The sequence below is a fragment of the Mytilus galloprovincialis genome, chromosome 10, assembly GCF_965363235.1.
Source record: "Mytilus galloprovincialis chromosome 10, xbMytGall1.hap1.1, whole genome shotgun sequence".
NCBI classification, from domain to species: Eukaryota; Metazoa; Mollusca; class Bivalvia; order Mytilida; family Mytilidae; genus Mytilus; species Mytilus galloprovincialis.
The window spans coordinates 40,323,309-40,384,256 of record NC_134847.1 but is presented as its reverse complement, the minus strand read 5'-3'; the positions used below and the strand labels follow the sequence as shown (position 1 = coordinate 40,384,256).

General features: G+C 33.2%; 1 protein-coding gene across 1 annotated transcript; it reads left to right on the top strand.

The window, feature by feature from the left end:
- The first annotated feature begins 23,293 nt into the window (after positions 1-23,293).
- LOC143049150 (perlucin-like) lies at positions 23,294-41,313 on the top strand. The gene is made up of 5 exons (XM_076222897.1): positions 23,294-23,387; positions 24,656-24,756; positions 38,953-39,076; positions 39,722-39,941; positions 41,202-41,313. Exons 1-5 carry the CDS (start codon positions 23,342-23,344, stop codon positions 41,236-41,238), a joined length of 528 nt encoding a protein of 175 aa, XP_076079012.1. The 5' UTR covers positions 23,294-23,341; the 3' UTR covers positions 41,239-41,313.
- Positions 41,314-60,948: the final 19,635 nt, after the last annotated feature.

Here is a 60,948-nt window from a genome sequence, read left to right as displayed (position 1 = left end):
TCAAAAGTCTGTCAAAAATTCCCTACAGCAAAACTTGTTTACCAAATAGGTGCAAATGATAGTTAATGGTCTACGGTCCAATAGGTCAAAAGGCTTAGGTGGGACAACTCATGGTTTGTCCTCACCATGGGTCCAAAGTTAGATTAAAAAAGAATACCTTACCCATATTTTTAAAAGAGTGTTAAAAATTCCCTACAGCAATACTTTTTTACCCACTAGGTGCAAATGATAGGTAATGGTCTAAGGTCCAATGGACCAAAAGGAATAGGTGGGACAACTCATGGTTTGTCCTCACCATGGGTCCAAAGTTAGATTTATAAAAAATGCCTTTCCCCATTTTTTGAAAGAGTGTAAAAAAACTTCCTACGGCAATACTTTTTTAGCCACTACATGGAAATGGTAGGTAATGGGCTAGGGTCCAATAGGCTAAAAGGTCCAGGTGGGACAACTCATAGTTTGTCTTCATCATAGGTCCGAACTTAGATCTATAGGGTCTAACATAGCTACCCAAAAATCAAAAGTCTGTCAAAAATTCCCTACGGCAATACTTTTTTACCCACTAGGTGCAAATTATAGGTAATGGTCTTAGGTCCAATGGGCCAAAAGGCTTAGGTGGGACAACTCATGGTTTGTCCTCACCATGGGTCCAAAGTTAGATTTAAAAAAATGCCTTTCCCCAATTTTTAAGAGTGTAATAAATTCCCTACGGCAACACTTTTTTAGCCACTAGGTGGAAATGGTAGGTAACGGTCTAGGGTCCAATGGGCCAAAAGATCCAGTTGGGACAACCCATAGTTTGTCTTCACCATAGGTCCGAACTTAGATCAAAAGAGTTAAACATGCCTACCCCAAGTTTTCAAAAGTCTGTCAAAAATTCCCTACGGTAATACTTTTTTACGAACTAGGTACAAATGATAGTTAATGGTCTAAGGTCCTATAAACCAAAAGGCTTAGGTGAGACAACTCATGGTTTGTCCTCACCATGGGTCCAAAGTTAGATTTTAAAAAAATACCTTACCCCAATTTTTAAAAGAGTGTTAAAAATTCCCTACGGCAATACTTTTTTAGCCACTAGGTGGAAATGGTAGGTAATGGGCTAGAGTTCAATGGGCCAAAGGTCCAGGTTGGACAACTCATAGTTTGTCTTCACCATAGGTCCGAACTTAGATCTAAAGGGTCTAACATGCCTACCCCAAATTTTCAAAAGTCTGTCAAAAATTCCCTACGGCAATACTTTTTTACCCACTAGGTGCAAATGATAGGTAATGGTCTAAGGTCCAATGGGCAAAAGGCTTAGGTGGGACAACTCATGGTTTGTCTTCACCATGGGTTTAAAGTTAGATTTTAAAAAAATGCCTTACCCCAATTTTTAAAAGAGTGTAAAAAATTCCCTACGGCAAGACTCTTTTAGCCACTAGGTGGAAATGGTAGGTAATGGGCTAGGGTCCAATGGGCCAAAAGGTCCAGGTGGGACAACTCATAGTTTGTCTTCACCATAGGTCCGAACTTAGGTCTAAAGGGTCTAACATGCCTACCCCAAATTTTCAAAAGTCTGTCAAAAATTCCCTACAGCAAAACTTTTTACCAAAAAGGTGCAAATGATAGGTAATGGTCTAAGGTCCAATGGGTCAAAAGGCTTAGGTGGGACAACTCATGGTTTGTCCTCACCATGGGTCCAAAGTTAGATTTAAAAAAATACCTTACCCCAATTTTTAAAAGAGTGTTAAAAATTCCCTACGGCAATACTTTTTTAGCTACTACATGGAAATGGTAGGTAATGGGCTAGGGTTCAATGGGCCAAAAGGTCCAGGTGGGACAACTCATAGTTTGTCTTCACCATAGGTCCGAACTTAGGTCTAAAGGGTCTAACATGCCTACCCCAAATTTTGAAAAGTCTGTCAAAAATTCCCTACAGCAAAACTTTTTTACCAAATAGGTGCAAATGATAGTTAATGGTCTAAGGTCCTATGGGTCAAAAGGCTTAGGTGGGACAACTCATGGTTTGTCCTTACCATGGGTCCAAAGTTAGATTTTAAAAAATACCTTACCCCAATTTTTAAAAGAGTGTTAAAAATTCCCTACGGCAATACCTTTTTAGCCACTAGATGGAAATGGTAGGTAACGAGCTAGGGTCCAATGGGCCAAAAGGTCCAGGTGGGACAACTTATAGTTTGTCTTCACCATAGGTCCGAACTTATGTCAAAAGGGTCTAACATGCCTACCCAAATTTTCAAAAGTCTGTCAAAAATTCACTACTGCAATACTTTTTTACCCACTAGGTGCAAATGATAGGTAATGGTCTAAGGTCCAATGGGCCAAATGGCTAAGGTGGGACAACTTCACCATAGGTTCAAAGGTAGATTTCTTTTATAAATTGCTAATTTATATTTTCCGTGCACAGCATACATTAAGTACAACAAATAACCCTTTCGTATAATCAAATGTGAGCGAATTCCGCTTGTTCAGAAGTAGAATCTTTTGTCAAAACAAATTTGTCTATTTCTTACAATATCACAAAATTAATTTCTAATGGAAAAGTCGATACCATGAAACAACAATTTTGCCAGCATTTAAATGATTGCATAGCTATTTACTATTCTTCATACACTATTAAAAATTGCGCGCAGCAGGCTGTTTGGTATTTGGAAAGCGAATACTATTGTCTTTAAATTAATGAACAGGAAATTACATGTAAATTTTAAAAAAAACCAACAACATTAAATAGTGTCTTCGGCTGCTCAATCATATATAAAAACAGATTATTTTGTGATTATATGATTGATAAAAACATTTAAAGTACGTTTGAATCTTATGCAACTTTTGGGTTTATAGACATATCTGAAAACTGGCTGCTAGCGAAGTGGCTGATAGCGAGTGGCTGCTAGCTTGAGCTTGGTCCAAATTTATCAATGACATTTCAAGAATATCAAAAGCTATAAGCAATTTTTAACAACATTTCAAACAATCAAACAATTTAAAGATAATATGTATCTAACATGCATACAGCAACTAAATTGAACAAAATGCCATGTATTTTCATTGAGTATCAACATGAATTATGTTTATGGTAAATATCATTTCGTCGTCAAAATCTGGATATTTAATCATGTTTACTTAATGTTTAATTTTATAAGACCTCAATCTCCTGTTTATTCTTTTTCTTATAACTTCAATTGCATGGACATCATTTTAGTAACACCATGAACGCCGGGGAAGAATGATTGACCTTAAAAATGAGCATTTTGTGAGCAAAAGTGCTGTTGTAAATTTAATGTGGTAAAGGAGAGAGCACCATATGGCATATATCCGATATCATTTCAAGCACAATGTTATATTTACGCTATTGGAATTTTGCTGCACAAATTGATTAAGCTGTAAACGGTACCAAAAACAACATTCCATTTCATACCAGATTTAAATTGAGAATAAAAATTAAGAAAAGACTCAACAACCCGACCATAGAGCAGACAACAGCGAAGGCCACCAATGGATCTTCAACGCAGAGAGAAAATCCTGCACCTGGAGGTGGTCCTCAGCTGGCCCCTAAATAATATTGTGTACTATTTCAGTAAAAATGGACGTCACACTAAACTCCAAAACATATAAATGAACTAAAATTTAAAAACATACACGGCTAACAAAGCCCAGAGGCTCCTGACTAAAGCCGGCGGGGTTTAACATGATTTTGTGAGATCTCAACCTCACCCTTATACCTCTAGCCAATGTAAAATAAAGAAAAACTCCGATGCCGATGTCAGAATAGGTAACAAAAAAAAATGACAATGATACATTAATTAAAAAAGGACTACTAGCAGTTACTGACATGCCAGCTCCAGAGCTCAATTAAACTAAACGAACGATTATGTCTTCTTCATATAAAACTCAAGTACAATCCCTCCCGTTAGGGGTTTAGTAACATACCATCATAAAATATATGAAAGGAACATAACCCGTACCATGCCAACAACTGGTTTCATGACCTGACAACATTATCATAACCATATCATTTCCGAATAAGTATGTTTAAAGGTTTGGTTAGCTTTTGATGTGAATGCCGACATTTTTGTGCTTTGAAAAGAATATTACCATACAATATTGGATGTGAAATACCTAAACGTTTAAGATAGCTGCATGTTGATTTATTTTTACGAATGATGTCCTTGTACCGATGATGAAAGGAGTAGGGGCAATAAGGGCAAAAATCGGCCCCAGCCTAGAAAAAAATCATTTTTCTGAAAATCATGCCTAACCTATCCACTTCATAGAACAGAAAAGATTTTGTTCATATCTCAAGCCGTTTTTGCTTAAGAAACTTTTAAAACTAATGACAAATAAATTAAATAAAAAAACCGTCTATTTTCATGGAATATTTTTATTTGTAGCCGTTTTGAAATTTCAAAGTAGCATATACTGTTTTAACATTCAGTTTATTAGGGAATTGTATTTTTCAACTCATACAGTTTACAAATGCTATTTCATATAATTTGTTTACAACTCATTATACTTACAATAACAAAGTTGCCGTTGCTATGGCAACAGAAACATACTTAAAAATAATCAAATCATAGATAAGCGCTTTCAGATAGCTTGGATGTTCAAATATGGACGATGTATTTTTCTTTAACTTCTTTAAAGACCTCTTGGTCGATATATTTTCGATTTTCAATATAAACATGATAAATCCTTCAGGTCATAGACCTTAGTTTTTTTCTCGAAAAAATTGTAATTAACAAAACCACAGTTATTTAATTTCATACGGTCAAATAGAAAAAAACTAATTTTTCCTTATAGAATTGTTTAAAATTAAAGGAGAAAATTGTTTTTCATGAAAATTTCAGAAACATCAAATCAAAATGTCAGTAATAGACCTTATTTCCATGAAGAAATAAAAACACAAATTGTCCTATAAAATTCTGTACATTCATTTTAAAATGATTATTCTCTCTAAATATTTTAGATACACTTGGATTAATTTTTGGAAAGGAGAATTTTTATAAATTTCAAGTCTTAGATATTGCCGTTGTTTTTTTAATTATACTTTCTAAAATATGTTTAAACCAAGATTATTTTTCTAAGATGCCCAGATAAAAAAAATATCTGTTTTTTTATCAATTGATTTATTATTGTGTCGTTGTCTATCTGAATATTCACTTAGAACTTTCATAGGATCCCGTTTAATGTGGACATCTACACTAGAATTAACGATATGTATACAGTATTTTTATCAAAGAATCTTGTAAAATATTATTAATTCTGCATTATGTGACAAATTATTCTTTATTTTCTGCAGTCCGCAGTTTTCCGTTAGCAAGGAATGGATATATCTAAATACTCAAGTCACAAGCTATAAAGAACATACACTGTCATTATGCTTTATCACGAACATAAGTATTAATGAGTTATGTACCTATTTGTTAAATCTTACAATTAATTACAAATAGTCATATGAAAAACATGTATATGAAGAAATATGTTGAACTAGTAATTCAACAAATTAGAAAACATCAAGTTATTGTCTGAGAGATTCGAAAAAAACGCAAAAACTGCAACTTGATACGGTTGGCCGCTGACAAAATATGAAGTCATTCTGACATGTATACTAGTTTTTGAGAAAAAAAATGTTAAGAAAATATTTTTTGACAAACGGACGGTCATACATTGTACGAACGGATTAGGTGATTAGAAAATAACCCGCACTAATAGATTGGGAAAATGTGATGTATTATTATCATACATAAAATACACATTGGGTCACACATCTAATAACCCATATTGAAAAATTAGCTGCTTTTTACAGCGACTTCTTTTTATGATTTCTTACGGTTTAAAGTATATAAGAAGAGGATTCAGTCATTTTAACCCGTGCACTGAACTACCTTTCTTTAAGTTTTAAAGAACATGGATTCTTTTTTTCTTTTTTTCGTATGACCAGAAAAAAATTATGATTTTATTAGATATTGTTAATTTTATGAAAATAAATAACTTACTACTGATTGTTCATCATTGTACATGTAGTAGAAACAGTTTTCAAATATATCTCCACGATTTTCTCTTTTGCATGTACTAAATTATTTTTGATTTTTGTCTGTTTTTGCATTGATATTCATTCCATTACAGTCAAATGTCACAATAGAGAATATGATGAAACAACTGGTAAATGCATACAACTGAAAACGCTTTCGGTATATTTTACAAAACGATCTAAGACAGCATAAAACCTACCTTTTGTGAGTTGAAACGCAGAAACAGCGTAGTTAATAGCAATTCTTGATGTTTGTTATAACATTGTGAAGTGGTTTTTGTAGACGTTCTTTCCGCAGCAATTTCCGCGTCAGGAGCACAGCCATGTTAAGTAATTAGTATAATGTTAACAAAAACTCGCATAAAGTATGAATTGAGACGTGTAATCACCATAACATTGGACATATTATATATTTGTGCTTAAACGTTAGAAATTACCAATGTTAACGATTAACTCGTCAGGTTTGAAACATATTCTATTTTCAGTTGTCTATCTATGTCAATATAAAGAAAAACATTTAAATAGGGTTCACTGTTACATAAAACATGCAAGCACTGATTGAAATGCTGGTTATTTAGTAGTAATACACAATCAATATGTATATAAAGTAAAATTGAAGAATTTGAAAGGTCATGTGTGCTTTTTTTCAAGAATGGTTTATTGATTTCTGCTACGGAAAAAAAGAAGAATCCACATCTGATTGACACCAATGGTTTAGTATACTTCATCCAATTACGGTTTTTTTTTCTGGAGATTGAATTGCATTAAGAATTTTCGAAAGATCTTGCTGCACTGGATGCACCAGACGGTTTCCCTATGGCAACACAAGTTCGGGACTGAGTCACATCCGGTGATGTCATAATGTAAATAAATAGGATGGGATTATGATTTTGACAATTTGAACATGTCTGTGCTCAATTGTCAACTTACCATTTTTCTGCAGTAACATACCGTCTGCCCAATCATATGCGTATACATATCCCAATTTATACAATACGCGCGAGAATGTTCTCACAATACGGACTTCATTGACAGAGGTGCAGCTCCTGACACAAAAACTGCCACAACATAGTTATAACAAAAACAACTAATAAGTAAAACAACAAAAATACCGAACTTCTATGAAAATTCAAAACGGAAAATCCATTATCAAATTGCAAAATAAAAAGCTAAACGCGTTTATCGGCCATCTGTCACAGTCTTTGACCCCCTATTTTCTCATTTTTCAAATTCTGTTTTGGAAAGCTACTTATTATGTTAAAACATTCTCTGATGTTTGAAGTTTGTTTGGATGATCTTCAAAATCACTAAGTTTCGCAACTGGGTGTGGTGAGGTGGGTTAACTTTCAAATATTGTAATTATTATTCATTTTGCAGGTGATTTTACAAGAAATTGTTATTTTTTTAGTGCCTGCGCCAACGTGACCCAGGTTTTTTTTTTATTCCATTGTCATAAGGACTGTTTTTGCTGTCTAAATCGCCATAATTTTTCAAAATCACGTAGGCGCAAGCTAGTAAATTTTAAGAAACAATGGCCAAAATCGATATTTGTCCTTCTTTTTGGCGTTTTTATGCCCTTTCGCCCCCCTAACCTCACCCATTTTCTGAAATAAATGGTTTTGAAGTTCATCCAAACAAACATCAAACCTAAAGGAATATTTTAACGTGATAAGTAGCTTTCCAAAGCAAAATTTAGAAAATGAGAAAACCTTGTCCTTTATAATTCGTTGAACATTTAAATTCGCGATTCCCCTGTTACCAGGAAATCCACGAAAATTAGTATCAAACGAATATATTTTACATTGGTAAGCGATTGGGTCAAATTTATCACTCAAGACTTCGTATGCAATGCAGTTCTCTAAATCATCATCTGTTTGTTAAAAATATAGTGGATTCGCCACTTTGTTTATGTGGTGCTATAGAAACGACAGCGCACTACTTGTTGCACTGCCCCCGTTTTCACATTATGCGTGAACAGCATCTTTATAACATCAATATAATACATATTTTGTCGGAAGAAATCTTGCTACACGGTTCAACGGACTTCAGCTACGAACAAAACATTGAAATATTCTTGGCAGTTCAAACATTTATACTCAGTAGTAAAAGATTTGTCATATGATAGCACACATCTTGTTCAACAAGTAATACTTATATCTTAAATAATTGTGTCCGTTCAGAAACATACACTTTATTATTGAATTTCCGATGTATATTTTTTTCTTCATTCTTGTGTGTCACAACCTTATTATATGTTTTTTTTCTTTCCATCTAGTGTAACATTGTTATTTTTTATAACATTTTACTCCTTGAGTATTACAATATGAAATGTTCTTATTAGGAAACGGATTAATATAAGCTAAGAGCTTGTTTCTGGATCCTATTAATTATTTCACATGTATTATTATGTAAATGCCTATGTATGTACCTGAATATAATTAATAAAATATGTTTACACTAAACGAATATTAAGGAATCCACGATTATAAAATTTACGGTCAAGGCTTCGCTGTTAGAATAGTTCATTATTTATATGTATTATACTGTCTGCTAGGAACTCATTTTCTGCACGAGCCTCTACTGATAGGAGTTTCAAGTAGTATGCTCTATAGAAACTCTAACAATATAATGAGTAAAATCACAAAAATAGCAGGTACGTGTTGAATATCTTATTGTGATAGTAGGAACTTGTTGAATCTCATATAGTTATAACAGGTACCTGATCAATGTCCTTAATTAAAAGCAAGTAATTGTTGAATGTCCTTTAGTCAAATATAGTACTCAATGAATGTCCTTTAGTCATAGCAGGTCCTTGAATAATATCCTTAAGTTCTAGCAGGTACTTGTTGAATGTTCTATAGTCATAGATGGTACTCGGTGAATTCCCTGTAGTCAATACTGATGTTTTTAAAGACAATATATATCGTCTAAATGTTTTTCTCTGTAGTAATTGTGTTATTCGGTTGTTAGTTCATTGACGCATCAAATCTAGCTTCTATCTGAGATCTTCGGATAATAAAAAAAATCCGTAGGGAGTTCAAAAGAAAAGTCCGTAATCCGATGTCCAAATCGAAAGCTCAAACACATCAAACGAATGTCATATTTCTTCTTTTGTGCAGGCATTTTCTTATGTAGATTTTCTGAATTTGCAGCACTGTAGCTATTAGGACGTCGATTTTTTTTTCTTTTTGGCACAATGCAGTTTACTTAATTTTGTACACATCTAACTAAAAGATGTTCAATGTTTGTTTTTTTTTTTTTTTTTTTTTGCTTACTGTAAACCATTGCCGGTTTTGCAGTAAAAGTGCTGTAGAATTTGCAGGCATTTTGGAATTCTTGTTCAGAAAACGAAATGAAAAATTCGCGAGTTACACAAAAGTTATTCATTGTGGTTCATTGTGATAGTTGGTACAACTTATATTGTCATTGGAACCAATAGTATTTGGAAAAATTATTCCAAATAATGATTCAAGTCTATTTTCATACCGCAACCTGCTATTTGGGAAGTCAAAACGTATTGAACATTTAAACATGTTTGATATACATTCACTGGTCATATATAGATGATAAAGTGTTTTATAGAGTTATACAAGATACCTATATTCAGGTGCACATTTTGTGCCATATCTAATCCAGAGGGGGGGTTCCGGGGGTTGGAACCCCCCCTTTTTTTGGACGATCAATGCATTTGAATGGGGACATATAAATTGGAACCCCCCCTTTGTCCTGGGTTAGGAACCCCCCCCCCCCCCTTTTTTAAAATGGCGGGATCCGCCCTTGCTTATGAAGTTATGTAGACTTACCTTCTAATTTAAAAAAAAAAAACACAATACTCAGAACTATGTCTAATTCACTTTGACTACTGATATGCAAACCTAAAAACAGAAAAATATATCATAAAATAGTGATTGAAGTATTCATAACAGTTTGAAAGGATAATTCAGACACGTGTTACACGGGGAGCATGTTTGTTTACAAATAATAATGTCACGTGATCGCGCAGACCTCACATGTTGCATCGCCCTTACAATCCACTAATACATAACCTATTATCATGCAAACATGCAACGTGAATTTGATTGGTTATCAAATAATACAGAAATAATGCATGTACAGTTTATGAAGAAATTAGTTCATCAAATAGATCGATTTTCACTTTTGACACGAATAGGTCGGGTTGACATTTTTGTCATCGGGGATAATATTGAGATAAATGGGATAACACTGACCGTCAAAAAGGTCTAGAGAAGCACATCAGTAGAACCTTAACATTAATAAGTAATACTTACCAAAATTTCTCTAATTAATAAACTATATAACTGAAATTTCACAAAGATAACGGCAAATAATTTTGATGGTGGTGGTGATGCTGGTTAAATTGGCGGGAAATAATATTCTTACTCCTATTGCTTTACGTAAAAAAAAATGTATAGAATTGAAGTTGACTAAAGTTGAGCATAAAAAAAACGTGAATATGCAAAAGCCTGGTAATATATTAATGATAAAGTGTGTATAGATTTCCGTAAACGAATTTACCCGTATACTTCACTAAGAATTACATTTGAGCGCAATGAGATCTATTTGAGAATCGGTTTATATAACCCCGGTTGAACTCAGGGTCGTATTAACGGATTTTTTTGCGTTGCTTTTAAATCATTGAGGCCATCTATTTTTATTACGGGTTTCTACATCTTTAAATCGGAATCATAGAAAAAATGGAATGTTGTTAGCAGAATCAAAACAGAAATGATGAACAATGCAACATTTTCAGCAAAACATAAATAGGATGGAGGATCTGTGTATTCACATTATTTGTAAAACTCTCCTTATTCCTGTGAAGCGTGTGCTTTACATCGAGGCTTTCTATGCTTATCATCGACGCCACAGTACTGCAACCAATCAGACAACGTTTATTTGGGGCATTCGACCTATTTTAACTCAGATTTTGGAATTTTTTAATCGAAATTATAGAAAAATGGAATGTTGTTTGTACATATAAAATAGAAAAAGATGAATACTATTAGCTAAAGCAAGTTTGGATGGGGTTCTGTGTATTTACATTGTTTGTACAACTCTCCTTACTGATGCCATATTTTGGAATTTCCGTGACCTAAATGGTTCGCGAAAATTAATATTTTTATATATAGTATAGTAATTAGGGTCTATTTGGGGTCTACAGAATTGCAAATAACGGTAAAAAAAAGAAGAGAGAAAAATTAGCAAAACAAAAACATAAACAAAACAAAAAAGAATGAAGAATAATGTGGTGCATTAGTATAAAGAAATAAAAAGAAAAAGAAAGAAAGAAAGAAATTCGGTAAATATATATAAATGAGGGTTTGGATGGGGTTAAATGATTAAAGAATAATGCCATTAAAAAATGAAGATTAGATAATAACGGGGTTAATTTTTTGAAAATTAGAGAAAAAGGGGTTATTTTTTTAAAGATTAGAGAAAAAAGGGGTGAAAATAAAATGTTTACAGAATAACAGAGCGCCCCCCCCCACCCCCCCCCCCCCCCCCCCCCCCCCCGCCATTCAGACCCTCATAAATAGAAAACTAAATTCAGAAATTGTTGATGTACAGAATAAACATAATCACTACACCCATATCGGTTAAGCAAAAACAAAAAAATAGAACACAGTATAAAAATACAAATCAAGAACTACAAGTATAAACATAAAAAAGAAACATAGTTAAGATTAAAAACCAATTGTTCAGAGAACAATTGAAGGAAAGTCTTTCCATCCGTAAATATCTATTTTGATATGACAAATATAAAAATTCAATTTAAAATGTCGTTTCCACCGTCAAATGATAGCTAATTGTACGCTGATTCCAAATATATATGGTTTCTATACATTATTTTTAAATGAACGACATAATGTGTTACTTCCGTAAAGTTCTGTTTGAAGAATATTACTTCCGGTATTGACTGAATGTTTACTTGACACCGATATCAAAAATATATGGTTTTATATGCATTAATATCAAATAAGTACAAGAAATAGCTACTTTTGGTTAAGACAAGGTTTTTTCCGGTTGGCTTTCAAAGGGTTGCAACTTAATACACAAAGTCTCATGGCTTGATCATGTAAACATATGAGGTAAAAGCAAAGGTCTGACCTTGAGCTTAATTGCAAGGTCATCAACCAAGAATCTCAAATCAAAAGACCCTAGGTCCTAATAATTTATGACTAATGAGTTATAGCACCATACGCATATTTTTTTAATACAAGAGGGAAGAAATCTTTAATCTAATGTTAACGTAGCCTTTAAGGAAAATGTATGTGTTACGACATGTCATAACTAACAATTTAATAAAAATATGTTGTCGATATCTTATACGGTTTTTCAAAAGAGGTGAAAATAAGCCAAAATCAAAACTTAGAATGTGAACTTGACCTTTGACCATTATCTTTCTTTTTTGGGTTTGGACCAAAGACCTCAAATCAACAGACCCTATCACTTATGGTTAACTGGGAAAATTACAATTTTCAGATTTAAATACAAAAAAGGAAATAGTTCTCATATGGAGTCTGCAGACCGTTTCGGTAAAAAAATTTCTTTAGAGACAAGAGGATATAACGAGCAAATTGATGAAGTAAACAGGGTCATTTTCAAAGTATTGAAAAGGGGGACTTTTACATGGTTGTACTTGAGTTCTGGCTGATGTTTTGCATTTTCTTTGTTTTCATTCTATTAAAAACAAGCACTTTAAAACAATGTCTTTTTAGTATTTCTAAAAAAGATCAAATTCATTCTTCGGGGGAGACTGGAGCATTAATGGCCAATCGGTCTAAGTAATTCATCCATAATATCAATAGCCTGTAAACAGAAGTCAAAGAAAAACTAACAACGTCATGGCAAAATAAAACCACAACAATTTGACGAACAAGACGACAAAACATTACATAGTATACTAAAGACGATTCAAGTTTAATGGAATTAAGGTCTGTCATTTTATAAAATTTGTCGATTAACGTATACATATCACGAGCAGTCAAATTCTATCCATTATTTGTGTGATTTACAAGAAGTCATGATGGGCAGCATATTAGTAGCAATGTTCTTCCGTAAGTTACATACATTGTCTATTATATTAATTAATCTGTTTCTTGTTCGGAATTTTTGCTAAAATTTGATTCATATGTTGCTTTTTTTTTTAAAGTTCATCGGAAGGTACCAAAACATTTATGTTAAAAACATTCCCGTGGCTTGAATCTGACGTTTTGTTATTATCTAAATAACGTCTTATCGTATCCTTCTATTTGTCTTTAAGACTATTACTTTTTACTGTTTAGTCTGTTTTTGGTGATATCCATATGATGTGGCTTTGTACTTATAAATTCTGTCTTTGTGTGATTGTGTTATGGTAAACTTTTGAAATCTTGTCTTTTACTTTTGCTAATTTGATTCGTCTATGCCTTTTTGTGTTACTTTGTTACATATTTCTTTGTTTTAATAGTGATTAAAATTATAAAACAATGTGGACTGTTGTGTCCCTATTTTGGACATTTTTACTGATTATGTTTTTTTTTTTTTTTTTTTTGGGGGGGGGGGTTGTTCACACATCGTTTTCAATATTAAAGAATTGTATGCGACTGTCATACAAGTGAGAGGTTAAGCTAGCTATTTAACCAGGTGTAATTCACCATTTTCAACATAAGAAAATCCCATAACCAAGTCAGGAATATGACAGTTATTAGTCATTCGTTTGATGTGTTTGCGATTTTGATTTTACTATTTCATTACAGATATTCAGTTTTGAATTTTACTCAGAGTTCGGTAATTTTATATATTTATTTATTACTAAATTTCTTTATATTGTTGTGATCCGAGCATATCATTAATAATATAAGAACAATATATATGAAACTCAACAGGGTTTATTTAGGTGATACACAGAAATAATACATAAAATACAAAAGTAATAGAAATAATTAATGCAATCAAGAATGTCAATACATGTGGTTAAAGGTGAAGAGTTCGGAATCATGTGTTATACATGTATGTACTACGTCACGGATTAATGTTATGGTACATATAAAACATGGACTGGTTCAGTACTATATATTGGTGTTCAGCACCACAATCGCCCCATTACAGTAGAACCAGACCAGGGGTAAATAAAACGACTAGAAATAACGCACGGTCTGTGAAAAGTAGTCCATATACATGTAGTAATGTCGGAATAAATGAGGTTTCATATTACACCACATTTTCATGCATAAATCCACACTTAAAAGTTCTATATTCCTTCTAAATACAATTTAAGTAACTGAGTTCATGAAATACGCAAACTTAACAGCCTCATTCATAATCCAATACGATAGGATATATACAGTGAAAATACGCAAAATAAATGGTCATAAAAATAAAACATGTCTCTTCCTCTTAGGAAACATAATAAAATTCGAAATAATAGATAGTTTCTGTTCGACACTATTCTCTTTGATTAGGCGATTGGAAGAATTTCAAAGCATTGTCATTAACGGTCCACATAGAATACAGTTCACGGTATAATCTTAAAACTCACACTTCAAACCACGGATAGTTTACTGGACAGCATTCGAACGGAAGTTTTTGATGCTACAATTGGTTTTAAACGAAAGTGTAGAGTTTTTCCTAAAAAATGTACATTGTAATCCATTGTAATTTCCATTGTATGTCGGTGCGCCAAAGAACCTAGCAAAGCGTCTTCTTGAACTTTACAGCTCCCGCAGGTCGTTTCCCAATACGTTTGCAAATGCTTCTTTAAGTCATGGCGCTTCATCTTGACCTGTGTTACTAATCAACACACAAAACACTAATGTGGTCGACTTCTATATCAAGTGATGATTTTAAGGTCAATTGCTGCTGAAATAGATGCAGTAACCGAGGATTCTGTGGGACCTGGGCCCCTGAAGATCTCTGTTGGAAAACTTCCTTTCCATGTATTTTACGGTTATCAGATGTGCGCACCAAGTCCAATACTGCAGTGCACGCTTTCAAAATATCAAGTCTAGTTTCGGTCATATATATCATACACACATCTAAATGCGTGGTGATATGTCCTATTGAAATGGTAGTGTTTGTGACAAAGTTGCAACAAACTGGTTAAGGTCTAATTCTCTTAATAATTACATGTTCACGGTTTACAGGAGTGTTTAAAATGCATGATCTGCTTTGTAAAGATATAGCAGCAGTGTCAATTATATTCTGGACTGATATATAATTTACTGCAAATATCAGACAACGTATACTTACAGTCTTAACAACGAGCTCTTGTAGGCTCTCTTTCTCGAGGGTCAGAAGTGACCCTTATGACCTGACCCTGTCTTGTTTAAATATTGACCTTCTGGTGTATGCGAGGACGAGGTCCTCTGGAAAGATGGTGATAGTTTGTGCTGTTCTTCATAAGGTTTTGGTTCTCTTTGTGGTGACGGAAAACGTGAATTCTGAGGACTCCGAATTTTGATTGTGACATTGGTTGGGTTGTAGATATGTTACTCCTTCTATCTTTTAATAACTGACCAACTATAGACACTAAGTTTTCAATATCAAATTTTAAAGATCTATCTTCTTTATCAAACCTCTGATTGTATTGCAAGGCCGAGGGCCTCTGCGGAGAATGATCAGAATTACCAACATCAGAAAAAGTAACTTGTCGTTGGGTATGTAACTGAGAATAAGACTTCCGGGCTCCATAAATTGCTTTTTGATTAGCTAATGAAGACTTGATCCATTTCAGTGATTCATTTATAGTCCTTGGATTTTTCTCTATAACGATCCGGACTGTCTCCTTCTCCTGACATCCACGCAGAAACGCCTCATTACCTATTTGATCAATGATGTCATTGTTGCTTCTATAAAACCCATCCTTTGCCAAGAAATAAACTCGCTCTGCGTATTCATCTATGGTTTCTCCGTCCAACTACCTGATGAACTGTAACTATCTTCTTGCTGCAAAGGCTTCCTCCTTCTTACTAAATCGCCTTTATATATATTTCCGCAAATCGTCATATCTTGATATATGCGATCGTCGGGCATATTAAAGTGCAACTTAAGACAAACAATATAGAAAACGGCACGTTTTCTTTGCGTCATCCAAGTTACGACGATTTGCAGTTCTTTCAAACTGGTAGACGAAAGCTTCCTAAGATAGATTCTCAGAACCAGTAAAGACTGGCATCTTCGGCAGTTGTGGACTTTTGCTTCGTTCTCTAGCATGGAACTCCTTCCAACGGGATGATTCCCTGTCTATCGAATCATCACTTGATGAAGAGGAGTCCCTCTGGCAGCGCTTTCTGTCCCTGCCTCTGTGACTTTCGTGTGTAGCTTCATTTTTGGTCTGAACAGAAGTGTTGTTCACAGACTGTACATGGGAAGGCATAACTGCTGGAGTATTCCAATGTACTGGAATTGAAGGAATGTTTGGAGTGTCTTTATTTGATCCTGGATGGAAAACTGCATTAGACGGTACAGTCGATCCATTATTTTGTTGTATACCCTCAACTGATTGAAGTTGATCCAAGGTTGCATCCATAAGTATAATAGGTTTTGACATTCTAAAAATTTGGTAAAACTGTATGGTTTTAAATAGTTATTATTTCAAAATGCTAGTTTCTGTTTCATGAGTATGTTGTCTAAGACATTACTTTACCATGCCACAAAGATCGGTGTTCGTGATCAACCACGATGCCAGTACTGTATTTGTGCAGGAAACGGTGCTTGTCATCAAACACGATTCCTGTACTGTATTTGTGCACGAGACGGTGTTTCTCATCAGCCACGATGCATGTACTGTAGTTGTGCACGAAACAGTGTTTGTAGTAAACCACGATGCCTGTATTGTAGTTTTGTCAAAGCATGCGCAGAAGTCCAACTTCCGTCCTGCTCACTTTGGACAAGATTGTGAATCTAATGTGCAGTATTGCCTAAAAAGGTACTAAAACTTTCCAAAAATGATAGAGGTTTTAATTTAAAATATAGCCTTTGCTATCAATTGCAGTAATTTAGAGCAAATGGTGTGAAACGTACCGTGTAGAAGCGGTAGTTTTAGAATCAACAGATTCGAGCTGTCGACGACGTCAATGTTGTGATCCGAGCATATAATTAATGATATAAGAACAATATATGTGAAACTCACCAGGGTTTATTCAGGTGATACACAGCAATTATACATAAAAATACAGTAATAATAGAAATAATCAATGCAATCAGAAAGTCAAAACATGTGTTTAAAGGTGAAGAGTTCGGAATCATGTGTTCTGTGTACTACGTCACGGATTAATGTTCTGGTACATATAAAACATGGACTAGTTCAGTACTATATATTGGTGTTCAGCACCACAACATTCGTTCTATTTTCAAAAGTAAAAAAGTTTACATGTGCAATGTGTCGTCTTTCTGCAATAGCTGTCTTCTTCCAGAACACGGAAATTAAATTTAGTTTTTAAACTTACTTTACGGTTATATGAAATTATTCGTAGACAGTTTTAGATTTTTCTCTTTGAATTGCTTTAATGACTGCGGTAATAGTATCCTGCAAAAGTTTAATTTTATTCTTGTATTCTTTTTCTTGTTTATCGTGTTTCACTTATCTTTTTAATTTTTTCCATTATTCTCTTCTTTTTAATTAAGCTCGCCATTATACTCTTTTCTTATTTTTATGATAATTTCTTTATTCCCCACCCCCGAAAAAAATAACAGATCCAGACATTCCCCTTTAATTTCATATTTTTCACTTCCATTTTTTTTTTTGTATCATCTCTACCTGATGACGGTTTTTTTTTATGTTTGAAATTCATTATAAACATTGTACTTTTATGAGACATTTTGGTAACTTTCAATCTCATTATTTTCAATAGATATAATCTTTGTACAGTCTTTATGTCAGAGAGGATATCTACATTTTAGAAACTCATGTTATTTTATAAGGGATACTCACAAAAACTGGGCTGATGCTGCTATAAGTATGTCGTCATCTTCGTAGTCACGTGATTTGTTAGAAGGCAAACAAAGACGTTCGGTTTTATTAGCAGTTATGCAATGATTTACAGAAAAGACAACTCTCCATCCAAGTCACAATTTATAAAAGTAATCATCGTAGGTCAAAGTACGTCCTTCAATACGGAGCCTTGGATAATATACATTAGGAAGTAATCGTTTAGCATTACAGTGTACCGTACTAAATACAACCTAACCATCATTTTCCACGGTTAAACTTTTGATGGTATGTAGTGTTAATCGGGTGTAAGGGGGAATGGGGTACTGTCTATATAGGGGATAGGACGTGCCACTTGATTAGGTCAACTTGTCCTTGTGTATAGGTTACGAAAATTATCAGAAGTGTATAAAAAGATTAATAAAATTCTAATTACTTGTGAGATGATCAAACCTGTGATGCTTCCACGGCCGAAAGTCTCGACGCAAGTTAACAATCCATAACAAGTATCTGCGCTGAGTTTCGTTTCCAGCAAACCACTCTAAACCCAACCATTATGATTAAAGGTTTCATTTTTACCTATGAATCATTTAGAAACGTATATATTCTTTTAATCTAAATTATATGAAAAGGGGAACACACAGAACCACAGGTGCATCCTTATCAATTAAGTATTGAAGTGGTCAGCCGAATGACGTCAACTATATTCTTCTGTTATGACGTTCAAAACATCGAAACACATATACAGTGATTTATAATAGGCATTCGTCCCCAACATCTCCTGTATATATAGTTATACATATTAACTACATTTGTTCGATACTTTCCTGGGTTTTTTTTAATCTGGTACACTTGAAAACAAAAATGCAACAGATTTATTCATTATTTCTTTATTACTGGTTTAAAAAAAATGAAGCGTTCTCTTTCTATGTGATATGAACACATGTATTAAGTTTTGATCTAAAAACTTTATGTTGTAACCTCATAAAATTGCTGATACATATGTAACTATAATATATACATGATATATGTTTACATCACGAGAAAAACCAAATCTGCTGAGGCAAAACTACAAAACTTCAGACAATTCTGTGTCTTTCGATGCATTGTATATTAAAATCAAACCATAAATGCCTTCAAACATTTTCATTAAAAGACGTGTTATTGTATGAAATATCTAGGTAAAAATACGTAATGCATACAGTGTACAAATCGGATTCATTTAAAGTATAACAACAAGTTAAAAGAATGCATCAGTAGTATACCGCTGTTCAATAGTCATAAATCCAATAATCCTGGTCATGAACCGAAACTGAGAGAAACTATTAACTATAAGGTGAAAACAACAAAAACACTGAACAGCAACCAAAAAAAAATGAACATACAGAATAATGCCAATTTAAGAAAAAAATTAAACCTAGTTTTGTGGCTAGCAAGACCTCTAGATCTCGTATATGACAATATTAACGATACCGCTTAAATGACGACATTATGTCATAGGAATACAGAACAAATACAACACACGATCACTCAGGACAGTGAATTACATAAATGAATAATTTAAAAGTACACTACAGCATATAAACCACAGAATGCCAACTTTCACCTCTTGTGAATTTCGACAGTGCATATTATGATTAAACATGGAAAATAGATCAGACATGACTTCCCTTTCCTTGTCTACTTATCTTTAATATCTAATTCTGTTCTAGTGTCCAGGTCAATTCGGGTCGTTTCAGTTCCAAGGATAAAACATTTTGACAATAGTAATCTATCTACATTTCAGACATGTTTTGGTATTGTATTAAGCGATACTACGTCATAGACATTAAAGAAATATAAAAAAAATTAGTCACAAATATTTTTACCTGTCCTTTTGTAAGTCCATCAGTCTTTTGTCATCGCACACCTCTGAAACCAAACGACAGAATTTCATGAAACTTTCAAGGTGAAACGAATATACCATGTAGATGTAATTTAAAGCTTTTTGATCCTTTGAACTTTAGCCATAGTATACTACAGTAAAAGTTTGTCATTAAAATTTATTTGAAACCACACTCCGGGTGAATTGAATCAAATGAAATATATACTTAAGTGTTAAAAAGTTTTCGAAATCTTATGTAAGATGAACCTGAAATTTGAGGCCAAAATCGGCCCCTACCGGACCTACTACTTTTATGGACGTCAACTCGAGTTGGTTTACCGTTATTGAATATCCCTTTCACAAATGATAGTTGATATGTTGTAACTACAATCCCGTCCATAATTCACGAATGTCAACTACCGAAGAAGACTTGTAAAGGAGTTTGTACTAGCTTTAGCAACACGATGCGTTCAATGGGTTAAGCAGGATCTGCTTACCTTTCCGGATCCGATCCCTGAGACCATCTCCAGTGTTTGGTGGGGTTCATGTTGCTCAGTCTTTTATTTTCTATGTTGTGTTCCGAGTACTATTGTTTGTCTATCGTTCGTTCAACTTATGAGTTGAATTTCCCTCTGATATCTTTCGCCTCACTTTTATAACTGTTAAATACGATGCTTCATGACGGCATCTTCGCTAGCCAAGGGTTACGATCCACTCCCGCTCTCTTCACCCTTGGCTGATTGAGATAAAATTTCGGAGACACAAGGTAAGGTTTTTTTTTGGTTGCAGTAGAAACTCGCTGCATCCAATCAAAAAGCGCCTATACCATGATCACGTGTAGATGAAGAAAGTGTTTGTAAACAATTTCCACGTGTCTTTACATCACTGAACATACGACTATATTTAGTGATAACTTGAATGTTTTTAATCAACCAATAGAAGTCCCTGTGTATGTTACATGCACAAATGCATGAATGTTGACGCATATTTTCGTTTCCGGCTTTACCAAGTGTTTAGAATCTAGACGCTACCGTGTTTTTACCTCCAAATCAAAGTGCTACCATTGGTCAAGAATAATATATTCGGAATTGGCGTGACTTTTTTTTTCCGATATATGGCGCATCATTGATATCACAAATGTTAGCTCAATCTGTCAAGGGTGAAGAATGCGGGAGTGGATCGTGACATTTGGCTAGCGAAGATGCATGACGGGAACTATTGATCTGGCAACTTGGCTACCATGAAATAAATAGTGTGTCAAATAAAGTCAACAGTAGTATACCGCTGTTAGTAAGTAATAAATCGATTGAAAGAAAACAAATCCGGGTTGCAAACTAAAACTGAGGGAAACACATCAATTATAAGAGGAAAACAACGAAACGACAGAAACAATGAGATGCAACACAAAATCAAACGACAATACAACACGCAGTGAAACGAACTATAAGATGAGAACTGCCATTTTCCTGACTTGGAATAGACACGTTACTTTTGTATATATATGATTGTTTAGCAAAGCTTGTTTTTATTGGGTTTTTTATCCATTCAGATACCCAGCTGTAGGTCCTGGTGGAGTATTTGGATAAATTGAATAACGTGTAGCTATTACTGTATTAAAGAAACATATCGTATTTATGAATAAAAATGGTGTCATTTTTTCCCAAGTTATTGTTTACTCATTATGTTAGGTAAAGCTGCATGTAGATTATTCGAGAAAGATATTTTTGCGATTCCTACATATTACAACTATATTAATTATATGGTAGCAATAACATTACATTATACTGTAATTCGATTTAAAAGTTTGATAGAAGTCAACTGTCAGTATTTAATTTTTAATATTCTTGTGTTAAAATCCTGTGACGATGGTATGTGAACGCGATATATCTAGCGGGGAAAAAACTTTTTTAATAATATAGAGAATTGAAACGTTAATTTAAAGAGATAACAATCCGACCACGGCAAAGAGCAGATAATAAGCAAGAGAACTTTGCACCCCGGAGGTGCGTTTTAGCTGGTCTCTAAGTAATAAAGTATACGAGCTCAATGAAAGAAACAAAACATGTTTACTTCGAAACATCGAAATGAACTAACGTGAAGGAAAAAACACACAATTGTTATCAATCACAAAATCCGACTATTTTTGTTTCATCACCCTTTTAAAGTAGTGTTCGTTAATTTTGGTGAAGTTTTTTGAGGACTGATGCTTTTTTCTGCTCTAATTGGATCGCTTTGTTCATGGTGTAGTATATGTGTTTCTCTGCAGTTAGAGACATCAAAGTTTTGAAATGCAAATATTGAGGTTGTAAATAAAGGAATTGTATGCATTAAAACATATTCAAGTAGATTTAAATAACAAGCAATTCAAATTCATCTTTACAGTCCTACTTTAAGTTATCTCACTTGAAACATTTATTTTCAAACATTGAAACATACAAGTTTATATGAGTTGTTCATGTCATATCAGACACGTATTGCAGTTATGAGATCTTAGCACCATTAGAAAACAAATGACCAGAACGATTTTTATATGGAAAGCATTTGAATGTAAATTTTTTACAATTTTACTTGCTCATGTTATTGTTTGGATAAAGCTATAAGGCTTTTCTTTATTATTTAGTTTTGGAATAGACAATATTTTAAACCAACTAATGTTGTCAACAATGTATTAACGCGACTTTTTTTGTTAACCTCGTTCATCTTAAGTAAGAAAAAAGTTGAATGAAAAACGAGGGGGAAGGGCAATTTTTAATGCAGATTTAGGAGGGGGATTTTGAAGAGGCATTTTTCTAGAAGAGAATGTTTTCTGTTTAGGGACTTTGGTATTAATATCCTCCAACAAAATCTAGATGGGGCCATTGGAATCATGTATTATATGCCATTTTTGGTATCTTTATTTTTTTCTGGTACATCATTGTCTAATCTTTATCTTGTAGCACCCTATTATTCCCTTTTCTTATTTTTGACTTCCCAATCTTTTGGTGTCATCCCTACCTGTTTGTTTTCAAAAACGAGTTTCATGCATTGTACTTTTGAGAAACATTTTATTAACTCTTTTTTTCTTATTTTATTCACTAGGTTCCTCTTACCTGACGAGGCCCATCATTAGTCAGTACAAATACATGGGTGTACTTGAGTTCTGCTGAAGTTTTGCAAATAATGTTCAACAAGCTTTTGATTAAGTACAAACAGTTTACAGCAATGTCTTCGTGGTATTTATTCAAACACATATTTCACGGGCGTTTAGGGCATCGGTGACCGATTGGTCAATTTAATTCATTCATAATTACACTACCTTGTAAACAAAAGTTAAAGAAAAAACTTTCCACTTCGTGGCAAAAACTTTTAAAAACACCAACGATATGACGATATGACGAACAAGACCTCAAAACACTATAAAGTATACTAAAGACTGTTTAAGTTTAATGGAATCAAGTCGATTCATTGATAAGATTTGTAATGTGTATCTTATTGATTAGAGTATACATATCTGGAGCAGTAAAATCCTGTTCATTATTTGTGTGTTATGCAAGAAGTCATGAAGGGAAGCATATTATTAGCGATTTCATTACGTAAGTTACATACGTTGTCTGTTCCTGGTTTGGCATTTTTGCCTTCAGAATTTGACTCGCATGTTGCTTATTTACTAAATCATGTAAATCTCTTCATATTTGTTTTATTTTCAAATGTATAAATGTTAAATTTTTGGTCCTTTTATTTTTATTTGATAGTTGTTTCAATAGTTATCTGTTTTGAATGTCCATTTTGGGCTTGCAGTTCTTCACAGTTTCTGTTATTAGGGAAAACGCATGTCGAACGCATCGATTGCTGTCCATCTGTCCTGTTTCAGGTTAAAGTTTTGGGTCAGGGTTTGGTCGAGGTAGTTTTTGTTAAGAAGTTGAAGTCCGATCAACTTGATACTTAGTACACATGTTCCGGATGATATGATCTTTTAAATTTTAATGCTAAATTAGAGTTTTTACCTGTTCACTGAACATAGAAAATGATAGTAAGGATGGGGCATCCGTGTACTTTGGACACATTCTAGTTTTTCTATGTTTCCATGTTGACTGTGTCCTGAATTGACCTTCTGCAATAGTTGACAAGAACACTTTTCAAAAATTGAAGTATGTAATTGAACTAAGATTACGGATGCTATTCCTTCGTGAAAACTTATCGGGTGACATCTATAATTTGTTCTGTAGGATATTCTGTCAGGACCTATGGTTATACTATCCTGCAAAAGAACATGGTTGGGGAAAGTTCATTCCTGTATTCTATTTCTTCTTGACCTTGTTTCACTAATTCCTATTTGTTTGCCCGTTTTTTCTACTCTTTATAATTAAGCACCACATTATACTCTCTCATTTTTTCTATTTTTATGAGAATATTTCTCTTTGAACCCCTCCCCCTACCAAAAAAAAAACAAAAGACGTAACCAGATTGTTTCATAATTTTCACTTCCAAATGTTCTGGAATCAGCTCTACCCAACTTATGGGCATTTATGGGCATTATGTTTTCTTGTCTTTACGTCCGTTCGTCCGTCCTTTCGTTCGTCCGTCTGTCCTGCTTCAGGTTAAAGTTTTTGGTCGAGGTAGTTTTTGATGAAGTTGGGAGTCCAATCAACTTGAAAATTACTACACATGTTCCCGATGATATGATCTTTATTAGAGTTTTACCTCCATTTACATGGTCTACTGAACATAGAAAATGATAGTGTGAATGGGGAGTCCGTGTACAAAAGACACATTCTTGATTTTTTTCTTTTTTGAAATCGATTATATACATTGTATTTTTATGAGACATTTTGGTAACTATAAATATAATTAATTTAAACAGATATAACCTTCGTACAGTCTGAATGTCAGAGAGGATGGCTGCATTTTGGAAACTCGTGTTACTTTATAAGTGATACTCACAAAAACTGGGCCAATTCTGCAGTAAGTACGACATTATCTTCGTAGTCACGTGATTTTATTGAAGGAAAACAAAGACATAATGTTTTCTTAACACAGTCATACAATGATCATAAACATTATAACGTGATCTTTTGGCATTACAGTGTACCGTACTAAATACAACCTAATCATCATTTCGCACTGGTTAAACTATTGATGGTATGTAGTGTAAACTCGTGTTTTGGGGATGGGGTACTTCGTATATAAAATGGGATATGACGGGACCGGTGGTATAGGTATCATTTTCCAGGTGTTTAGGATCTGTTTTCCCTTCTAGGGCACCTGCGATCAACCCTCAGTTTTTGATGGGATTCGTGTTGCTTAGTCTTTAGTTTTTTATGTGTAGTCTTGTGTTCTATTATTTGTATGTTTGTCTTTTTCTATGAGTTTTACTGTCCCTGAAGTAAAAAAAACCATCAGAAATATATGATAAGGTCAATAAAATTCCAATCACTTGTTATATGATCAGACATGTTAGGCTGCCACAGTCGAAAGTCTCGACGCAAGTCAACATTCCATAAGAAATATCTTAGCTGAGTTCCGTTTCCAGAACACCACACTAAACCCAACCATTATGAGTAAAGGTTACATCTTCACCAACGCAACATTTTGAAACGAAAACATTCTTTAAATCAAAATTATATGAAAAGTAGTTGATGACAGACCCACAGACAGGTACATCCCTATCGATTAAGTTTTGAAGAAATCACCCGGATGACATCAAAAATTAAAATCACAAAAATACCAAACTCCGAGAAAAACTCTAAAAGGAAAGGCCATAATCAAATGGCGAAATCAAAAGCTCAAACACCTCAAACAAATGGATAACAAATGTCATATTCCTGACTTAATATCAGCATTTATTCTTCTGTTATGATGCTAAAAACATTGAAACATATATACAGTGTACTATTCGTCACAAACCTTATTGTCTAAATAGTTAAACATATATACTACATTGATTTAATAATTTTCTGGTTCGATTTTGATTAATCTGGTACACTGTAAACAATATTGCCACAGGTTTATTCATTATTCATTTGTTACTGTTTTAATTGTTTTGAAGCGTTATCTTTCTTTGAAGATATAAAGACATGCAATAAATTTTGTCCGAAAAGCTATACATTGGAACCAAATACAATTGTTGATAACCATATTATATTCATGATATAGGTTTTAATACATCATGAGAAAACAAAATCTAAAAACCAAAAGTACAAACTATGACCTATTGCGAAAATAAACCTCAGACAATTCGTTAATTGTTTGTTAAACCAAACCATAAATGTCTTCAAACAGTTTCTTTAATAGACGAGTTATTGAATGCAATATTTAGGAAACAATTTACGTATGCATACAATAAATCATATATAGAAATTATGTAACTGCCTAATCTTGCAGCTGTTATTTGGAAATTGTTTGAGAAACACTCTGCGCTAACCGGCCATTTGTCGTTACTTGTCTCTCTCCGTCTTATTTAAGTGTGTGTTAATAATGTTAATAATCACCAACTCTGTGAGTAAATTAATTTTACTGCCAATTATACGTCGCTTTGAATGATATTATGTTTATCAGTACAAATAGCTTGTCTGCGAACAGACAATTTGATTAATTTTGATTTTCAATAATTGTCAGTTAAATTTTTTTTTAACAAAGTTGATTAAAATATAGAGCTTACCTGTAAGCTTTGTCATTGATAATGAATGCGTTTAACAAAAAGCATAATGCAACAGTATTATACCGGTGTTCAATAGTCATAAATCAAATAATCCGGGTCACTAACCGAACCGGGGGAAACACATCAGCTATAAGAGGTAAGCAACAGAAACACTGAACAGACCAAATTGAATATTTACAGAAGCGGACTATTTGTAATCAAATGTCGCATTCCTGATTTGATAGAGGACATTTTAATAAAAAAAAAATGGTGTGTTGAACCTGGTTTTGTGGTTAGCCAAATCTCCCGCTTATAGGACAATGCTAAAAATGTCGCTTTAATGACAATATTATATAATAGGATTACAGAACAAAAAAACAGAAGAATACTCAGGACAGAGAACTACATACATGATAATAGTACACTACAACATGTAAACCACTGATTACCAACGTACACCTTCTGTGAATTTCGACAGCATATACTATTATCAAACATGGAAAATAGGTCAGACATGACTTCCTTTTCCCTGTCTACTTATCTTAAATGTCTAATTCTGTTCTAGTGTCAATTCAGGTCAATTTAGGTAGTTTCAGGTCCAAAAATAAAACATTTTGACAATAGTAATCGATCTACATTTCAGACATGTATTGATATGGTAAAATATAAACATACTGCCCTTTGGTGAAGGTGTTAGGATAGATTAGCACACGAGGGAAGTCATAAGGCAGTATGTTTTTATCACACTGAATGCCTTATGTGTCCTGATGTTCCTTTGGTACCATCTTACAGTACTTTGGACTTTTATTAAGTTCTTAAAAACAACTGATTTTAAACGGAATAGCATATCCTAAACAGAGGCGGATTTAGGGGGGCCAGGGGGCCCGGGACCCCTTTTTTGGGAAAAAATTTGGTTGCTTATATAGAGAATCACTGAGGCGTCACTGGAGCGGGTCCCCCTTAGGCAGTCAGTGGGCCCCACTTATGAACATTTCTAGATTCGCCAGTGCTGAATATTACGACAATGTGGTAAACCGAGCCCGAAAATTAAGATTCGATCCGGGTTAACTTATCAACCATTACAACAAACTTATCCTACCGATTCGACTCTTAGTTTTATTGATATAAATGTCGAGTAAATTAAAACTATATTAAATATCAAACAAGACAACTCTTAGTCAAAGTTACAGTTTGTTAAAAGAAACCATTATAGGTCAAAGTACGGCCTTCAACACGATGCATTGGCTTGCTCCGAACAGCAATCGTTAAAGCGCCCCAACAATGACTAGTGTAAAATCATTCAAACAGGATGAACCAACGGTCTAATCAATACCAAAAATATCCGACAACCACTGAACATCAGGTTCCTGACTTCGGACAGATGCAAGCATATGCATCGGTTATAAACGTGCAAAGGGTATCTACACGTCTCAATCTTCAAAATCTATAAATACTACCATCGCTAACATTTTTAACAATAAAAATCGTGGTTACCCTTCTATCGATAAGTGTCATGCAAAAACATGTCCCCGTCTTTACACCAACAATACGGTAAGGTCCACATTTAATGGTCGCACATTTTTTTTAAATTTTGAAACTGATATTTCTTGAAAAACAAACTGTATTATTTATTTACTTACATGAAACAAACCGGGATGTGGTATTCAGTACGTATGTGAAACTGGACAATATTTATCTAAACGCACGCAAGAACACCTGTATCATTTTAAAAGATCGAATAAATTCAAAAGTATTATTTATCAACATCTTAAGAAGCACAATCATCCTATTAAATATTTAACAGTTTATCCTTTAGAAGTAGTAAATAAGCAGCCTGATGAATCTCATTCAAAGTTGGATACGATCACGGAAAATAATTGAATTGAATTGGATTAAAAAAATACAGACAGTCTACCCTCTCGGTCTTGATGATAATATCATGGGAATTGATAATATATCAAGAACCGATTCTGTTAACATTTTGGATATAGGTTTTACAACTGTTTGTAAAAATCGTTCACATGGACGTAGAAAAAATCTCAATCAAAGAAAATTTCGGACCAACCATACAAATATTTCGGACCTAATTTCTATTTCAAAAAACAACGGCAGACATTATCTGTTAACCAAGCTCTGTTCTTTACCTATAAATAAATAAAATAAAATTTAGAGGATTGCAACACAATTTCGTATTACAGTCCTAGGTATGAAATCGTTCAAATTATAATGGCATATTGTTATTCTAAACTGTTTCCCAAATTTATCGCCCTAAAGATCATAAAAAAACATTTTGTTAAAATAAAGTATGTCAATTAATGTTTTGATTTTGTAAATATTGCCGGTATTTTTAACGATCAATCTGTTAAAGACCAAATTCCTGGATATATTTTGACTAATACTAAACTCCCTCTTATTTGTTATATTTACAAGAAATCTACCCGGAAATATGTGTTTAATTATAACCAATTGTGTAAAGATCTAAATATCATTGAAAATGCACCTATATCATGTAATTGCAGTAATTCCGATTACACTTATGGCCAAATTTCCCATGTAATAACAGGAGACCTTAACATTGTTCGCGACCGAGAGTTAAAATCATTCCTCAGTAAAGGACCTAAATATCGTCCCCCGTCAATTATTAATTGGACTGAGTGTCGTAATATCGTCCACGACTCACTCTGTCCCTACTGTTTGAAATGGGTAAAACGGGAAAAAGCTGACAAAAAATCGAAAAAAAAATGAAAGTCCCAACTATGTACCGGCTTCAAAAGCTACACAAAAAAAACTTACAAGTATAGATTACTTTCATCTTCAAGCCATTGTTCCACTACTAAATTGTCTATTCTACTTACTAGTACACTTGGTACAATCAAAAACCTGATAATAAATTGTTCAAATAAGGCCTTCGAAAATAGTGGAATTAATTACTTTTGGAGTGTCAAAAGCTCGTTGGAAGTACTTGATAAATGGCATGCATATATTGGTGATTTTATCTACCTTATATACCACTTTGCCTCATATTCTTATTAAGAAAAAAATCACATCCCTAATTAACTGGGCATTTAAAAAGTTAGAATGCGAGTACATGTGTTCAAACTCGTTCAGGTCATTTTTTGGTAGCAATAAACAAAAGAACTATGTCAATTGGACATGCTTTGATACTATATATGCGCTTGAATTTTTACTTGATAACATTTGTGTTCGCTTTGGAGATTCCGTATATCGTCAAATTATTGAAATTCCAATGGGAACTAACTGTGCACCACTTATTGCGGACATGTTTTTGTATTGCTATGAATTGCAATTATGACTAAACTTGTTTTTTTGTCCTTCTGATGAGTTAAGCCTTTTTCAACTGATTTTTATAGTTCGTTCTTATGTTGTACTGGTATACCACTGTTCCAGGTATGGGGGAGATCCCGCTAACATGTTTAACCCCGCCACATTATTTATTTATGTGCCTGTCCCATGTCAGGAGCCTGTAATTCAGTGGTTGTCGTTTGTTTATGTGTTACATATTTGTTTTTCGTTCATTTTTTTACATAAATAAGGCCATTAGTTTTCTCGTTTGAATTGTTTTACATTGTCTTATCGGGGCCTTTTATAGCTCACTATGCGGTATGGGCTTTGCTCATTGTTGAAGGCCGTACGGTGACCTATAATTGTTAATGTCTGTTTCATTTTTGTCTTTTGTGGATAGTTGTCTCATTGGCAATCATACCACATCTTCTTTTTTATTTTAGCAAGGACCCATCGAAACAACCTTTGATACAAAAATTGAACACTACTTTTAGATATTTGGATGACATATTGGTTCTCAATACTGACGACTTCAGTATGTTTATTAAAGAAATGTATCCTGTTTAACTTACTTTAAATAAAGCTAATCCTAACAATAACCACTATTATCCATTTTTAGATGGTGATGTTCCCTTGTCATCATCTTATGGTGTTTATATATCTCAACTTGTACGATTCGCTCGTGTATTTAACAACATATTTGATTTTAGCGAGAGAAATGTATGTATTACTGAAAAATTATTACACCAGGGTTTTGATATCACAAACTAGTCAAAACATGTACTAAATTTTCTCATCGGTATAAGGCAATAATTCGTAAATATAACTCAACATGCGGACATCTTATAAGTTCAGGTATTTCACATCCAATGTTTTATTGTAATATTCTTTACAAAGCACAAAAATGTCAGTATTCACCTCAAAAGCTTACAAAACCTTTAAACAGACTTATTAAGAAGGGATATAGTTACGATACTGTTGTCAAGCCATTAAATATTGCATATTTTGGCTTTAATATTGATTCACTAATAGGGTCTTTGCATCGGAACTAAACACATTTATGTTTTTGAAAACAGTTGTTTGCATGACACGGGTTATGTTCTTCTCATATCTTTTATGATGGTATGGTACTAAATCCCTAACGGGAGGGATTGTGCCTGATATTCATATGATGAAGACAAAATCTGCCAATCAGTTTAATTGAGGTCTTGAGCTGACATGTCAGTTAACTGATAGTAGTCTGATGTTATTTATGTATTATTGTCATTTTTTTTTTGTTACATCTTCTGACATCAGACTCGGACTTCTTTTGAACTGAATTTTAATGTGCGTATTCTTATGTGTTTACTTTTCTACATTGGCTAGAGGTACAGGCGGAGGGTTGAGATCTCATCAACATGTTTAACCCCGCCGCAATTTTGCGCCTGTCTCAAGTCAGAAGCATCTGGCCTTTGTTAGTCTTGTATTATTTTTAATTTTAGGTTCTTGTGTACAATTTGGAGTTTAGTATGGCGTTCATTATCATTGTACTAGTATAGATAGATAAATAGATATTTTTATTATTAAAGTACAACTTGGTACATATACATGAAATACAATATATTGCAGTTTAAAACATAAACATTCAATAAACATGTATAATTATACCAACCATCCTTTAGAGGCTTATGATGCACTGTCATTTATGTATGAATAATTATATGAATAAATTTCAAATCTATTAATCAATTTTATATCTGAGGCTTAATTCTTATTTGATACAATGCAGTTTCAATATGTCAGTTGTGTTTAATAACTAAATGAAAAAATAAGAATGAAAGTAACTTAATGACTTTTGTTTGATAATGTAAGGGTTGAACATGGAAATTTAGGAAGATAAGAGTTGGCTCTCTTTGTATGTATCCACATCATATTATGAAAACTAGAATTTGTAATTATAAAAGATAAGAAAAAGAAATTATCACCTAGATCTGACAAAATTCTGACAGTTGATCTATATAATAATAATTTATCCCATTTGCTGTGATAGAAAAATAGCATGTACACACTATGGCTAATATTTGAAAATGTAAACAGGTACATCTAAATGCATACAAGTAAAAAAAAAAAGAAAATAAAAAAATATGACACTATTTATTACAATAAGTATATAACAAGCATGTGTAACCATGAACAGACTAGACCTTTCTTTGTACAATGCAGATATTATCAAGTATGTATACATGTATAGTTTGGCTTTTCATCTTGGTGTTACTTCGGGTTATCTCCCTTTATCAAAATTGAAAATTTGACATTTGCTTCTCTTTGCTTTTTTTATAGCTTTTTCATGGTAAAGAGTAGTTCTATTGTGTTAAATTGAGTTTGTAATATTGTGTATAGCATTGTCTCATGTGTGCCTGCACCAGTGATCATACATGTATATTCATCAAAGTGATTTATCTTGAGTAACTTGAAACATAGTAATAATTCAAGTTTGTTTCAACAGAAAACTGATTCACATTACATATTATATTATATACAAATTGTATGCACTATAAATGATGAAATGTAACCTCTCTTACTTTTACATTTATATTAAAATTTGTATTACATTTTCAATACCACATAAAAATAAAGCGTTCATGTACACTTTTCTCAAAATTTCTTAGCGGGTCCTAGTATAGATTTTCAAACTTTCTGGTGTGAATAGAATTGTACAGATACATGTGAGGAAATTCATATTACTGACTGATAAAACAAATTGACTAATAAAAATGAGCTGTCATTGAAAGTAAATATTTATATATTGATCAGCTTTAAACTTTTGATATAATTGTTATGGTCGTGTAGAATAATTATCTTAGGTAGAGGTAGAAAAACAATTGAGACTTTGATGTAAATAAAGTAACCTTCAGATTGCTTTAAAACATTAGGCAGTTAAATATGCATTGAAGGTAGAATGATATAGCAAACAGCTAAAATTATATAAAAAAAACTCATATATTCATAGGTATAATTTCACACAATGCTTCTATAATTGTTAATTTTATAGCAGTGAACGTTAGCAAGACACTTCATAGTACTATTCTAATTATGTTAATCTGTATCTTTTGTCCAAAGCTTCCATTAGAAAGTTGGCCACATCGTAAATTGTGTCTGGTGTTATTAACAGTAATTTCAACAGTTCTTCATTGTCAAGTTCCTGTGTGTGTATGTTTAGCTTGCCTTCTACTGTGGATAACAATGTTTGTTTCTCTGCGGAATAGGCAGGACACTGAATCAGAAAATGCATCTCGTCCTCGATTATTGCATATTTTGCAGAGTTTTTTTTATATAGGTTTTTGTCGATAGCGACCTATTTCTAATTCCATAGGAAATGTATCACTTCTAATCTTTGAAATGACAGATTGTTGCTTTGATGACATAGTTGTGTTAAGAATTGGTTCTTGACAGTAATTTTCTTTAATTTTAATATATGTTCTTAGTTTAGGCATCCCGTTCACATTGGTTTTCATTTCTCGGACCCTATGTATGTTAGTCTTTCCTTAACAATGCCTAAAAAAGCTTTCACTCCTAGTCCAAGTGTACTTTTTTCTTGAAAGTATTGTGGTAGATTACATTTTTCAAAATTGACTTCACTTCAAATGACCAGCTATTCCTGTTACTATTTTGTTCGTCCCATAAAAATATCTTTTTCGGCAATCGGTCATCTGGCATTCTACAATTCTCAACCATAATCGTATGATGTTTATTTGACGCCTTAGTTGCACATCCAGCCAACATGTTTCCCCTGTAAGATAAGGTAACGGTGCCCTTTTCCCGACTTCCAACAATGTTCGTATTGCTCTATGTTGTAGTTTGTCAGTAAGGACTATATTTTTGTATCCCCACACTTCTGATGCATAGTCTGTTACTGGAACTACAGTATTGAAATAAAGTTTTTCAAAAACTGGAAAGCTGAGACCTTTCATACTAAAATGCTTTGCAATTATTGCACCTAGTGCTCTACTTCCTGCCTCATGGAGTACTTTAATGCCCTCTTCAAAGTTGCCTGAATCGCTCAAAGACTGAGGTTTGTTCCCAAAGTTTAAAGATTCTGTCAGTTGTGTTTGTTGAATGTTTTCTACAGTGCATTATCTTAGTTTTGTCATGATTCTCATCCAGACGCCACAGTTTTGTCCAGTTGTTCAAAGTGTCCAACATTTTTTGTAGGTCATTTGCAGATTCTGCAAGAAAGATAATATCATCAGCATACATTAATAAGCTTAACTGTTCATTATTATTAATTTGAATCCCAAGATTTAAGCTTTTGATATCATGTGCAAGGTCATATATAAAAACAGCAAACAAGACAGACGCTAGGCCATCACCTTGTCTCACACCACGTTCAACAGAGAACCAATCAGTAGCTTGTTCATTTATTTTCACACAACTTTTAAGGCTTTTGTACATCGATTTTACAACTTTGTAGATTTTCCCTGTAACACCGATACTCAGAAGTTTTGAAAAAAGTAGGTCATGGTTAACATAATCAAATGCCTTAGCAAAATCAACAAAGCATAAAAATGTAGGCAAATTTTTGGATTTTCTTTTCCATAAAACTGTGTAGAGTCAATAAATGTGTTCTATGCACGAGCGTAACTTTCTAAACCCATTCTGCTCTTCACAGAGAACTTCGTTATCATCTAAATACTCTGATATTCTTGTAGATATTATGCTGTTAAATACCTTTGCCACTGTAGACATTAGACTAATAGAACGATAACTTAGAAGGGACTCGGTAGTCTTTCCCTTTCTTAAGTATTGGGTGTATAATGTATAAAGTGCAATTAGATTGTTCGTCAACAGTATTATGTGGCAACTCATTGTCAGTAGGCGTATGTATATTTTCTTGTTGATTTCCCCATTCTTTTATAAGCTTGCGTGTATTTTCAAGGAAGGTATCACTGACTTGATTTGACTGTGTATTGTCTTTAAATAAATTGGAAAAGTCATTTGATATGAATCCATTGTCTAATTTTACACAATCTATGTCTTATTTTTCTGCAGTTGGTCCAAGTTTGTTTATTTCGTTTCAAAATTTCTTGGGATCACTTATTTTGGGTTGTGTAAAAGAGAGACGAAAGATTCCAAAGGGACAGTCAAACTCATAAATCTAAAACAAACTGACAACGCCATGGCTAAAAATGAAAAAGACAAACAGAAAAACAATAGTACACATGACACAACATAGAAAACTAAAGAATAAACAACACGAACCCCACCAAAAACTAGGGGTGATCTCAGGTGCTCCGGAAGGGTAAGCAGATCCTGCTCCACATGTGGCACCCGTCGTGTTGCTTATGTGATTACAAATCCGGTAAATAGTCTAATTCGATAGGTCACATTCATGAAAGGGAAGGAGATTGTAGTTACGACGTAAGGAACATATCCGATATTTGTGAAACGGTTATTCCATAACGGTCAACCAACTCGTGATGGCGTCCGTAAAATTTACGAAGGGATGATTTCAACTTCACCATTTGGAACTCTTGGTTTAATAGCTTCCTTGTGAGCAGTAACCCTCTATCAAGAAAATCATGATAGGAAATGCAAGCACGGGAATATCGTATCAATTGGGAGATATATACCCCGTAACATAGTTTCTTTGACTTGCCTTGTATTGTCGTTCAGCTTGTCTTACAATTTTATCAAATTTTGTCCTGCTTTCTTTAAATTGCTGTCTATAAAAGTTCTTTTCTCTAGCATTGTCTTTACACTGTAAATATAAAAGTTCATTTTTCTTTACATTTTGCCAAAGTTTTGTTAGTTCATCATTCTTCCAGTGTTTCCTATTACGCCTGCCATTTTTTCTGCTTGATTTTGTTGTTCTTACTCTATAATTTAGTTTTTCATTCATTTCATCAGTAACCAAGTCTATAAAATTATCATATCATATGGCAGTTTTGTACATGCTCAAGTGTTTCAATAACTCTTAACAATTGCTTTTGCTGATCTTTCATTTGCAAACATGTCTATAGGCATTGTATTTGGTATGTATTTACGATTTGGCAGTGTGTTATTACTAGTTTTACAATTTGATTTTGCCTTTTTTCCGCGCATGGAGTCGTTTCTATATCTTGAAACACTAAGTTTACATTGCAATACTGAGTGGTCTGGTTGTGTTGCAGAACTCATATGTAATTTGTACTTTTCTAAGCAGTCAGATACTAGCATTGTTTCAAAATACATTTGTTCATACTGAGAATGTGGCACAATAATGTAGTCAACAACTGATCTGCCACGTGGTGAGACACTTGTATAGGTATCTTTGCTTCGATTAAATCGTCCGTTCAAAACACATGTTTTTGAATCAGATAAAAATTCTAGTAAGTAGTCACCATACCTGTTGACATTGTTATCGATGACACATCGTTTTGGAATGCCTCCTACATCTATCAGAGGGTTAAAGTCCTGTTTATCTCCTATCCTTCCGTTCAGATCACCCATAATAACCATCGGATTCTAATCATAGAGAAAATATACCTGTGAAAGAAGCATATCATAAAATTCTTGTTCTATGTTCCCCCTGCTGGAGCCTCTGGGGTGAGATATGCAATGCAAATGTTTATATAATAACTCTGGTCACTTTTGCAGTAAGTCTAAGCCACAGAATGCCCTCGAAGGAGCAATCCAAAATTGAAGCATCAAATTCAGTTAAAAGTTCATTTTTTAGCAAAATTCCTACCCCTCCTGACCCTCGCACAGCTCGGCTTGATAACTTTTGTCTATTTTGACCAAATCATGTGTATCCCGGTAAATTGATTTCCCTATTGTCCTTTAAGTGAGTTTCGCAAAGTCCAAAAATATCTATATTTTCAATTATATCTTTCCTTAAAAGTTTACTGTCAGATTTGTTATATATATATATTTGTTTAGGGGCCAGCTGAAGGACGCCTCCGGGTGCTGGAATTTCTCGCTGCATTGAAGACCGTTTGGTGACCTTCTGTTGTTGTCTGCTCTATGGTCGGGTTGTTGTTTTTGTGATGCGATTCATGTTAACTGTTGAATAATGATATCAAAATTTCATTTTCACTGTAGAGCGATTCATTACTGTTGTATATGCGATGCATTTTCACAGAAGGATTTTAATGACACGCCATCACTGTATACATATATCTTTCACAGCTAAAGTAGCAACCATTTGATTTTCTGATGGTGGGCTTTGGATTTTGTTTTTGTAATCATGTTTGCCTAGGCATTGTAATTGAGATAGAGCACACATTTATACTAAAAAAGCAAACATGCCATCCGAACCGTTTAACTACAAGCATTATGAAAATAGCTCTAATGGATGCACATAAAGATCTTCATTTCACGATTGATGAGTGGTAACGTTTTCGTCTCGCACAAACAATTGCTTTATATTTGACGTCTGAATGGCTGCATAATTAATTTTTGTAATCCCATTTTATATACATCTTATACGGTAAAGAAGGTTCGAGCAACAATCGAGTCACCTTAATATATGTTTGAATTTCTCATAACTATGTTCTCGATGTGTAACTTACGATCGGCACAGAACTATGGCAAAAACAAACCATAAAATTAAGTACAGAAAAAATATCGATGAACAGTACACAATGTTCGAAATCAACCATAAGTTGGTTATAACCGTGTATATTCAAGTGATCATCTACGATCAGCTTGCTTTTTAAATATCATCAGTATTAAAGTCATTTTTAAGACTATTTTCAGTTGTTGCATTTCGAATTATCATATAAAATAATAATGAAAATTCATCGCACCTGCAAAAAATTCCACACCAGAAATGATTGCACTCTCTGTGATAATTCATCGCAACTATATTAAAATGAATAGCATATTATGGATTCAGCTGCTTTAATTACAAATTATATTCCTTATTTAATTGTGTTAAAACATACATTTAAATCAATTATTTCGTACTTTCAAAAAGTAAACAAACGCAGTTTTTCCCATCATTCTTTATTCTACAATAGACATACTCGCATATAACAGTGAAAATGAACAAACAGGATTCGCAGTAATATTGTATAAATGCATAGTGTATAGTATCAAATAATTCTTTCAAATAGTTTACTTTTTTTGTAATGATTTAGTATGGTGTGTCCTAGAATTGAAAATATGTCTCAATTGTACAGCTCACAATATTGCAGCAGAATTCCATCCTGAAATTGAAAAGGAAGCTATCTTTGAATCATGTTTTTTTTAAATGTTATTGGTTTGAAACTAGGTCCCACTAAATCAACTTGATTTTATTGTTTAAAACCGATTTGGTAAATCTTACATGTCTGCCATGGTTATAACTTGCTAAGAAGTATGTTTTTGATCATTGTTGAATGTTGAAGGCCTCTTGATGACATATAGTTGCTGACATCTACGTTATTTGAACTTAGGTGGATCGTTGTCGCGTGGCAATCATATTGCATCTATTTATAACATATTACTACATTGTATGTGCGTTCTATGTCCTTTTGTGTTTTAAATGAAACAATTGTTGTTAATTTTGATAGTAACTCTTCATTATACACGAAAAGAATTACATTACTGAACCATGTCGAACATGAACTAAACCATCACACGAATGAACCAAACCATGACACAGATATTTCAGTAATTTTGAATTGAGTGCAAAAGTAGGTGTTTTTCAGAATAATTGACGGCAGTATTATATCATGAAGAAATATGTGATGTAACAGACAGAAGATGATAACTTTTTTCATGCACGTTAAACCAATTAGCAACTTTTAAGTTTTGAAATACGCAAGCTTTGTTCTGTGTTAAATTATTAACTATATGATACAACTTATGATGTTCTAACATATTTACTTTATACAAAGGTACTTACCGGCTTAAATTATTGATCAGAAGTTCCTTTTACAAAATATCCGAATGTTTACATTTTTGCATTGGTTGTCATTAAAAACACTTAACACCGTCATGTCAAACTTATCCAAACTATGACAAAATCACTTCACTAAACGCTCCTCGATATGACGACCTTACTACCCGAGTGACAGTGTGGAGGAAAGGTATGTAAGCGAGCTCAGAAAGGTTATTTGACTTCTATATGTTTCGTATGGGAACAACTAGTTTCAACAACTAGTTTCTGTTTGAACAATGCTGTCGTGGCTTGACTTTTTTTTTAACTTCATGTATTTTCTAAGCTCTATAATCATTTTTGCCTAGTTATTCAAGTGTTTAAATTTATGTTTTAGATTTTTTGTCGTGCATTGAATTCGCGACTGGCATCAGTTGAGTCAAGTGCAGAAAATGACTTTTTGACAGATATCATTCGATTAAAGAATGGATTAACCAAACGAGGATACCGGAGCATTGATTGTAAATACTGGATAAATTATTTTCAATAATGCATCAAATGAACAAGTTTTAGTTTAAATTATTTGCCAAATACAAATCCATCAGTAGAAGAAACAATCGTAGATTGACAACAACTAAGATTTTCAAAACAAAAACAAATATAACATCATATATAAAAAGTAGAATAAAACAATTCAATACCATTATCAGATGTGTATACGAAAAATATAGGTTAGCAGGAATATTTTGTAATTAAATGACAAAACACAAGATCAAAAACAACAAAAGGACTTACTATTTGCTGATTGGTAGAATGAACATGACTATGTATTGACGAACAAAGTAAAGGAAAAGGTCGAAAAGCAAATACTATTTCAAACTAATCTTAATACTATAAATCGCATAGTCGATATTACTCCAGAAAGGATAAACTTGTGCATTGGGTTTTTGTTGTCTCAACAATGTAATCTTCTAATAGTAAAGAATGTAATCCTTCTAAGAAAAATACTCATAGAAATGCCTCATGTGACCGATATTGATGTTGACAGATGTATATTATACATATCTCAGAAGGTTATGGGCACTTATCTCACACTGCTAGTGTTATTCTAGATGTGCACTCGTCTTCGTTTAATGATAATATTTACTAAAATAAATACTTTGTAGATGATTACTGGATAGACGGAACAGATGAAATAATTGAGGGTCAATGGGTCTGGGCAGAGAGTGGAAAACCACTGACCTATACTAACTGGGTACCAGGTGTTCCTGAACCTAATCCACGAAGAGATGAAAACTGTTTGGAGATAGTCCAATGGTCAACCCACGTGGGTCAATGGAATGACGACAACTGTATAGATACATCACATTTCATCTGCGAAATGGAGTATGTAAAATATTGCTTATTACATTTATCACCCGAAACTACGAAACTAACAAAAACTGATCAGATATATTCTCTTTTTACTAAATAATTGTGGCCATATTATAATTTTTTTAAAGGTTGAATCATTGAGCAAATTAAACCTGATAAAAACGTGTGCCTTCTTCGAGAATAACATAAATATTATTGTTACTCTGTATAAAAACTTACCTCGGGTATCCCTGCAAACAAACATTCATACCCATTTTGCAATTTTGGGTAAGACTATCCTATGAAACAGATACAGATAGATCTGCCTCATATCTTGACTTACATCTTAAAATGAGGGTCGGTTGAAAACAAAATTGTTTACAATAGAGACGATTTCAGATTCACAATTGTGAACTTTATACTTATATGTAACAACATTCTAGCACCGCCTGCATATGGAGTATATATCTCAAAGTTGATACGATATACGAGGGCTTGTATTTCCTTGATATAGTGATGATGTTTACAAGTTAACTATTAAACAGAGACTTCAAATTGATGAAGTTGCAATCATACCTTTGTTAATTTTACGGACGCCATCATTATTTGGTTGACCGTTATGGAATGTCTGTCTCTCAAATGATAGCGGATATGTTTCTAATGTCGGAAGAATAATTTCGTCTCCCTTTGACGATGTCAAATACCGAATAATACGTGTTACCGGGTTTGTACTAACATGAGCAACTCGACTGGTTCCACATGTGGAACTGGATCTGCTTACCTTTCCGGATCCGATCCCTGACACCATCCCCAGTGTTTGGTGGGGTCCACGTTGCTAAATATTTATTTTTTATGTTGTGTTCTGAGTATTACTGTTTGTCTGCATGTCTTTCGACTTATAGTTCAATGTCACTCTGATATATTTCGCCTTAATTTTATAATTGTTAAATACGATGATTCATGACGGGAACTATAGATCTTGAATCTTTGCTATCATGAAAGAAATAGTGTGTCAAATAAAGGCAACAGTAGTATACCGCTGTTAGTAAGTCATAAATCGATTGAGGGAAAACAAATCCGGGTTACAAACTAAAACTAAGGGCAACACGTCAATTATAAGAAGAAAACAACGAAATGACAGAAACACTGAGGTGCAACAAAGAAACAAACGACAATGCAACACACACACAGAAACGAAATATAGCATAAGAACTGCCATTTTCCTGACCCGGAATAGACACGTTAGTTTTGTAGATATATGAATGTTCTGCTTGGTTTTTTTTATCCATTCAGATACCCAGCTGGAGGTCCAGGTGGAATATTAGGATAAATGGTGTAAAGTGTAGTTAATATGGCTGTTAAAGAAGAATATTTGTTTTTGAATAAAACTGGTGTCTTTTTGTTATTAATTGTTTACTCATCAGGTAATGTAAAGCTGCATGTACAAGATGTTTAAGGGATTCATGCATCTTACAACTCAAAATGTACTATGGTAACATGTCGCTGTTTCAGAGGGGTCTTTAGGACTTTATTTTTAATATTCCTGTTTAAAAACATGTGACGAAGCCTTTGAACTAAAGGTATGTGACCGCGATATTTTCTAACGGGACAAAAACTTAAGCGAGAAAACTCTGCACCCGGTGGGCGCTTTACCTGGTCTCTAAATAATAAAGTATACAAGTTCACCGAAAGAAACAAAACATGTTAACTTGAAAAAATGAAAAAAAGCACACAATGTTATCAATCGCAAAATCCGGCTATTTTGTTTAAATTATGACCCTTTTACATACTGTATTAGTTGCTTCAACAAATATTTCTGGAAAACGACTTTGTAGATTGAGCATCTTCAAACATCACCAGCTTAAGGTAGTGTTCGTTAATCTTGGTGAAGTGTTTTAAGAACTTATGTTTTCTGCCCTAATTGGATCGATTTGTTCATGGTGTAGTATGTGTGTTTCTCGGCAGTAAAATAAATCATGCATATTGAGTTTGTAAATGGAGGGATGTTATTCATAATTAAAAAAAATGAAAACAACACGTTTTATAATTTTATGTGTCCGAAGCGCTTTTCTGGATTTACCTTCATTCTGGAACGCTCAAAGCCAAACATTTGAAACTGAACATTTATAAGTACCGAAACCGTTGAAGAGCTATATAACAAAAATGCCTAAAATAAATCGCCCAATTCATCTGAAGTCAACTTTGCCTGAGGGAGTTGTAATATATTCAAGTAGAGTTAAATAACAAGCAATTCAAATTCACCTTAAGTTTACAGTTCTACTTTTCAGTTATTTCATATTTTAAACGCTTTGTTTTCTAACATACAAATATACAGTGTTGTATGGGTTGTTTATGTTATTTCATACACTTATTGCAGCTATGAGATTTTAGCACCATTAGAAAACAAAACGATTTTTATATGGAAAGCATTTGAACTTAAAATCATTTACGATTTTATTTACTCGTGTTATTGTTCTGATAATGTTTTATGGCTTCTCTTTATGATTTTGTTTTGGAATAGACAATATTTCAAACCAACTAATGTTTTCAACAATTTATTTGCGCGACTATTTCAATTAATGGAATTTAATCTCCCTCTTCTTTAGTATGAGAAAAATCGAATGAATAAACAGGGGTAAGGCAATTTTCCATGCAGATTGGGGGTAATTATCCATGAAATGATTGGCAATTTTCAAGGGGGGGATTTTTATCTGTTTATGAATTTTAGTATTAATACCCTATATAAAGGGGGTCAAAAACTCGTTGGAAGTACTTGATAAATTGCATGCACATATTGGTGATTTTGAGTCTGTTCAAATTGTTCTACCCTATATACCACATTGCCTCACATTCTCATTAAGAAAAAAATCACACGCCTAATTAACTGGGCATTTAAAAAGTTAGAATGTGAATATATATGTTCAAACTCTTTTAGGTAATTTTTTAGTAGCAATAAACGAAAAAACTATGTCAATTGCACATGCTTTGGTACTATATCTGCCCTTGGATTTTTACTAGATAACATTTGTGTTCGCTTTGGAGATTGTATATCATCAGGTTATCATAATTCCAATGGGGACGAACTGTGCACCACTTATTGCGGACCTGTTTTTGTATTGCTATGATTTACAATTTATGACAAAAATCAGCAAAGACCCATCGAAACAACATCTGATACACAAATTTAATAATACTTTTAGATATTTGGATGATATTTTGGCTCTCAATAATGACGAATTCAGTATTTATACTTAAGAAATTTATCCTATTGAACTTACTGTGAATAAAGCTAATACTAACAATGACCACTGCTCTTTTCTCAATCTTCATAACTATATCATTAACGGAAAGCTTAATACTAAAATGTATGATAAAAGAGATGATTTCTCATTTCCTATCGTTAATTATCCATTTTTAGATGGTGACGTTCCCTTGTCACCATCTTACGGTGTTTATATATCTCAACTTGTACGATTCTCTCGTGTATGTAACAATGTTTTAGATTTTACCGAGAGAAATTTATGTATTACTATTATTACACCAGATATCACAAACTAGTCAAAACATTTACTAAATTTTATCATCGGTATAAGGACATCATTCGTAAATATAGCTCAACATGCAGACTTCTTATACGTTCAGGTATTTCACATACAATATTTTATGGAGATATTCTTTATAAAGCACAAAAATGTCAGTATTCACCTTAGAAGCTAACAAAACCTTTAAATAGACTTATTAAGAAGGGATATAGTTAAGATACTGTTGTCAGGTCATTAAAGATTGCATATTTCGGCGTTAATATTGATTCACTTATAGGGTCTTTGCATCGGAACTAAACACATTTATTTAAAAACCAGTTGTTGGCATGACACGGGTTATGTTCTTCTCAGATATGTTTTGATGGTATGATACTAAATCCCTCACGGGAAGGATTGTGCCTGATATTCATATGATCAAGACATAATCTTTCAATCAGTTTAATCGAAGTCTGGAGCTGGCATGTCAGTTATTTGCTAGTAGTCTGATGTTATTTGTGTATTATTGTCATTTTGCTTATTTTCTTTGGTTACATCTTCTGACATCAGACTCGGACTTCTTTTGAACTGAATTTTAATGTGCGTATTGTTATGCGTTTACTTTTCTACATTGGCTAGAGGTACAGGGGTAGGGTTGAGATCTCATAAACATGTTTTACCCCGCCTGTCCCAAGTCAGGAGCCTATGGCCTTTGTTAGTCTTGTATAATTTTTAATTTTAGTTTCTTGTGTACAATTTGGAGTTAAGTATGGCGTTCATTATCACTGAACTAGTGTATATATTTGTTTAGGGGCCAGCTGAAGGACGCCTCCGGGTGCGGAAATTTCTCGTTGCATTGAAGACCTGTTGGTGACCTTCTGCTGTTGTCTGCTCTATGGTCGGGTTGTTGTCTCTTTGACACATTCCCCATTTCCATTCTCAACTTTATGTTTTCATAAATTCATGATAAATGTATTTGATGTGGACCCTACTGCCATCCAGGTGTAAAATTGATACACAAATAGATAAATATTAAGAATAGTTAACAAATAGAGCGTATAAGAGTTTTAAAAGTAGAAGTCAAGTTTTATTTGTAGAACAATGTACCTTTTAACATGATTAATAATATAGTATAACTTAAAACAAGGTTTGTTGTTAAGCTTGTTGATATTAAATCAAATTTCATTTTGTTGTGTTTGTTATGCGATTCATGTTAACTGTTGAATAATGATATCAAAATTTCATTTTCACTGTAGAGCGATTCATTACTGTTGTATATGCGATGAATTTTCACAGAAGGATTTTAATGACACGCCATCACTGTATACATTATCTTTGACAGCTAAAGTACCAACCATTTGATTTTTTGATGGGGAGATTTCGATTTATTTTTGTTTTGTATTCATGTTTGCCTAGGCATTGTCATTGAGATAGAGCACACATTTATACTAAAAAAGCAAACATGCCATCCGAACCGTTTAACTAACAGCATTATGAGAATAGCTCTAATGGATGCACATAAAGATCTTCATTTCACGATTGATGAGTGGTAAAGTTTTCGTCTCGCACAAACAATTGCTTTACATTTGACGTTTGAATGGCTGCATAATTAATTTTTGTAATGCTATTTTATATACATCTTATACAGTAAAGAAGGTTCGAGCAACAATGGAGTCACTTTGATAAGTTTGAATTATGTTCTCGATGTGTTACTTACGATCGGTACAGAACTATGACAAAAACAAACCATAAAATTAAGTACAGAAAAAATATCGATGAACAGTTCACAATGTTTGAAATCAACCATAAGTTGGTTATAACCGTGTATATTCAAGTGATCATCTACGACCATCTTGCTTTTTAAATATCATCAGTATTAAAGTCATTTTTAAGACTATTTTCAGTATATAAAATAATAATGAAAATTCATCGCACCTGCAAAAATTCCACATCAGAAATGATTGCACTTTCAGTGATAATTCATCGCAACTATAGTTAAAATGAATAGCATCCAGCCTACGATATTCAGTCCGGAATGCGGTTCGATAAAATTGCTCCCCTTGTTTATTTCGCTCTCCTGTCAAATTGTGTAATTTCGCTACCTCCAATGGTAGACGCTACAACGATGGGTGTCGTCAAGAAAGGTACGATTAAAGGAATCAGCTAGGAATTAGACGACCACCATTGGTATAGGTGAGTTGTTTAATAGTTGTTGCATTGGAATAAATGCATGTTTTGAATTAATTCATAATCAGGAATAGCTGGGAAGAAAAGAAACGTGTTGCTACGTGAACCCGGATAGGCCAGGACGATTTTTAAAAAACAATCTAGAGACGATCGTTCTGAGTGTGCCACCTACACATTCAAACGTGTACACAAGCACAGTATTCCCTATCTATGTTATGTGTTTTCATAATTATGTGATATAGAGCAAAAAAAGGTAGCAGTTTTTTATGTCTTGTTGTTAAGCATTTCCAGGGGAGATAATGTTATTTTTCACGGTGTGTTTGATAGGTTTGTTACATTGTAACATTATATAATACACGCTCATAAAGTGGATTAAAATAGCCTCCCACACTCAATTAACTGAATTTCAATTATTCTATTTACCGTAGTGCTATTACATAAGACTTCGGAGGTTCATATCACTTATATTCAACGTTTTTATATCGGATTTTTTTTTTTACTATTGATGTTGAACGGTTCATAGTAAAAAAAAATTCGATAAAACCGTTGAATGTAAATGATATGAACCTCTGAAGTCTTATATATTGTCCTTTAATATAAGACCGGAGGTTCATATCATTTACATTCAACATTTTTTATCGAATTTTTGTTTACTTTCAATGTTGAACGGTTCAACATTGGTAGTTAAAAAAAAATCCGATAAAAATTAAATGGTTCAACATTGATAGTAAAAATAAATCCGATAAACATGTTGAAAGTAAATGATATGAAACTCTGAAGATGACATTATTGGACTATTGATGATTAGTTCTTTATCCTAACTAAATGGGTTTTTTTTTGTGGTGTATATTACAAAAAAAAGGGGGTAAAAACACCAAAATACCTTAACAATCCTACAATATAAAAAAGAAGATGTGGTATGCCAATGAGACAACTGTCAACAAGATACCAAAATGACACAGACATTAACAACTCTAGGTCACCGAACGGCCTTCAACAATGAGCAAAGCCCATACCGCAGTCAGTTATAAAAGGCCACGATAAGACAATGTAAAACAATTAAAACGAGAAAACTAATTTCTGTTTACAGAATGAGAAATATTTCGTATTCTAAAACTAATGTTTCTCACATGTTTGTTAGACATGTTGAAAATACAGACAAATGTTTAGTACGTATACCAGTCCCCTCTTTTTCAATTCATCATTAGTTGTTCAAGATACAGCTCTGAAGAATATGCAATAACCTAACATTGATAATTTGGCTAACAATAACTTCAGTACATTTTTCTAACAAGTGAAGTGCATTTTTCTACAAGTGAAAACCAATGAAAACATTTGATATGATTTGAAAACATGGCCAATTAAGTAGGATCTTGTGGTTTCGTAGACATAAATGATATTCAACATTTTCTATTTATATTTTTCTTTATTTCATATTCTAGTATATTTAATAACATGTTTATATTTATGTGACGCATCTGATGTATAAATCCAGTGCCAGATCCGGGAAAGAGCTCTTAGTTCCAATCCGTTTGTACGGGGAACATGTGGTTGCAACCCCCCCCCTCTTTAATTGTCTGTTCAATTTTTTGTTTGCAGTGTCGAAAAGGGAGTAAGACAGCAGTTTTATCAAGAAGTTATGTGAAAGTTCTGCCGTACATCTGACAACCAAGAATTATTCTGAAATACACATGTCGACCAGAGACATGGAACAGTGAGGAGAGGTTTTAAAGTACCAGATTCTTATCTGAGATTCCAATTTGAACAAAAGAAAGCAATATATGAAGATATGTAGGAGAAATAATCTATATGAATAAAGTTATGCCACAAAAGGAACTTGTTTTTTTTTTTTTATATACAGAATTTGTCAAACGTATCCATAACAGAAGAGATGTAAATGCATCCTTTATATAGCCTTGCAATACTGATGGTAATAATTTATATAATTTGAATTTCTGAGATGATATAGCAGTGCCATTGGTTTCCCCTTTCTCCTTCTTCAAAGAACTTGATAATCTGAACTTTTTTTTTTAAATTGGAGCCCTGTTCAAGAACAGTTAAAAGAGCACATATATGCTTAATTTTCGTTATTTTTTAGAATCATCATTTTTTTTTAAATGAAACAGGTCGTAAATTCTACATAAAATATGCCAGTCAACCGTAAATGTTAACATCCCAAAAAGGTCTTTAGTATAATCCTTTTTCAACTTACAGAATATGTCAAAGGTTTAAGCATCCCAAACATTACCATGTGACTTGAGTTTTTAATTATTTTTGATCAACTCGATATTTTCCATAACATCATAATAGTTCCGTGTTATTATTAAAAAAAAAACAAAGGACAAACTCTTGTACAAAACTGTAACAGATTAACTAGTCTAGTAAGTACAATTTTAACCAAAGCCCTCTTTTGCGCACCGTCTTATCAACGGCTTAGTCGATTGTAAGTGTGTGGTGCAGAGACTGAAGACTTGAGACAATGACATTGAGGTAAGTATGTATAAGAACAACATTTTCAAGAATATAGGCAGATTCGAGGAGGGGGGGGTGGCTTTAGTCGGAAAAATTTGTTAGCTTAAACATACGGGACTCACTGAAGCATGACTGGAGCGAGCTCTCCTAAGCTCAGTCAGCGCCCACCCCCTCCTAATGTCAAATTCTGGATCCGCCATGCACTGAATATTGGTTTTAACAGTGCGATGGAAGTCTTCAAACGAATAAAAAAAAATAAAAAATGATAAAAGTCTTTGTGCTGGTTATTTACATACGGGAACGAAAATTTAACTTGAAATTGTGAAAAAGAGTGAGGGGTAAGATTCATTAAAAAAATATCGTTTAAATATTATGAATTCTGATCTTCTAAAACCTCATAGTGTTAAGTTTTGAAAGAAAAGAAAAATGATTGATGGAGGCGGACAATAAATGTTCGCGCTCAAACAAGAAAACCATACCCCTTTGAAGTTAAAGGATTAACTTACTTCCTTGTTGATGGATTGTTTCCTGGCTTGCTTTGGTAGAGTATTGTTGCATGTTTCACACTCGAGTAATAAATATACGCATATGTTGTACAGAACAGAACAGAACAGAACATATTTTATTTCCAATTAAGGGCCCACAAGGGGCATACAGAGCATACATGAAATATGAAGACACCGGTATACTATTAAAGTACTTGACTCAGTGGCGGATCTAGAAATTTTCATAAGAGGGGGGCCCACTGACTGCCTAAGGGGGCCCAATTCCGTCACGCTTCAGTGATTCCCTATATAACCAACCAAAATTTTTCTGAAAAAGGGGGGAGGGGCCATCTGCCTCTGTGACTTGTAATAGTGAGCATGTATGAGACAAATAGAGTGAGCTACCGTATACGGTAAAAATTCATATAAGGGAACTTTGATATCCTTGAATCTGTTTCTGAGTTGTGAAAAACTAACATACAACTAACAGTGGGACGGTTATTCAAGAAAATTTCTACAATAAAATTGAGTCTAATGTAAAACTGTTAAATAAGTAAAGACTCTTAATGTCTTGCAAATTTTCGACTGTAGGTAAACTATTATTATGAAAAAAATAAGATATAAATAGTAAATTCAAATCGTATGAATCGTATGAATAATATTGGCGAACAAAAAAAGTATCCCATTATGTCGTCGGACAATTGTAAGATGCTATAGGATAGACTAAAAATGTATCGAAAATATAGCACAAAAGAAATCATGAAATAACTCCGTGCAATCCAAATTTAAGATGCAAACACATCAAAAGAAAAACAAAAACACCATATCTTCACATGATACAAAACAAAAAACCAACTGCAATCAGCAAATAAGACACAAAGAGTCACAAGAAATAAACAAAAATCCATTCGCGGGCAACTACCGACTTATTATACTGTATGATCGAACACAAACATAGTCAAAATATGACACTCAAGAAATACAAGATACATTACAAGAATTGCAAGATTAATAAATGATGTATAAAAAAATAATTCCGAACGACAATTGGTTAACATAAACAAAAGGAATACAACGATATAAATCTATGCTATCTCAAAAACTCAACTTCACAATGGTCAACCAATCCGGGTTACTGTATATAGTAGGGTGTAAAAAAATGTGTAACAAAACTTTTTTAAATAATACAGAAATTATGACTGTCGGTGAAATTGTAATTGTTTAAGAAAAAAAAACATGTCAAGCATGCAAATGTTATTTTAAAAAAAATAGTTTTAATCACTTAAAAGTCATGTGATGTTACATATATCGGACGGGTGTGTTCGATGCGTAAATTAATTAACAAAACACCGTCATATAACATCCAACTTTGAAGTTGCGTCCAAATGTCAAATTTAGGTGTGCCACTTTGGGAATGGTGTTAAACGATTGACAATTCATTTTTCAATTTTTGTAATTTTCCCCAGATTTTTTCTATGTCGAGCAAAAAAAAGTAGCAGTTTATAAGGAGACCCCCTAAATGACGTAACAGCTTGACTTATGGTCGTTTTAAAAACGATTGTTTGCAAGTTGCATTGTGAACAATTGTACAATATGAAAATTAAACAACGTGAATGCAAATATTTATAATGACTTTACGAAAAGTAACTTTTGTGACATCTTGACAACCGTATACAAACTTTATTACACTTTTCTACCTTCTAAACACAAGAGGTCGAATTCTTTTGTTCTATTTAAACCGCATATCGGACTGATTATGGATTCAGCTGCTTTAATTACACTATTTTTGGACTTTAATCTTGTGATTATACATTAGAAAGTTATATTCTTATTTAATTGTGTTAAAACATACATTTAAATCAATCATTTAGTACTTTCAAAAAGTAAACAAACGCAGTTTTTCCCGTCATCCTTTATTCTACAATAGACATACTCGCATATAACAGTGAAAATGAACAAACTGGATTTGCACTTTATATACAATGGCAGTAATATTGTATTAATGCATCGTGTATAGTATCGCTTAATTCTTTCAAATATTTTACTTTTTATGTAATGATTTATTAGGTGTGTCCTAGAATTGAAAATAAGTCTAAAGTGTACAGCTCACAATATTGGCAGCAGAATTCCATCCTGAAATTGAAAAGGAAGCTATCTTGGAATTATGGTTTTTTATAATTTGTTATTGGTTTGAAACTTGGGCCCACTAAATCAACTTGATTTTATTGTTTAAAACCGATCTGGTAAATCTTACATGTCTGTAATGGTTAAGGCGAAGACGAGGTTGGGGAGCCCGTCAACATGTTCAACTACGCAATATTTTGTATATACTGTCTCAAGTTAAGTGTCTGTAGTGCCGGGAATATCGGTTGTAACTGTATATCATATTTTGCTATTTATTTTGAACAGAATTTTAGCTGGTGGTTTTCCTATTGGAATTCCTATACATTGGATTTTGTCGCAAACTTTTATTACTTGTTAAGAAGTATGGTTTTGCTCATTGTTGAATGTTGAAGGCCTCTTGATGACATATAGTTGCTAACATCTACGCTATTTGATCTGAAGTGGATAGTTGTCTCATGACAATCATATTGTATCTACTTATAACATATTACTACATTGTATGTGCGTTCTATGTCCTTTTGCGTTTCAAATGAAACAATTGGTGTTAATTTTGATAGTAACTATTCATTATACACGAAAAGAATTACATAACTGAACCATGTCGAACATGAACTAAACCATTACACGAATGAACCAAACCATGACACAGATATGTCAGTAATTTTGAATTGAGTGCAAAAGTATGTATTTTTCAAAATAATTGACGGCAGTATTATATCATGAAGAAATATGTGATGTAACAGACAGAAAATTAATAACTTTTTTTATGCATGTTAAACCAATTAGCAATTTCTAAATTTTGAAATACGCAAGCTTTGTTCTGTGTTAAATCATTAACTATATAATACAACTTGTGATGTACTAACATATTTACTTTATACAAAGGTACTTACCAGCTTGAATTATTGATCAGAAGTTCCTTTTACAAAATATCCGAATGTTTACATTTTTGCATTGGTTGTCATTAAAAACACTTAACACCGTCATGTCAAACTTATCAAAACTATGACAAAATCACTGTACTAAATGCTCTTTGATATGACGACCTTACTAACCGAGTGACAGTATTGAGGAAAGGTATGTAAGTGAGCTCAGAAAGGTTATTTGACTTCTATATGTTTAGTATGGGAACAACTTGTTTCAACAACTAGTTTCTGTTTGAACAATGCTGTCATTGAAGCCCGTCTTTGATTGCTGATAAAATAGATGTTGATAATTTAGAAAGAGGTTTCGTGGAGCACCTGGAAGACCCAGCAATATACCGTTGTTTGTAAGGACACTTATGTAGTTTAGGTATCCAATACAGTGATGGAAGATCCAGTTCTTCATCTTTGGTTGAAATTCCAAAGGAACACAGAACAGACCTATGATTATCCAGGATTTCCTCTTTAGTAAGTGTCGTTAGGGTATATTTTGAGTTTCCAAGTGAATTGTTAATACCTAATTCGTTTATCAAGTAGTTCATGTAATGAGTTTTACACACAAAAACGATGTTGTTTGGGGCTTTATCTGCGGGGACAACAACATATTTGTCATGGAGGTAGGATAGGTGTTTTGCAACATTTGGGTCTTTAAAGATTGACGTAGCATATGCATTGATAGACCCATTCAGTGTCTTAATTCTGATTTGTATCAACGACCTCACTGCCTTAATCCATTCGGAAAGAGTGTCTACGTCTTCCTTTTCGCGTTTAGCCCATTGGCTGGCATAATCCTCAACTGAATCCATCAAAATTTTAAAGCTGTATTTCCAATTGATGGATTTAGGATCACGATATCTTGGAACTTTCGATAACACATTTCGTAGAGAAAAGTTATTAACAATGTTGAGCTCACCAGTAATAACGTGGCCAGCAGGATAATATGTGAATTGGGAACTAGCACAAGTGCAATCAGGAGGTTTAGTCTTGAAGTCGTCAATATCGAGATCCTGCAAAACGTGTTTGTAATTGAAAATTTTAGCAATAGGTTTGGTATAGGTATAAGAAATGATTGGTACAGACTGGTCTTTGAAATAAGGAGGTATTTTCGATTGAACTAATTTATGATGAAGGATATTGCCTAAGTTGACGCCATCGAGACCTTTGTTGGTAAAGGAAAGATTAAGGAAAGATCTTTTCTCTTTTTCATCTTTGCCAATGCGGACTGGCTTGAAAAGTCTGTGACTTGCAATATCCGAAATATAGCTGTAATTTTCTATTGGTTTGAATAAGGGTTTGTAACAGTGAATTCCAAACATAAAGTGAACAGAGAAAGAAGTTTTGAAAGGGGTAATGAATAAAGTTTCGTGCGAATGTGATGAATACCTAACGGCTTTTGTATAAATGGCAGCAAGTCATTAATAGATACATTATGCAGAGAAGGTGATGTATAATGACGATGACCATGACTGCGTCTACGTCGAGGAGTCGAGTTGAAAATATTCATCCCATTCACCGAGTTACACGAAGGACTAGATAGAATACCTATACCATCAATTTTGTCATTGCAACCATAAGGTGTCGCAGTTCCCAATTGCCTAATCCAGTAGTCCTCTTTTTGTCTACGGAGAGTAGCTTCTGGTAAGTCGTTGAAAGATTAGGATTGTTAGAGCTATGGTATATCTTTTCGATAATGCGAACTGTCATAGAAACGATGGAATGATCGGGCTGATTGAAATGCTGGTATAGAATGTCGTTAGCATTGAGGTTAATGTTTGATCTATGACCGCACATACGTTTGTTTAGCCTTCCTTTCGTTTCATCGACGTATACCAATCCGAAAAAATTGCACTCTAATCCGTAGACGACATTTATCGATTTACAATTCAGATCACCGTAGCTTCTGGTAAAATATTATCCTTTTTTAAAAGTTTAATCATTGATTGAATTAAATCTGATCAAAACGTGTGCCTTTTTCGCGAATAATATAAATAGTATTGTTACTATGTATACAAATTTACCTTATCCCTGCAAGCAAACATTCATATCCATTTTTCAATTTGGGGTAAGACTATCTTATACAACAGATACAGATAAGTCTGCCTTATATCTTGAATTATATCTTAAAATTAGGGTCGGTTAAAAAAAAAATTGTTTACAATAAAAACGATTTCAGATTCTTTGTACTTAAATGTAACAACATTTTAAAAGAGCCTGCATATGGAGTATATACCTCCAATTTGATACGATATGCAAGGGCATGTGTTTCCTATTATTATTTCCTTGATATAGTGATGCTGTTCACAATGTAGCTATTAAACGAAGACTTCCAATCGATGAAGTTGAAATCATACCTTTGTAAGGTAAAAATTAGACTATTTACCGGATTTGATATCACATAAGCTACACGACGGGTGCCACATGTGGAGCAGGATCTGCTAACCCTTCCGGAGCACCTGCGATCACCCCTAGTTTTTTGGTGGAATTCGTGTTGTTTATTCTTTAGTTTTCTATGTTGTGTCGTGTGTGCTGTTGTTTGTTTGTCTTTTTCATTTTTAGTCATGGCGTTGTCAGTTTGTTTTAGATTTATGAGTTTGACTGTCCTTTTGGTATCTTTCGTCTCTTTTTTTGTAAATTTAAAGGACGCCATAATTTTTTGGTTGACCGTTATGGAATGTCTGTCTTTCACATGATAGCGGATATGTTCCTAATGTCACAAGAGCAATCTCGTATCCCTATCACGATGTCAAACACCGAATTATACTTGTTACCGGGTTTGTATAAACATGAGCAATTCGATTGGCTCCTCATCTAGAATCTGCCTACCTTTCCGGATCCGATCCCTGAGACCATCCTCAGTGTTTGGTGGGGTTCACGTTGCTAAGTGTTTTGTTTTCTATGTTGTGTTCTGAGTATTACTGTTTGTCTGCAGGTCTTTCGACTTATGAGTTGAATGTCCCTCTGATATATTTCGCCTTACTTTTATGATTGTTAAATACGATGTTTCATGAAGGGAACTATAGATCTTGAATCTTTGCTACCATGAAAGAAATAGTATGTCAAATAAAGGCATAAATAGTATACCGCTGTTCGAAAGTCATAAATTGATTGAGAAAAAACAAATCTTGGTTACAAACTAAAACTGATGGAAACACATCAATTATCAGAGGCACGGTTTCCACTGGCGAAAAATAATAATTGTGGCGATAAAAATTCGTCATTGGCCAAAGAATTTGGCGAAAGAAATCTATATAACGATTTATTTTTAACAATCTTGTTTATTTCCTTTTTTTTCGGGTTTCTTGGACTTTACCTGATCGAAGAATACTCGGAATTCACATTGAACTCGTTAAGATTTTAACAGAAAATGAATAATCAGCTGATTGCATTTTATAGCTTTCGACAACAAAGGACTAATAAATAAAGGTGTTAATTGTATTGTTTAACGAAATGATATGGTTATATGGCGTCCATCACATGTCACATAAAGGATTCATTAGCCACTTTGCGACGCACGTGTTCGAAGCAAAATTTTGACGTCTCTTTTCCTTCTTTTAATGATAGTCCAGAAAAGAAAACTGTTATTATGACGAAAAATGTTCAAAAGCAAGAACAATCTCTTATTTAAAACTTTATCCTTTGACTTTGATATAGATAATTGATTTGATTGGGTACTTTAAAGTCGTTTCAGTGACACACGTGTTTCAAGGATAGTTTTACTTCACAACTTTTTCATTTACAATGGTCTAGAAAAGAAAACTTTCGTTATGAAACAATCTATTCAAAAGGTTGGGAAGATCAGGGAACAACCCCTCGAATGAGAGTAACCCTTCAATGTATTAACTACACCTTAAATGAGGGATCAATTTCTAGTGATAAAAACTTGTGTTTTGTTGTAAAAACCACTTCTTAGTACAAAAGGGCACATATTTTTTTTAAGAAACTTTCCCAAAGAACTGTACATCTTTCTGATATTATATGGTTAAAACATGTCCTTGTTTTTATTTGTTTTTTTATCTATTCAGATACCCAGCTGGAGGTCCTGGTGGAATATTAGGATAAATGGTATAAAGTGTAGTTATGGCTGTTAAAGAAGAATAATTTTATCGTGTTTTTGAATAAAACTGGCGTCTTTTTGTTCATAATTGTTCACTCATCAGGTAATGTAAAGCTGCATGTACAAGATGTGTAAGGACTCATGCAGATTACTATTCAAAAATTTCTATGGTAAATGACATGATTGTAGATTGAGCATCTTCAATCATCACCAGTGTAAGGTAGTGTTCGCTAATTTCGGTAAAGTGTTTTAAGGACTGATGTTTTTCTGTCTTAATTCGATGGTTTTGTTCATGGTGTAGTATGTATTTTTCTCGACAGATAAAGACATCAAAGCTTTGAATTGCACACAGTTAGGTTGTAAATGAATGAATTTTATTCATTATAACATATTCAAGTAAACAAGCAATTAAATTCACCTTAACAGTCCTACTTTTAAGTTATCTCATTTGAAACGTTTGTTTTCAAACATTCAACCATGCAAGTTATTATTTTTATTCAGTATGTTCCTCTTGCCTGAAGAGGGCCATGATTGGACGTTACAAATATCAAATGTCAAATCTTCCTAATTCATAGGTTTCCAAGACATGTTGCCTTTTGTGTTTAGGAGCCAAACACAACATAATAACTTTTAAAACTCTATTCGAGTTCATTTGAATTAAGGTTGGTCATTTGATAAGATTTGTAGTGTGTATCTTATCAATTACACACATATTAGTGGTAAAATCTTAATCTGTAATCGTGTAATATACAAGTAGTCATGAAGGAAGGCATCATAGTAATAGTGATCTTCTTCCGTGAGTACATTGCTTGTGATGCTAAAAAACGTATTTGACATTTTTGCTTTTCAGTATAGACTCATATGTTGCTTATTTACTACATTTCTTAAGGTTAGTTAACTTTTTTCAAAAGTATAATTGTTCACTTTTTTGTCTGTTTAGAATGTCCGGTTTGATGGTTTCGATCATTAAGGTAAACGTATGCCGTATATGTTTCCATTTTCTAGTTATCAAATGTACGAGGATTATAATTCAATACGCCAGGCGAGCGATTCGTCTACATTAGACTCATCAGTGACGCTCAAATCAAAAAACTTATAAAGCCAAATATGTACAAAGTTGAAGTGCATAGAAGACCAAAAATTCAAAAAGTCCCTAGTCGCATTTTTGTATTTTCCAGCTTCAACAAGAATACTTACTAAACTATGTGATTAAACTTAAAGTACGGTTGCAACAACTCCATCGTGTCAAATAATCCGTAGACATTTTTACATTTTTCTTTAGGATATGCTGTAAGAACTTTGGTAATAACATCCTCCAAAAGGATATTGATGAAATATTGATATATTTGCCAAAAATTCCCTGTTTTAACATTTAACAACTCATTATTCTCTTTCCTTTTTTATGCCAATTATTTTGTGCACCCCTCTCTAGAACTTCCATCATTTTTTCATAATTTTTACTTCCTAATCGTATTCGTTTAGTATTAGCCCGTCCAGATAAAAAAATAAATTCCAACACAGTAAAATTGGTGACATATATTGTACTTTAAAGAGACATATTACTAAATTTAAATCTTTAATCTGATTTCACCGAACAGATTTAATCTGTGTACAGTCTGAATGTCAGAGTCGTGGTTTTTTGTAGTTTGACATTTGATATAAACATTATACTTTTATGACACATTTTGGTAATTATCAATCTGATTAATTTGAAGAGATATAACCTTGTTACAGTCTGAATGTCAGAGAGCATGGCTACATTTTGGAAACTCGTGTTTCTTTATAAGCTGCTAAAAAATGGACTGATGCTGCAGTAAGTATATGTTTTAACATTGTCATAAAGCCGGGGGTTTGGCTAGCCACTGAACCAGGTTCAACTCACCATTTTTTTGGTAAAAATGTCAAGTACCAAGTCAGGAATATGGCAGTTGTTATCAAATAGTTCGTTTCTAGGTGTTTAATTTTGTTGTACTTCAGTGTTCCTGTAGGTTAGGCATGGGGTAATCGTAATCAGTAATTGTAATCAGCTGTAATCGATTACATTTTGCAGTGTAATCCTATGTAATCAGTAATCATGCCATTTATGATTACAAGTAATCGTAATGTAATCGATTACATTGCAAAAAACAGGTGTAATCATGATTACTTTCAGATTACTTTAAGAATACATTCATATGATTAATTGCTGATTACAAATCTTGTATATATATATATATATATATATATATATATATATATATATATATATATATATGAAAATAGTTTTTGATAGACAAGATAAATATGAAAATGTAAAGCCTGAATGAAATATCATGAAACTAGTATTCCCAATGATGCATGGGACCTTGTTTAATGTGATAAATTGTATCATCTATATAACAAATTTGTATAACCAAGTGTTTTATTTTGTTAACAGTTTATAAAATAAGAAGAAATTGCCTCTCCAATATGTCGTTGTAAGATTGAGCTCTTATAATACAAGAATATGCCTTGAAAGCATTTTTTTTCCTTTATTGAAAACTTCTGATATTAACTCCAATTTCATATATAAGTTTACCCAATATTTTTACATAACTACATTGAAATTCAAATGCAGAAAACATTTAGTTCCAATTTGACTTTGATGGTCGACATAAATATATGAGCCCACTTAAAAAAAAATTGAAGTTAAACACAGATTTCATTTATTGACGAATTGAATAAATTTTGTTTTCCATAAATTCGTGTATCATATGTGCTTTCTAATTTTTATCAGTATAAACAAGTACATATACAGTGTATACACATTGGATAATATTACAAACAATATGCATCGTAAACAATGACGTCAGAAGTTTCATCAATACAAAATATCTTTTAGTACAATATTTTTTTCTTAATTTAGAGAGAAATGTATATACTTTCCTAAGTTACAAAGCTGTTTTGTGTTTTTACCTGACAATACTTCTATTTATTATTAGTTAGATCAAGTATTAAAAATTTTCAAACAAATAATGACAATCAACCACTTTTAACTTTATTGATATTTTTATTAAGACAATAAAATTTTAATACCCAAGCTCACCTATTGTTTGTTAAAAAAATGAAAGTAGTGATTAACACCTGTAAAAACATTAATGGATATGTCAATTATGTTCCAACAGACAATACAGTATACTTAATTAATTTTTCCTTATTTGTTCAGGTTTTTTGTTAATTAGGCAGTTGGTTAAAATTTGTAGAAAAAAAATAAAGTGATATCTTTTACATAGTTACAAAAGAGGGACGAAAGATACCAAAGGGACAGTCAAACGCATAAATCTAAAACAAACTGCCAACGCCATGGCTAAAAAATGAAAAAGACAAACAAACAACAGCACACACGACACAACATAGAAAACTAAAGAATAAACAACACGAACCCCACCAAAAAACTAGGGGTGATCTCAGGTGCTCCGGAAGGGTAGCAGATCCTGCTCCACATGCGGCATCCGTCGTGTTGCTTATGTGATAAAAAATCCGGTAAATAGTCTAATTCGGTAGGTCACATTCAGGAAAGGGAAGGGGATTGTAGTTACGACGTAAGGAACATATCCGATATCATTTGCGATACGGTTATTCAATAACGGTCAACCAACTCGTGATGGCGTCCGTAAAATTTACGAAGGGATGATTTCAACTTCACCATTTGGAACTCTTGGTTTAATAGCTTCCTTGTGAGCAGCAACCCTCTATCAAGAAAATCATGATAGGAAATGCAAGCACGGAAATATCATATCAATTGGGAGATATATACCCCGTATGCAGGTGCTGCTGGAATGTTGCTACTTAGAAATGGAAAGTTCACAATTGGAAAGCTTAAATCATCTCTTTTGTCTTAAAGTTTTGTTTTCAACCGACCCTCATTGTCAATTTCTAGATGTAAGGACACATGGCTATAGCTAATTTATCAAATTACACATGTTACACTGTACTTGTCTATAAATTCTTTTGAATAAGATGAATAAATTAAGGCTTTTAAAAAAATTCACCATTTTTCGAGGATAAAAAGTTATAAAAAAAAACTTTGATATTGCAATATACAATGTAATCATAAGTAATCTAAAGTAATCATGATTACTTTAAAGAGAAGTAATCTAATTTAATCAATTCCATATGAAATAGGGTGTAATTGTAATGTAATCGATTACATTTTATAAGCAAAGTAATTGTAATTTAATCGATTACATTTTAAAGTAATCGACCCCATCTCTGCTGTTGGTTCCTTGTTTTCCTCTTATATTTGATGTGTTTCCCTCGGTTTAAGTTTGTAACCCAGATTTGTTTTCACTCAATCGATGTAGACCTTTGAACATCGGCATACTACTTTTGACTATATTTATCTTCATAGTCATGTATTTAAGACGTTTATAATTTTACGTTTAGTGAGACCTTGTTTTAATATCTTCAGCAGCCATGGCCAAGCTAAGATGGCGTTTTATATAGAGCAATGCAATGATAATACATATTCGGCAAAAAAAAATGTATGTTACTCATGATAATGCATTAAAAGTGAGAAGTTAAGCTAGCTATAAAACCAGGTTCTATCCATCCTATTCTACAGACGAAAATGCCTGTACCAAGTTAGGAATATGACAATTGTTATCCATTCGTTCAATGTGTTTGAGCTGTTGATTTGGACATTTGATTAGGATCTTACCTTTTTGAATTTTCCTCGGAAATCAGTATTTTTGTACACTGTATGTCCATGAACGACAGGGGGGAAATTGATCGGAGCCCGAGAGATTCGGCAATTTATAAAATAAAATTGCTTATTACCATGTGAATAAACTCATCACAGATACCAGGACAAAACCTTGTATTCACGCCAGACGCGCGATTCGTTTAAAACAGACTCATGTGAACGATTACAATTTGGTTTTTCAACATCATGTATATTTTAAGCTGTATAACACATTGACTGAGTTTAACTGTGTGTATTGCTTTGTGTTTCTTTATTCTAGATTGGCTAGAGGTACAAGGTTACCGCTGCATGTTTGCAACTGTCCCAAGTCAGAAGCCTCTGTCATTTGATCGTGTTGTTTGTTTTTAATTTTAGTTAATTTATATGTTTTGGAGTTAAGTTGATTTTAACTTTCCTATAGTCAACTTTCAATTTCTGTGTAGCAACATCCCAGCGGCACCAGCATATGGAGTATATGTGTCTCAATTGATACGTTACTCTAGAGCTAGCTAGTTGGTTTTGTTGAACGAGGAATACTACTTTCTCAAAAGTTGCAACTAGGCGATATTTCTACA

Coding starts and splice junctions, on each gene's coding strand:
- LOC143049150 (XM_076222897.1), top strand. CDS start 23,342: ATGCAAGAAGTCATGAAGGGAAGCATATTATTAGCGATTTCATTAC. Junction 23,388..24,655: donor ATTATTAGCGATTTCATTAC/GTAAGTTACATA, acceptor TAATTTAAACAG/ATATAACCTTCGTACAGTCT. Junction 39,077..39,721: donor AGGATACCGGAGCATTGATT/GTAAATACTGGA, acceptor AATACTTTGTAG/ATGATTACTGGATAGACGGA.